The sequence below is a fragment of the Callospermophilus lateralis genome, unplaced genomic scaffold (genome assembly GCF_048772815.1).
Source record: "Callospermophilus lateralis isolate mCalLat2 unplaced genomic scaffold, mCalLat2.hap1 Scaffold_96, whole genome shotgun sequence".
In the NCBI taxonomy this organism is placed as follows: Eukaryota; Metazoa; Chordata; class Mammalia; order Rodentia; family Sciuridae; genus Callospermophilus; species Callospermophilus lateralis.
The window spans coordinates 901,541-973,629 of record NW_027517776.1 but is presented as its reverse complement, the minus strand read 5'-3'; the positions used below and the strand labels follow the sequence as shown (position 1 = coordinate 973,629).

General features: G+C 36.3%; 2 pseudogenes; one reads left to right on the top strand and one right to left on the bottom strand.

Moving 5' to 3' along the window:
• Window positions 1-25,719: 25,719 nt before the first annotated feature.
• LOC143641317 (putative nucleotidyltransferase MAB21L1) lies at window positions 25,720-43,332 on the bottom strand (annotated as a pseudogene).
• Window positions 43,333-49,805: 6,473 nt separating this feature from the next.
• Window positions 49,806-50,240, top strand: LOC143641316 (small ribosomal subunit protein eS26 pseudogene; annotated as a pseudogene).
• The last annotated feature ends 21,849 nt before the right edge of the window (window positions 50,241-72,089 follow it).

The window sequence follows — 72,089 nt, the reverse complement described above, 5'->3', positions numbered from 1 at the left end:
GGAGAGAGCAGCAGTGCCAATGTAGTGCATTATTTTATCCAAGCATCCTCCAACCCCAATAACTGAGTCGTCTCGACTCAACTGGTGACATATTCAGTTGAAAAAACACACAGAAAGCTGCGTAGGTGTACGAAGGTAGGAGAGACAAAATATTTTTGCTGTTCTCATTATTTTAAATTTTAAAATGAGACCTGTATTAACTCAGGCTGTCATAACAAAATTACATTCATTGGGTGGCTTAAACAACAGAAATTTTCATGGGCAGGCAGGAACATTTTCTGATAAAGTTTTTTTGTTTGTTTGTTTGGCTTGTACATTGCCCTGCCTTGCCATTTCCTCATATGGCAATTGATCTGTACATGGATATGAAGAGAAAAAGATATCTCTGCCTCTCTCTTTGCAATGCTAGGGACCAAAACCATGGTCTCATGCATGCCAGGCCAACACTCTACTACTGAGCTTCATCCCCAGCCCTTCTCTTACTCATCAGACCCATATGATCTTAATTAACCTTAGTTATTTCCAAAAGGCTCCATCTCCAAATACCATCCCATTGGGATTTAGGGGTTCAATATCTGAATTTGGGGGAGACATATTCCAGTCTATAGCTTAAAATGCATGTCCTTCATGCATGCAAAGTATATTTATCAAAAACCCAACAGTCCTGAAGTCCTAACTCATACCAGCATCAACTCAACTTCTAAAGTCCACTCTTGGCTAAACATCATTTAAATGTGAGACTCATCCTAAGACCAGATTCCTCTCCAACTGTGAAATTGTGAAGTCAGATGAATTATGTGCTCCCAAAATACAATGGTTAGATAAGCGTAGGATATTCCCATTCTAGCAGACAGAAAGCAGAAGGAAGAAAGACACAAGATAGGTCCCAAACAAAGTCTAAACTCTACCAGAAATATTCCATCAGACATGAAGGCTTCTACATAATTTGTTTGTTACCAAAAGCTCCATCTTTGTCCCAGATGCCAATCTGATAACAAGGACGTGATTTGGAGAGAAAGGAAAAAGAAGTTTTATTGTTTTGCTAGCTAGAGAGAAGCACAGAGGACTCTAGTCCCAGAGGCTGTGGTTCTTCTTCCCGGCCCCCAGGTTAGGGAGGGAAGAGGGAGAGGAGGAAAAGATAAACACATCCCTTTTAGACTAGGCCTCAGAGCAGTGAAGGCTATGTTCAAAAAGTGAAATGGTTCAATTCTCTCCCTTGTTTTTTTTTCAAATGTATGAAAGATGATATGTCAAGAGCTTTGTAATGTTTTGAACAACCAATAAAAAAACAAAAAAAAAATGCAATGCAAAAAAAGGAAAAAAAAAAGTTAAGTGGACCCCTGTTACACTAGAAGCTGGAGCCAGCAGCTACCAACTGCTCTCTGGAACTCTCCATTGCACTCTGTTCCTCTCTGGCTGCTAGACCCCTCAGCGTTGCCAGCCCTGGTTTGTGGCTGCTTTTAGTACCAGCAGCCTCAGTGTTACAAGCTTTTAGAGTCACCTGGTCCGCTGGTTCTACTCAAGAGAGAAATCATGAATACACAAAATAAAACCCATTTCATTAGAACTTTTGTTGCAGCATAAGGGAAACAGTACTCAGACTATTCCACTGTTCCAAAAAGGGTGAGGAGAAGACTGCTCATGTAGGAAAAACAAACAAACAAACAAACAAAAACGGAAGATGGAAGGCTCACACATGTGCACCATGTCCTGCCTATACAGCGGACGTCCTGCTTCCTCTCGAGAGGAGCTTCTGAGAGACCACAGAGGGGACAGCTACAGTGGCCGCAGAGGGGGACATCTTCTAGAGAAGCTGTGGGGTGGAGTTATCTGAGATGAACACTCATCAAAAGTTGCAGCACCTGAAGCAAAAATCTCTGGAACAGTCTCGGAGTATCTGATGTCACCGAGGCCAATGGCAAGACATTTAGGACAACCATGTGTATCAAAGACAGAAGAAAGAAAATAAGTGCCTCTTGGAAAACATGGGTCCTTCAGGTTCTTCAGGTCTGCCCCAGAGACCAACCAACATGGCTCTCTCGGGAGGGCATGTTCCATGTGTTCTTTGTGGTAACCACGTGCTCTGCTAAAACGGAGGAGGGAGCCACCTTGCTCCAGGCTTGTGAGGGAAGCAGCAGTCAGAGGTTCTCTGAATTCCTCGGGAGTCATTCCTCACTTTTCTCAAACAGTAACACATGTTGGCAGGCTTCCTTCACTGGGTCCTATTTTCTGTTTTCTTTAGTCCCAGCAGGCAATGTTTCTGTGGGTATAATTCTGATTTTTGCTGAGCAGTCACTGCCTAAGCAAAACCAGTGTGTACATTGCACATTCATCAACACCCTGAGTGGAAAATCTTAAGATTCATTCAGTTAACTGACAAGTTGCTATTTTCAGAGTATTTTGGGTGACTTCTGGTGGGTCCCACAGCTGGAAGTACATATTTCATAGCCTCAGCCAAGTTTTTTTAGAGGGAGGATCTTTTGTGGGAACACCTGCTGGAAATATTTTAAACTTAAAGGCAATTTCTTCTATTACACACAGAACTCAGGCCTTTTCTAAATGCTAAAGATGATCCAAGGATCTTCCTATGAGAAAATATTGACTATCTGCTCTCTGGGTATACATGTTGCTTAAGTAGATTGAACCTACAGGTAAGAAATATTGGTCTAATGCCCACACTTTAACCCCACCAAAAAATTGCCTTTGATAAGGTAATATTTACTGGGACTTCACCTCTAAGCATATATAAAAGATTATATTAAAAAGGATCTGTTTCAAAAAATAGTCTTCTGACTTACAAAGCTGTGGTTGATGGTAGTGCTATTTTCTTACCCAGCATTTATCTGAAGTCTCACTTGGTGAACTTGCACTTGCTTAAAATTTTAGTGGAATATGTATATTTGTCTCTCCAGAGAAATGTTATAATTAATTGAACATAAGTAGTGAAATGGTGCTTTATAAAGCTTTGTTCTTCTTAAGTGTATTGAACACAAAATTTCAGCACTTCATAGCTTCTAACTGTTTTGATGCTATTCTATTTCCACAACTAACTAAGGCTATTCTGCATTACGTTTAGACTTTTAGCTCATAGATAGAATATTTAGTGAAATGTGAAATGGCTGCTTTTTCAAGTAAAGTCACAATGATGTTCAACTGAACTTAGTAAAATAATTCAGCGGGTGTCAATATATTAAAGTCAATTGAATATTTAGGAGGCCTCTCAATTCAGTGTTGTATCAGAAGCTGGCAAATGCAAAAGGAATACCGAACATGGTGTCTTAGTACTGCATTTTTTTTAATAATCCAAAATCTTTATTTGGAAATACTTCCTCAAACCTCAAATGGTTGGGAAAAAAAAATATATATATATATAAAACTTGGAAAGAGAAAGCTATCATTTCTAGTAGCATTAAATGTAAACATAGATAACTTGAAATCTCTGATGACAAGATATGCCTACAGAAAGATATCAGTTAAAGTCTTAACCATTATGCCTTATGCCTAGAGAGCTAATCTAGCAAACCCATGTTCGAATGTATTTTGACTACTGCCCCGAAGTGGCATAGCAAGTGTATGTTGTGAGAAAATAGCTTTGTGTGCAGTTCGTATTTGTATGGGGCTTTATGAAATGAAAATCCTTGTGCACTTTATAACTATGGAATCATTTCAGAAAAGATATTTGCAGAGAATGGAGGATTAATTATATTTTGCCATTTCCTAATTATCCATACTTACTTTTATGCTCTAATTATTTTTCATGTTTCTAAGCTTTTCTGTTGTTTGTCTTTAATAAGATATAATCAACAACTCATTAGGGTCCTGGGGGAAGGTGGAATGGGAGGAAGGATATGTGGGACGACTATGTTCTGCTTTCAATGTTTTTCCCTACTAAGTTATTGTATGTCATTATCTTTATTTTCATTCATCTGTTCTTTGCAGGATATAGCATTATTTGTTTGTGCTCCTTTGTAGTTGGTCCTCAGGCAGATCATTGTTGCAAAATTCATCATCATTGTGTGTTGTTCTTCATTTTTCCTAATGAAGTTTCTGTTGGTGCCCTGGGGTCTGGTTTGGCTTTGTTATATTCAATTTAATGTGTGTAGAAAGTCACTTTGCCCCATTTTGGACTGTGCTCATCATAATTGGTCCCATTCTGCTTTCGTCTGGTATGTGATGTTGTTTACATGAAGTCATACACTTTCTAAATGGAAATACTTTATACTCCATTTTAATTATAATATTTATTTAGTTTGCAGACTTATGATTACCTAGCATTCTTAATCTTGACCCTTCCTGCAAACCTAGAAAGCTGGAATACATAGAATTTGAAATGATAATTGACCCTTCTCACTTGCAAAAGCATAAATCCCCCTAGAGGAGCAAAACCATTTCTCTCCATGTGGAAAATGAAGCATATGGAGCAGGCATACTAACCTTTCATCTGTCTTACTTTAGGTTTCACTAATAATTCCAGACATTAGTTGAATTTGAAGGAATTTTATTCCATGTGCCCTTTAATCCACTACATTGCCACACTATATTCCACTGTTGTTTTTTAAACATTCTGTACCATTGAGTACTTTATTTCCTTTGCCATTTGCTATTCTATATTTATTCTATGTATACTATGCTGTGCTATATTATGGATCAGTGCGTTTGCACAGGGAAAATGAAGTGCTCATTAAGTCTTCTGTCTTGAAGAAATGGAGACTCGTCCAGCACTATTCATCCTGGAATCTGGCTTGCCTCCTAGAGTCTGAGTTAGGTGCCCATTTTCCTTACTCCATTGAAGTATCATATTGTGTATTTATCATATGTTTGATTCCACCAAAGTCAAGTGTTGGCTCAGATAACCAATTTCCTCATCAGACCAAGTTTCCTATAGGTTAGGACTGAGCTGTGTATGCTTCTTCCCTTCTTTCTGAGTGCTCTTCAGTTCTTTCTTTTCAAGGCCAGCCTGCATTCTGCTTCCACTGGTTTCTGATTACCAAAACCCTCACTGCCCACTGGCTGCCATACCATACTTTGTCCGACTGTTGATGCTCCAGATTTATTTCTCTGACATTTGTCAAATTATATCACTTGTTTAATTTTCTGCTTCCAGTAGAATATTCATTCTATCCCTTTTATCACCTCAACTAAGTTATAATGAGATCTCAATATATATCAATCTTCTCCCCACTACACTATGCCATGTACAGTATGGCACATGTTCATTTACTCCAAAACAGCATTTGGTCAAACAAAATACCCCTTCCTTCGTAAGTTGAAACATATATGTGTATGAAATAAATGATATGCACTATGAAAATATTTGTGTACCTGAGTGTATGTATGGATATATAGAAATGTATCCTTTATCAAATAGAAATTGAGATTATTTGAAGCGTTATTTAATCTGAGATGCCTTTCTGGATACTCAAAGTTTTTGTAAGGTGCCCTTTTTCTTTACCCATTAGTATATTCATCTATTTTAGATTCTAATGATTGAAAATTATTTTTATATTATGGGTATGTGCTCTAATACATTTATTGACTACCTATTACATTGTAAGCATTATAATCTTTTACTTGGGAATTTATCAAAGGAAATCCAAACTATCTTTCTACTTGAGCTTCGTTGAGAAAAGCAGTTCTTATCTTCGTCATAGACTTTAATGTTTTTTTTTTCCAGTATTGGTATTGAACCCAGGGCTTCATGCACACTAGGCAAGCCCTAGTTATATTCCCAGCCCAATTTTTAACTTGTAATATAATATTCAAATAGTTTTACTAGGAGTTATCTGATATTGAACACACTTATTTTTTAATACTTTGTTGCCATTCATATATAACGATTTCTCTTATACATTAAAAAATATCATCATATTTTTAAATATTTAAAAAATAACATCTCTATTACTGATTAATTTAATTCTTGGTTAAATGGTTACTTGCATAAGAAAGGGTTGCATATTACTGAAAATATTACTCCTTTTTCTTAAGTTGAATATTAGCCTTATGTGTCTTCCCCCCCCACCACCCAGGCTGCTTCCATTTGCCTATTTCATCTTTTGGTAGAATCATTATGCATTGGTAATTGTTTTTAAATCACCCTGTTAGGATATTTAAATTTATTGATTGCACCAATCTACCATCATTCAAAATTAATCAAGCAAATTTAAATCTTTATATTCTCTATTCCACTTTCATTTCTATGATAATATTAGCATCTTTGTACTCACTGCCAGTGAAAGTTCGTTTAATGGTAACCCTTCATTTTCACTTCTGAGCATCTATATTTAGCAATTTCTGAGTATTCTGATTTTTGTAGTTTCTAGTTAGCTATATTTAAAATTCTACTGGGACTTACTTCTATTATTATCTTACTGAGATAAGTCTTTTTCCCTTAAATTTCATGTTATTCATTGTTAATTTTAGCAAAACTCCACTTTATGTAGAGCCTAGTGATAATCAAGCAATAGTCTTAAAAAATAAATAATTATTCTTTTGTGGAAGGTAGTAGATATGAACTGGGGGTGGGGAAAGATGATGAGTCTATTTTTATGCTTTAGTTTTAGCCTAATGATTTCAAGTGTTCAGAGCACAGAATTGTGGAAATGCTGAGGAACATGATGCACTCATACCTGTTGAGAAAATGCAGAGTTCTGATCTCAATTAAGTTCTTGAAACATAATTCAATAATTTAATAACTCACTTTTCTCATCACCTTCACAAAGTTTCTGGGATTGGCATGATTCTTTCCCATGAGTTAAATTGGTTAAAAAATATGCAGCAAGGTATGGCATAAAATACCTTTGGGGTCACTAAAGAGTCTAATGACAGAATAGGTACTACAGATCCTGGAAGAGTATTAATCCCATGAGGTGTCCCAGGACAAAGGGTTTTATGTCACATAAGATTTGGACAGATGTATAAATAAGTCAGGCAGTGATGAAAACTCTTCATATATTCAAACCTCGAGCTTCCAGTTCTTTAGCCTCTTCTTAGTTTTTAAAATAACTTTTAATATCCCACATACTATTTTTGAGAAAGAATAGAACAAGGGTAATTTGATGGGAGTTGAGATACAAATGATGCTAACACAGAATTTACTGTATGAAATGTATTTGAAAACTTTGGTTTTGGGTCTTTCCCATTAACATAAAAACATTACTCAAAACAATACTTTCTTAAAAATCAGGGCAAGATTTAATAAAAGATATTAATCTATTTCTCAAGACAAGAATTATTTCCTTTTAAAGCACTCTGAATATTTAATTCTAAGCACCGTGTCTCAGTGCTTGCTTGCAAAAAGAATAAAAACAAGAACTATATCTGACAGAAACAAATTATTGAAAAATGGGTCTAGAAAAAGATTGTCTGAAATTTGTTTTAAAAAAATGTGTGCTATAAAGCCTGTATCTGTCCAGGAATTATCATTATTTTTTTTTGGAAAGAGTACTATGGTACTATGGTCTAAGGGCAGTTATAGTGACCAGCAAAGGATATTGACTTTACTATAAGGTCACAGTATCTGATGTGAAAATGTAGCTTTCTTTGGTTAAGATATCTGAGATACACACACATATATATCTAAAGATATGCATATAATATTAAACATATATATATATATATATATATATATATATATATATATTCAGATATTCAAATATCTTGGTTATATCTAGTCAGATATCTTGGATGTGAGTTTATATGTAAATATATATAAAATATAGGTGTATATATACATATATATATATACACACATATACATACATACGTGTGTGTGTGTATATATATATACCCTCCCTTGTAGTTTGACTACTGCAAAAGGAAGGTGTTGACTAGAAAATGCAAAGACATGCCATATTTCTAATTCTTCATAAATTAAAAACATAGCCATTGGATATGTTTGCCCCTGTTTCTGTGACTCTGGACAGGCTTGTGACACTTCCAGATATCAAATTCCTACTCTCTGTCCATGAGACTGCAGTGAATTCATACAGATAAAAAAGAGTTGGGATCACCAGCTAGCCTTTTTATATACCTTTTCCTTTATACTCGTAAAACTTGGTTTTCTTTCATTGCAGTTTCATTTCGCATTTCCGTTATAGAGTGAGGTTTAGCTTGACCTCTGCTGTCTTCCATGGGAGAGAGAGAGAGAGAATTCATTTTCACAAATTAAAGATTCTAAATAATATTTTTATATAAATGCTTTTCTGCAATATTAAAATATATATTTTTTCCTTAGCTAATATCTACAGTAATCAAGATAAAATAGTGCGTTTTTTAAAATAACCTTTGTGATAATTTTGTATTTTTGCCATGTGTAGGTGTTTCTACAATACAACAAAATTCAATAAAGCAATGTTTGCTTTGTAATTGGTCTGTTTTTCATCATATTGATAACAGGTAGGTTTCATCTTTAACCCCCACATAGTATGTATCACCACTATATTATATTAAGGCAACATTATTTGTAATTACTCTAAGAGCATTTTATGATGCATCTAAGTTAAATAGATCTCTAAAATGTATTGTCCATTTACTATGTGTTTTTAAAGCTATTTTTAAATGAATGAATGTATCTTTTCTCTTTTACCATTTGCTTTTTACAGTTACTGAGATAATTATTTTTAAAAACTCAGAAACTACTTTTGGAGAATTATATCCTACAGTTAAAGTTTACCATGAAGAAAAAGGAAGTATTTATGAAGTACAATAAGATAGAATATTACCCGTTTGTACCCGTCTGTCCCAGAGGTAATTGTTCAATATCCAACATCTCAAACAATTATAATTAACTATTCTAAAGCAATTAAGAACTATGTACTTGCTTGTAATTCTCATATTTACTTACACCTAAAAATAATTCATTAAAGTAATTCTGTTGAGAAATGTTTGTGGTAATTTTAATTATCTAAAGGTCATTATGGTGTGGTGGAGGCTTCAGATCTGTAAAACAGTCCTGATAGAATGAGCTGTGAAATTCCAACTACAGGTCATGGTCTCAATCATTGTATTTTAATGACTTTTATAGGTCAATGCCAATTCCTAGCTGTCACTTTTAAACCCGTACCTGAATTAGAAGACAAGATTATTCATTTTGCTACAAAATATTAATGTGAAGACCTAAAAGTGACAAAATAGTCTATTTTTTGGTTTTTCTACAAGCAAGTTTGTTTTACATTAAATGGCCTTTTTACAAATTTGAAATGTGAATATATTTTATTTTTTCCCAGTGAGTACACAATACACAATTGTTTGACAATATTATTAACCAATTTTATGCCAATTTCTTTGCCAATCTAACATCAAATGAAACACATTAAGATTTTTGGATGCTGTTTGGTGACTTAAACAAACTACAGTTTTTTTTAAAAAAATGCATCTATAAAACAAAGTATAAAAAGTCTACCCACGGCCACAGAATCTCTTATCTTGCAACACTTTTAAAGTCACAATAAATGATTTTAAAATCATGGAATTAAAAAGAATTAGTAAATTGCATGTCATTTAAAGAAATGCATGGTGCTTCATTTGATTTACACATCATAAAGAAGGAAAATAAAAGTAACTTCACCTCTAAGATAATGTGGAAAGACATGTAGCTTTACACCAATTCTTGTCATGTAACTCTATAAACACAATATACAGAAGCAGATGAAAAAACTAACATTAGTGAATATTATGGTTCTGCATATCTTTAATACTGACACACAATTGCTTTCCAGTGGAGATAATCCCCCGTTTGGAGCTCATTGGCATCATTATTGTTTTATTGTCAATGGACAGTTACATATTTTTATTGAGTAGAAATTAGGAAGTGTTCCACCAAAGCACATACAAACTTTCAACTCAAATTCAATTGAAAATATATTTAAATACCCAGAGCATTAAACTATGACATAGAACACCATTAAATCTGCTATTCAAAGCAAGTAAACTTGCAATGGTTTTACTTCCCTTTGGTTGTATGATAACTTAACATGTTGGTCCTTGTTTTCTTATATTCTCTCTTGAATTGGGTGCAAATCCTCGGAAGGGATCAATTATTTTCATGCCCCTGTACTATCCTAACTTTTTAAAAAATGGCATGGAAAAGATTTAGAGGAGGGTGGGTTGACTCCCCGGCATACACTGGCATACCTGAGTTTGGGCACTGACTGACATGGTTATTTTCTCTAAAGAGACTTTACCCGTTATAAATGAAGCAGTACTGTGTCTGTCTTGACTTCACAGCAGTGTTGCCTGTAAGTGCAAGGTAAGTTACATTCTCTCCCACCCACGTTTCCTTCTGATGGCTTATGTAGGCTCTGGTTAGCAGAGTGAGCTCAGTGAATTCCTAATCACATTCATTCAATCAGCTACACAATAAAAATCTACGAAGTTTCTCTTAGATTTGTGTTATTCTGTTGACGTTCTGGCTTGTACTGACTGGTAGTTTTATACGTGTATCATATTGATGAAGATTTCTGATTTTTAAGAGTGTTCCTGAATTTATATATCCATAGCATGTTATTTTGCTCTCTATAAAAGGATGACCATATTGGGTGGAAGATTTTTTGGACCAATTTATTTAAAACTAGGTTTAATGGGCAACATGGATTATTCTAAAAGAACATTCCAAGTAACCACAGGGTTTGTATTGCATTACCTAACTGTTAATTTTTTGTGTACTCAAGACAATCAGGAAGGTATGATGCTATTTTCCAATTATTCTACATGTCATCTACATAAAGACATATTTTTTAAGTCTTGGTTTATTAATTGCCTACAAATGCCAGTTACCAGGAGTCAAGAATCTGTATAATCTATGTGATAAAATTTTAGACTAAATTCAGTGATTGAGGAGCAAAAAGATGAAACACAAGTGAATATAACTTCTTAGATATTTGTTTTGAAATAAAGGAGGTGAATTAAGGAACTTCACAAATAAAAAATAAATTCCTCACATCTTAGAGTTGTGAATTATTATGTATTCATTTTTTTGCAAAAGGTTTTTCTCCTCTCCCAGTCTCTTTATCCCATAGAAATCAAACTGCATGAAAATCCAGGCACTGATGGTAGAAAGTTGACAAAGTGTTTAATAAGTGTGTCTCAGAATTCCTTTTCTCTTCAGTGAAGAAATGAACTACACACGACACCAAGAAGATGTTGGGGTCCATAAAGAACATCACATTCTAGGCTTGCCTGTGCTGATGCAGTCTCAGGGAATTCAAAAGATGGAGCCATTGAACTATGTCATCCCTTTGCTATGACAACAGGACATGAACCAGTGACCGAGCCAATAATGCAGAGTATGAGACCTATTAAAGGGTCTCCTACTTGAGAACTGATCCTGATTGTTACATCGAATAGTTTTGAAGTACTGAATATATCGTAGGAAAAACATAAGAAAATATAGTCAGAGCTAGAATTTAAGATTGCGTAGGTAGCACATGGGAAAATGTCACAAGTGGGAATTTCAAGAAGGTTATCTTCTACTTGACTGATTGACTATACATGTACAGTAGCTAACATATATTTCAAAGTCACATTTATTTTGAGCATATGTAGCTGATGTTCAACTTCTTGTTCTCAAAGTCGTGAAAACAAATGAGGGAGGACACTGTTATTAATGTCCACTTACAAGGTTTGGTATTATTTAAAAAGTGTATAAACATGCATTTTTTTCTCCTTTTTAATTTTTCTTTTCAATTTACTCATTCAAAATGGGTCAAACAGATTTTAGTTGGTAGCCAATTTCTGAGAATGTACCATCAAATATTTATTCCAATAAACTTATGGATGGTGAACTGAACATACTCTGAGCGCTGTTTTTTAAGCACTTGTAATTTGGCTCTACCTTTGGTGAAATCAACTTTACATCTTAGTTAAATGAAACACAAAGTTGTATATAGACTGCATTTTTTCAATCATGAATTTAAGTGATTCAGTTTTATCCTCTAGTGTGTACTGTACATGTATTAGAAAGACAAAACAAGATATTGCAATAGATTTCATGTTTGGAAGCAGCCTGAGTATGTCCTAATAATAAATTGCTTCTTTACTTGCTAGATAGTCTCGAGTTCATTTTGTTTGTTTCCTTGGGGAACTTCATGTTATATTCTGACTTAATGAGTTGGAGAGATTAATTATGGTAATTCAGAAAATGCTGTTTTAAAAAGCTATAATATAAATACAGCTCTTGTGAAACACCTTAATTTCCTTTTGCTTGTCACCATTCTCAGATGGATCAATTACAATGACAAGTAAAGTTGATTCTAAATAAAACTTTAATTATCTTTTTTTAAAGCAAGTTTAGTACATCTTTGCTATCTGCATATTTTAATGCATATTCAGCCTAAAGACTTAAAATTCCTTCTTTTGACCCCTTGCTTTTGTCAATAGCAAAATCCATCTTTCTTCTCTTAAAAACAGACTCGTTTCCTGATGTTCAGACTTTGCCAACACCATTGTTCCTTTGCATCTTCCTATTTCTACACCCCAGCTGAAAACCATCTAACAGGATGGGTTACACCAGCATTATCCAACCTAGCTTACAGTACAGAAACCCCCTTCACATTCAATCTTTTCTTCATGTCTTGAGGAGTAGAGATTTGTGCTTATCACCAAATAAAATTGCAGTGCAAAATTTAAACATAAAAGTTACACAATTAAAAGTTAATAAATGGCACCACAGCCTATTAATTCACATATAGTACAACAGACCAATAAGAACAGACAATAATAGGAACAGAGCTAAAAAGAGTGAGCTTGAATAGCAATGCACAAAAGAAATTATATACAGATGAAAATCCTTTTCTTCCTGGAGGGCGAGTTTTGTTTTCTTTCTTTTATATATATATATATATATATATACTCCTGACAAGAAAGAGTTAAGGTGGGTGATGTACTTAACAGAAGAACACAAGTAAAATATCTGTGGGATATGTGTGGCTGTGTGTCTTTACATTGCATTTAGAGTTCTTTTAATAGTACATAAATAAAAGATATTGTTCATTGCACTGTTTAGAGACTAAGTTCTGGAACTGATCTCAGAGAACTATTGCCATGAATTGTGTTGGGATTTGAGAAGGCCACGCATTAGAGGAGCCTTTGGAAACTGAGTTCTAGGCTGAGGGTGGCTTTCTCCACAGCACTGGGAATCTCAGCCAGGATTTCACATGATTTTCCTGTTAAAGCCTTTTCAGCAATAGTTGAGAGCCAAAACTCACAGGAACCTCATATTTTAGACCCCAATGGGCCTGGATTCCTGTGACCTTTCGCCACTCCTTGGGAAGCCTTGCCTGCATGCCATCTCCAAAGCTTTTACTGAAAGGAGATTCCTCAACACTTAATGGCTCCTGAATGAATCAAAACCCACAGTGCCAACTTCTTCATTCTTGAAATATGGCTAGGCCAATACCATGAAGTTTTTGAGAATACCATGACCAGAAATCTCAGGAGAACCTTTAGATCTCCTGTTGCTCATCATGACTGAACGAGCGAGTGCCATTTTTGACTGAGTGGAATTCATGACCATGGTGAAGAACAGAGATGCCAGTGAGTAGGAGCCAGCAGGGAACTGGGCCTGGAGCAATGGAGTGCAGGTGTGGGATCCAACATCTGTGGTGGGCCCCTGTGGTTCTGTCATTGGCTTCCAAATGACATGTGACTGACAAGGCGCAACCAGCAGACATAAAATATAAAGGCATGTTTTTGTGGGGAGAGGATTTGGTGCCATGCTCAGAATCAAGTTGCTATGCTCAAGTGGGAAAGATATATGGGATAGCAGACCAGTTTGTGTTTTTTCCCTCAGACCCTGACTCACCCCAGGTGGCAGAGCTCCCTCTGGCACTGTGTCCCGGTTGACATTTTTTGTATTTCAAAAACAAACACCAATTTTTCTGGGAAGCTGCAAGAATTGCCACTAAAACTGGAGGGTGAGCCAAAGGCTTCACAATCCACCCAGGGAGAGAGTCATACCCCAACGGCCACAGTTACCTACAAAGAGAGGATTCAGCTCTGCTGCCTCCTGTTCCTATTAGAAAATATGAAACAATGTCCTCCTGTTCACATAGACTCAGACCAAGCTTTGATGGTCTCACTACAAAGGAATCTAAAGCACAAAGTTATATTCCTAGTGTACAAATGTCAGAGGCAGATAGTCAAGAAGTCATTAGGCCAGGAAAGCTCCCATGTTTGTGGAATGTTTACCCTGTCCCCTACTTTTGGGATCTCTTCTGCCACAGCCAAGTTTGTGAGCTCCTCAGAATTTCCAATTCCAGATATGTATTCACAGAATTTTTCCTCTTCTCCTCTCATTGTGTCTTATTTGGGGTGATAGTAATGTCAAGGCATGGTGGTGGATGACAGTAGATGATTTTTATGTGGCACGTGTTCGCATCTATATTAGACAAATTTTCCGTTTTGCCATTTGAAATATTGAATCTCTGACACTAACCATAACCTACTAGACTCTGACTACTTATCCTAACATTGATAAAAATAATTCTAAATGAATAGAAGTAGAGGCATTTCATAGGAGGCATGGACTTGCCTTTTGCTTCATCAGAGATACATATTATAAAACCTGTCACACATTTTTCTCATTTTACTTCTTCATGAATTTTCAACATTAACAAATATGTAACTTCCTGACTCCCTGTCTCTGTTGCCTGGGTCACAATGTATATTTTTATATACATATCCTATGGATTAAATAATGGCTCTCTAAATATTTCAGAGTGGTTGTAGACAATGTAAACTTGAAGGTGTATTTTAGACTACTTACCAATGACCTTAATCAGTTTTTATTTTTTCCCTACAATGAATTGTTTTTTGAATCACAAATCAAAACAGCTATTTTTTTCTGAATATAAATGTAATATTTATTAAATGTTAAAATGTAGCCAATGTGTAATAGTATAAAATGAAAATTACCCATAATCCAGAAGCTTAGATATAAAAGTTATTAGCATCTATATCATACTTCTGCAAGGTATGTGTCTACATACAGTTAGATATATTTTTACAAATCAGAGAATATAGATTATTTTGGAACCCTTCCTGTCAATTTTTCCACATACTATGCATACAGATGAACAACTTATTGTATCAGGATACATCTAGGGATACAGTGAAACCTAAAGCTGTATTTAGAATTTGTAATTGCACCTTAAAAGGAGTGGCAAAAATACAGTTTTGAAGAGATAGGTTAAAAATCATAGTTACTGAGGTACTGTTTCAGTAACTATAATTTCCTCATCAAAAAGCTTAATGTAGGCCAGACACAATTTACAGGCCTGTAATCCCAGCAGTTCAAGAGGCTGAGGCAGGAGGATATCGAGTTCAAAGCCATCCTCAGCAAAGGCAAGGTGCTAAGCAACTCAGTGAGACCCTGTCTCTAAATAAAATACAAAATAGGGCTGGGGATGTGGCTCAGTTGTCACCCTGAGTTCAATCCCCAGTACCAAAGGAGAAAAAAAAAGCTCAATATAATAAAATACTCTTGGCATTCATGAGTTTTAGTATCAGGGACTCTTTGGGGGTGGTGAAGACATTAAAATGTTTAAAAAGTAAAATCAGTTACCTAATTGATTTTAAATGAATTAGCCGCAAATATAGAAAGTTTTTTACTTTAGTTTGTAAGTTCAATTTGCATGTCTTACTTATAAATGTTTTAATGTTGTATAAAAGTAACATTTACATTAAGTTGCTCTTTAATTCATATTTAAATAATTAATAAGTCATTCCTGTATTATTTAATGTCAGCTCCATATTAATTCATTAGATGGTCTTAGATATTTCCAATTTCATCTGTTACATTTTTAAGTCTGATTTATTATTTGTAGGAGTTGTTTAAATCCTTAAAAAGATTTTTGTTAAATTGGTAAGTCATCTTACTAAATTTTTGAAGTGTTTGAAAGTCAAATATTATTAATTTGGCAATAATAATTTGACATTCTTAAATGGAACTATGATATCGAGATGCAATAGTTAAAAGAGCCCAGGCTTCAGAGTTAGCCAATCTGGATATAAAGAGCCACTTAAATTTTCAGATTTCCAGTTTCCTCATCAAAAAACTGAGACATTAGGACTTAACTTCATTGGATCTTTGAGAGTTTTAAATTCTAGGTAAGAACAAGGAAATACCTAGGACCCTATATGCTTAAGTGTCCTACCACTCCCTTACTCTCTTACTACTTACCTAGAATTCCTAAGATGAATTATAGGTAAGTAGTTACATAAATTTTTAGAGTTAGTATTTGAGATAAATTATTTCTTTCTAATTCTTTAATATAAATAAAGCCCCAGAATGACTTGTTGCAGGTCATATAACTTACCAGAAGACCTGGATTGAAGTACTGGGAATTGAACCTAGGTGTACTCTACCACTGAGCTAAATCCCCGGTCCTTTCAATTTTTTGAGACAATGTCTTGCTAAATTGCTCAGGCTGGCCTCAAACTTGGGGATACTCCTATCCCACCCTTCAGAGCAGCTGGGATTACAGGTACATGCCCAGCCTTAGCCTAGCTCTTGTGATTCCCAGCTCAGTGTTCTTAACCTCAAACCACTCCTTAAAGTATAAAATTTTTGCCATTGTTAAGAGAGACTTTGAGAGTCATCAGGTCCAATTTCACAGTGCAGGACCCTTTCTTGAGTATTCCTTGTACTGTGCATCAGACATTTTTAATGATTATGGTCACAAGAATCTCTTGTTAATTTATCCTCTTCTAGCTACTCTCCAGATTTTCCTCCTTAATGCTATTTCCAATGACTTCTTTCTTTCTTTCTTAGATCCACTCAAATTAGGATCTAGCTTCCACCACTTATCTGACATGCTTTTATCAAGGTCACCAAGGACCTCCATTTTGACAGTGAAGGCCAGTCTGTTGTTCTTACATAATTTAATCATGCCCTCTTTGAATCATTCTCTGAGCTTCGCTTCTCAGACACCATACTTCTGTTCTATCTTATTCACTTCTCCTTTTAGTCTTTATTGTTGAACTTTTCCCCAACCATCTAATACTAGAGTGCCAACAAACACAGATCTTGGACCATATTTAAACTACTCCTTTGATAATCTCATTCAGTCTCATGACTTTAAATATTATTTGTATCCTGAAAGCTCCAAAATTTAAATTTCTAGACTGAATCTCTTTCTTAAGTCCCAATGCCTACTTGACATTTCTGCTTGTATGTGTCTAATAGATAAATCAAACTTACTTTGACCAATTCTGAATTTCTTTTCTCTTACCCCCTCACCCACACTGCCCTCACTTTCCTCTTCTTTATTTTCCCCTACAGTTCTTTGCAACTCAGTCAAACCAGTTGTTCAAGCCCAAACCTAGGAATTATCCTTCATAACTTACTTTTTCTCATACTTCACATATACAGGCTTTTAGCAAACATACTGCTGTACTCCAAAATGTATTTAGATATTACCATTTCTCACCATCTCCAGAGCTGCTGCATGAGCCACCCTCTTCAGGATATTATGTAATTTAAAGTGCATCTCATTAGGTGTAAAAATATTCAGAAATAACCTGATTATATACATAATATAATATAAATATAAATATAAATATAGATGTCCTACCATGATGAGTAAATACGCTAACTCACAGTATTCAGTTGCTTGTATAAGAGGTCTGCATTCTTTTCATGTCTGTTTCAGACTGTGATTAAGTTTTTCCAGAGGTAGGTTTACTCAGGTCTCATATTAATATGGCTTCTTAGGCACCCTGTCTCATTTTGTGCAATAATCATCTCAGGAAATCAGTGAACTCTGAGAATAACTGGTAATTGTTCATCTCAATCATAAGGATAGATCGTACTCAAAAAGTCACCAAGGAGTATCAAAAGACCACTTCTTGGGTATAGTGAGCATTTGTGTAAGATTTCCTATCATGAGTTGCTGGGGAGTACATTTTGTGTGTTGAGTGTGTTGAAAAGGAAAATTTAAGTTCATAACTGTCCATCAAGGTATGTGTTTTTTGAGTTCTTCAAGTTTCCTTTTCCTAATTCAAGCAAAAATGTTCTGTAACTATTTCCATGAAAGCAAACTTTATGAAATTTCAAAGAATTCTTATTCTGCTAATTTGGACAACTATCAATATTCTCTCTTACATAAAGGAAACCATCAGTCTCTAGGGACTTTCTTGCTATATTTTTCCCCCTGAGGTATTTAAAATGCCTGAAACCAGAAAAGGCCATGATGAATGGAAATCTATTTTTTTGTTTTTTTCGGTACTGGGTGTTGAACCCAGGGGCACTTAACCACTGAGCCACATCCCCAGCCCTTTTTTACTTTTTATTTAGAGGCAGGGTCTCATTGAGTTGCTTAGGGCCTCCCTGAGTTTCTGAGGCTGGCTTTGAACTCGAAATTCTCCTGCCTCAGCCTCCCCAGGCAATGGGATTACAGGAGTGTACCACTGCCTAAGATTCTTCACAGTATTTTTCTGAGAACTTCCTTCTCCCCCAGGCACATATACAAACACCTCTACTATCTTAATGCCTAAAGTTTTCCTAGATTGCAAAGCAAAGTTCCAGCTACCTCATATCCTTCAGTAATTTACTTTAAATTGTCTTAAGACTAAAAAAATTATTTTTTTAATTATGTGTGGAGAATATTTTCTTTAAATTAATAGTGCTGTACTTAAAAAGTGATAATCCAAAGTAATAATAGATGGTTTAGCTATCTTCAGTCACCCATGCTGTGAGTTATTTACCTAGCAAATGTTATCACAGTATAGAAATAATTGTAAAAATTTATCACTCTGAGTATATTTTTGTCTGAAATGTTTTGGGAACAATGGCCTTTCACATTGAACATGAAGACTTTCAGATTAGTTTTAATTCTAAATAATGTTAGAATTTTAAATTTAATAATTATACCAAGATTAGTCAGTGTTTATTATCCCCCAAAAGTAATCTTTTACATGTTCTAGAAGAAAATTAAACATATGGTTTCAAAGTAATCGATGTTGGAGAAAATTCATGCAAGCTAATAAAGCTTTTACTTATGTTAAGCTATGTTTAGGAAATAGTCAAATGATTCTAAAATACATTGTAACTTTATGTACCCTAAATAAAGTTTGTGCCAATTGAATGTCATCAAATCATTCTAACAAAGCCAATTTTAATTAGACCTGAACTCTTTTTCCTCACATTTATTCTTTACTATGCTTTATATTAAAACTTGTAAAGAAGTTCAGTACTGTTTGAAAATTTAATTGCCATAATTATCTTTTAATAACTAGAATGCTGTTGACCAGCTCAAAAATGATTAATACCTACACCAGAAAAAAGAAATGCAACCCCAGAATTTTGAGAATTGGCCTGACCTACAAGTCAGCCTTGTTATTTTTAGGAGCTGGCCAGGAGCTTACAGGTAAAGCTATGGTGTTCTCTTGTTGAACATAGGAAACCTTACAGAATACCAGCATCAGACAAGGTCATATCATCATCATCATCATGTGAGACAAAAAAAAAGTAACTTTATAATTTTGTCTAAGCACAGACAAAAACAAGGCCACTGTGCCAACCACAAAATACCAAACATCCCCTGACTAATATGAGTACCAGCTCCTTTTCAATTCCAGCTTTAGCTTACTCTAGTCCTCCCTCCCTCCCTTTAAATAAGATTTGTTAAGATATCCCTGCCTCCTGAAGAGCCCAAACAAGGGCAATCTCTGCCTTCTTGAGCCCTTCTTAGAATGATTAACAAAAGTCAAGTTTGTACAATGAGTCCTTTAACATCATGGTTCCAAGAGTTGTTGGTCTCTCTCATCACAATGAGCAATAAGCCCACTTGTTCAACTATAGGTATGTTTTAGGTGTTCTTTGGCAAGACAGCACTGATGCATGCATAAATCAACATTTGTGAATGGTGGACCGTTAGTTAAATAAAAATGTAAGAAATTTTGTAAACTGTGAAGTTCTATTAAAATGTCAATGTATTATTAAGATTTCTAGGCTTGGTTTTGTTTTGTTTTCAGCATCATGATCTAAACCCACAAGTATTTAATATTTTACTTTTAAATGTATATTTAAATAGTTGCCTTTTCAAATATAAAAGCATGTGTACTTTGTACTCTGAGTACACAATGAGATTTGTCATCTCACTGATTAAAGAGCCAGTGGCCCTAAAGAGAAGTTCATTCTTTTCAAAATTTCTTTCATTACTTTTGGGTGATTTTTGGTCTAGTTTATATTTTAAATTAACATTTAAATTAATGCCAAGTAATATCCCCAAACTTATTTTTAAAATAATAATGGATCAATATTTTTAATTATTATACTGCCAATCCTCTGAAGTAAAAAACAGTAAGAGAGTGGAATTTTAAGTCATTGCATGCATCAGTAGAGAGAAGTTTCTCCCATCCATTTAACTACCCTTCAATAGTGTTCCTCCTAAGTGTGTGCTGAAGATGTTAATATAACAGATCCTTTTATTACTAGAGAAGTGATTGGAATTAATATATTTATAATCAATCCCCAATTTCCTACCCTAAGCAAACTTTAGAAGGTTAAATTTGTAGTTATTTAAATTATAGAGCAGAATCAGCTAAATTGCCATCTTTTCATCCAGAGAAACTGCCCTTTTTGAATTCTATTTGGGAAGAAACCCAAGGCTTTCAAATAACCAGGTACCATACGGAAGATCTGCTGGTTTGTGATTGTGCCTTATGTAAACATTTTAATATTGGATCCCTAAAATCCAGAGGCTTCCCTAAAGGGGATTAGAACATAATCCCCTCTCTCTATTGCTGTAGTGGATTAACTCTGTATTCTCTTGGTGCCTGGTTTGCTCCCTGAAGGCTACAACGAAAAGATTCACTGCTCCTTAAACATGCTATGGAATTGGAAGTTGTAATTGGAGATTTCCAAAGGACTAGAGGAAAAATGACACACTATTAAGGCTGAATTTTTCATGATGTGCCTTTCTTAAAGAAAAGCCAGTTTATGTCCTTTTATAAACTCCCAGAGAAATCGCATCTCAATAGAACTAAATTGGAGTAGAATCTAAAGAAGGCACAGTCAGTTCCCTTTCAGAAACACAGAGAAGAAAGTTGAGAAAATATGCTCCCTGTTGAAAGTTCACAGAATGTGTACTTTAAATTCTTACTATATTTCAGTAAATTGGTAAGTTTGGGTTGTGGCGTTTCGTGATTTTTTTTACAATATTCCCAGTATAATTGTTTGGATATGTTAAATTACTTTTCAAGAGAAGGAAGTAGTTCACCATTTTTAGTGTTTTTTATGATTTTCCTCTCCAAATGCCAGGAACTTCTATTAAAATATAAGTTAATAGCCCTCTGTATTTATAGTGAAGACTTTTCAGAGATTTTTAACTCTGATCAAAGATGTATAGAAGACACTATGTTTTAGATGTGAATCATTCCACCTTCTTTCTCCTTTCGCCCCATCAACAGTAAACCTTTAAACCGCTTGGATTTCTCCAAAGGAGGAATATGAACTCATCCCCAGGAGCATCGTGGTTGCTCAAGGGTTAAGGGAGCGGCTGGAATTGGCCAGAGTGTTGGGGGATTCTGAGGAGGGAGCGGGAGGCAGGAGGCGCCGCCGAGCGCAAGCACAGACCCTCCAATAAACACAAAGGAGGACCTGGGGAATAGAAAACCAAATCCACTTGTAATCATACAAGAGATTCGGGCATAATTACTTGAGCAACCTAGGTTAAGATTTATGAGCCTTTAAAGTGGCGCTTCAGATCGACCGCCTCGCCCTTTGGAAAGAAAAACCTTTTGGAGCTGAGGTGGACCCCTACTCCGCTCGGCTGCGTGGCAGACCCGCCAGCCCAAGACTAGCCAGGGCATCCCTAGGGCTCACCGCTGGGCAGGGAAAAAAAAAGCTTTGCCATAGTATAATTGAGGCTGTGTGTGGGGGGGGGCAAGCTGACACTGACACAGTTTGCTTCACAGCCACTGCCCCCAACCCCCAATAAAGGGCTGCACAAGTTGGCTGAGTCCTCTCTGTCCCTCCAGCAACAGAAAAAGGCCAGCTTTGTGCAGGACACTCGTAGATTCCATGTGAGCAGCTCCCATGGAACGCAAACTTCCCCACCATCACGGTGCCCCGCGCCCTGCAGGGCTGGATCAGCTCTCTGTGGCGGTGGCAGCGTGAGCGGGTCTCCATGCAGAGGGCCAGGGCCTAGGGGCAACATCGGATCTAGGTTTCTCTTGCCTTTTTCCTGGGGTTATTGACTCATTTGATTGTGTGCATTGGAGGAGGGGAATGACAGGGATTCGGATACTCCCTCCTATTAAAAAGAAGAAGAAGAAGACGGAATGCGTTATTTCTGATTGTCACGGCGTATGTTCACATCAGGTTTATGAAGAATGCCTCCTCTTTGGGGGATTTTAAAGAGTGTAACCCTCCTCCCCTTGAACCAGTGCTCTTTAAAGTGTAATTTAAATGGAAGGAATTCTAGTAAACATAGTAGGCACACATTCTTTAAAATTGCTTTTTTACTAAAGCCTAGTCTCTCAAGTTTTAAAAGTTGGGAAGTAGCACTTTACGACGCTTTTTCTGAGAATAATTTTGTTCAAGTGTTTTCGCATTTTCATCACTTTGACGGGTTCACTATTACAAAGTGACTGCTACGATTTTCGTTCCTTTCCATGTTAGAACTTGAATGTCCATTTGTACGCATAAGTGTATGTGGCCCGCCTTAGAACCCTATGTTAAAATAACCTTACTGCAAAATGCTAACCACTTACTTCACAGTACAGTGGACCTCCTTCATCTCTTCTCACCTCTCCTTGGCGATTGAGGAGCGCCTACATGGTTTGAAAAGGTTTTATGAGAAGGTTTGTCTTTGGGGGCAGTACTCACTCCCTAAGGTCTCTTGGAAAGCCAGTGATGTTCATTGGCGAATCGGACATTATAGGTTAAGTTCTGCACTTTTACATGGGTAATAGCAGCGCCTCACCAACCATGTAGTATTTCTATGCAAAGGTTGCAAACACACGTTATGGGTCACCCATTTGGTATCCTGACTTCTTAGGGTTTTATGGAATTATTTATGTCTAGTCTTGTTATAAGGTAAAGTATAAGCAGACTTTAACACGGAAAGTCGTTGCCGCATAATATAGGCACCGTTTTTTCCAGTACCTCTTTAAAAATGAAAACCTGTGGTATCTTCTGGGAGGGAGCAGCAGAGGGCCAGAGGGGGCTCAGCCTCACTCCCTGCCCTTGTCTTGCAGGCTCAGTGGTTCTCAGCACCCCTGCCCAGCTCATTGCTCCTGTGTTTGTGGCCAAGAGGACTCTCTGCATCACCACGACAGAAATCTACTTCGAGGTAGATGAGGATGATCCTGCCTTCAAGAAGATCGACACGAAAGTGAGTTAAAGTGATTCCATGTCTATTATTGGTGGCTTTGTGGCAGGAAGTGGTTTTCAATTTTGCTTGGTTTTAAATGACAGTGGGGGAGGGGAGCACATTCTTCAGTGATTCTCATTGGAAAAAAATGAATGGAATAACACACTCTTATGGAATTGAAGAATATATTAATGAATTTAAATCCTGTATTACCATATCATGCACATGTTAACAATCTTTCTGTGTCTTTGTGTGCACTTGGGCAGATTTGGTAGTTAAGCCAATTGCTCCCAAGTCCCTGGGGTGCAACTTCTCAATCTCTCTGGGAAAACTAGGAAAGGTCTTATGAAATTTCTTATTAAGATCACTTTTAATTTCCAAAAGTATAGATTGCAATGTGAATTGTTATTTATTGAAAGGTTATAAGGAAACCAGGATGGGAGCCATTTAGATATAATTTCATCTCCATTATTACATCCATTTTTCATCTCCTGCATTAAGAATGGATTTTACATATGCATTTAAGAGGAAGAAAAGCTGATTCTCTAAAATCTTTGATTTTAAATGTATATACATAGCACATGATACCACTCAGATGTTTATAGATTGTATTCTTCTTTGGATGTAATGCTAGAAAATACATATTTGGATAACTTGACATACATAAATATTTATTTACTTAATTTTAGCATGGAAATTTTAAATGAGCACCAGAGCAGCTATGCATCTCAGCATTATCCTCTGAGATCCATTTTATTGTTTTAAATTTCATGTTATTGTGTAATTTACAAACTTCTCCCTGCAGTCAAAAATTCAAGAGCAAGTGTCATATTCTAGCTTTATTTTGCAAAGATCTTCCTTTAAAATGTTTCATAGGCAGATACTATAAAATAGTCAAATGCTCTCATAGTTTTAGAACTTTATTTACATTTAACTTATATATTGAAATAAAGTATTATAAAACAGTATTTGAAAAGCTGCAATTAAAGTTCAAAAGGCTACCACCACCTGAATTAACTAACTTAAGGCCAGTCCTGTTAGCACTTGTTGACTATTAAAACACCTTAAAATACTTCCTTCACTTCTAACTCCAGAAGCATTGAATTTTCAAAAAATTAGTTTAAATGCATTTGATTTTAAATAATCAAAAGCTTGTCTTTGTGTTTTATCATTCATTTGCCCTGAGAAGTAGAAAACATTTTTGGTTTTCTTATCAATTTATTCTGCAAATGGAACTCTTATTTGCATAAGACTTGGTTTTCATATACAAATTTCAAAATTTCTATCATGACTCTAAGTTCATTTTCTCTGAATTTGTCTGATTTTTAACTCAGTATTCTCTGTCATCATGATAGATTTTCCTTATGCTACCAAAAAAATGCTATGAAAATACTAATTAGAAGACCAAGCTTTCAGATGTAGATTTAAATTGTATCAATTACAGAAAGGAATAGTCTTATAAGTAAGAAACTGAGAGGAGATGGTTGCTGACTGTAGCTATACAAAAAGAGCCTTTCTCCAATGTCTTAAGTTTTATTATTAATGATTTCATTAGCACATTTCTCAAAATGTTTAAATGTTCAATTGCAGTCAGTATTCAAAATGAAACATCACATCTTTTGATAGAAGAACAACTTAATGTGAGACACAACTGTTTTACTTCATTTATTAGCTTCTAATTAAATAAAAACCAGCAACAAAAATTAAAATCTAAATCACAAAATTATCCAGTGTATTTTAAGTGCATTTTTCAAATATATAATTCAGATATTCAAGCATTATTATATAAGCTGAATTCAAATTTTTTTGAATATATTTAAATAACATTTCAAGTATACTTATGGAATGTTAGAAATAGAACAAGCAATATATTTGAAACAAAATGTAAACTTTTAAAGTTCAGACACTTTCAAGGACAGATAAAAGTACCAGGAAGAAATCTACCTTTAAATGGTATCTTTGTTAGTGGAAAATGTCTGGAAGTATCCAAAATGGCAATTTAAGTTCTGTTCACCAAATCACAAAACACCAACATCCACACTTTCAAAGACAATGTGAGATCACAATATTTGTTAAAAATCAAAATATACATTACACTTTCCTTCAGATGGCATATCCAAATCGTGTTTACTCACCGACAGATGCACCTAAATCACCAGGATTGCTATAATCCTTTGATATTTAGGCAGAGTGTTCGCCGTGGTCTTGCATTACAGTCAGGCTGTTTTCTGGGTGGTGTTGTGTACTTTTCAAGGGAGATATGAAATCTTACGTAAATAAGTCTTATAATACTTGGGGTTTGGGTTTTTCTCCACTTCTCATACTTCTTTTTCTCCCCTTGGAGGGGTGGGTGAGATGATGCCTAAGAATTGTATTAACTCCTTTTTAAGGAAGAGAGTGTTTGCACTGCCGAATGGAATGTTAGATAGGAATTGAACAGGAAGTTTTCATTTAATTAGGACTTAGAGAGATGAGTAATCACTTAGGCTCTTGATTAGATCATCCTCTAAAGTTTTTCCAAAATTTTCGGGTTGGTCAGGATCTCTCTTGCCAGTCGCCACGTTTGTTTGGCAGCGTTTTCCAGAGCCGAGTGAGGTTTGCCTTGAAACAGATCTAAGTTCGGTAGGAAGTAGTGGGGACACCGCCGGCACTGCAGGCAGGAGATGAGTTGCATCAAAATCCCGTTTAGCCGATCACCGAGGCAAGACTCCTCCCAGTCTGATTCCCGGGGATGCTTTTCACACTCCTAGGAAACCAAAGTCTTCATGTGGTATTTGTTCAGGGGCTGACCCGGCAGTTCAAGGTGACAATCCCGCAAGGTTTTAAGGATGGAGAGGCATTTCTTTCTGCAGCCCCCCATCTGCAGTCTGTTCTCGGCTTCTGCGAACTGCAGCACCTAGGCGTCGCTCTCTGCGGAGCTCTGTTTGCTGGCCAGGGAGTGGCAATCCTTGGACAAGAGATTGAACCCTTCCGCTTTGACCTCTGCCACCCGGTTGGGTCCTGGCCAGGGGATGTGGGGAAGTGGCCAGTGGGCAGCTCTCCTTGGCCATATCCCGGTGCATTTGAAAGCTGGGGTAATCTGCACCACGTACCTATCTCGGATTCTCAGTTTCACTTCGCTGGTGTCAGCCACCATCTTTACCACATCCCTGTAGCTACATTTGTCTACCGCCTGAGCCACCAGCGTCTGAAACCTGGACCGGATTTTGAGCGCCCAGAGGTAGCCGGAGGCGGTAATGAATTCCACCCAGAGGGACATGCTCCTCTTGCGCCGGTCGCTCAACTTCAGCACCGCGCAGCCAGGCAGCCAGCCGTCATCCGCGAAGTTGAACACCCCCATTTGGTTAAGATAAAGCACCACTTCAAATTCGGTAGGGGAGATGATCTCCAGGCCCTTGTAACGATTGTCCATCTCGTTGAGAGAGCTGATGAACAGGGGCTCCTGCACTTCCACTTCCTTCAGTACGTCGGAAACTACTTTACAGACTTCCCGGATAGTTTTGGCAATGGCAGCTTTCCTGGCTTGGCATTTTTCATTGTAGTACTTATTCAGATAGTAGACCAGCTTGGCCTGGGCCACGATTGTGTTGGGGCAGAGATCCGGATTGTATACCAGAGTCTCGCAGTAAGCTCTGGGATCCAATGCGGCTGGTAGAGCTGGAGCCAACTTCGGTGGAGAAATGGGCCGCGGCGCTCAGAAACGTGTCAAAAGTGTCTTTCCGACATGCTGCAGCGGTGGCTTCCCCGCTGCTGCCGCTTTCCCCTGGCTTTTATCTTTGAGCCCAGCCGGTCTTAAAGTGAAAGATTGTTCTCCCCCCTTTCTATGTCTCTCTTCGCCTTTTAAAGAATGCTTGTGTGAGAGAAATGCATGGAGAGATCACCTCAGTAATAAAAACAAAAGTTGCGCTGAGACCCAGCAACGCTCTTCCAGTAGTCAAAATAATCACCCCTTTCCGTATTTATTTAGCTTTCCCATAATCATCATGTGTGGAAGACTGTTAATCAGATGGAGGAAAAGTGGGCTGAGTGTGCGTCGGGGTGAGTGTGCGTGTGTATATGTCAGAAGAAACTGCTGTTGGTTTGTTTAAGAGCCCAGATGCACTCGTGTGGAAATTATAAAAGCAGGGCCAGGCAGGCGGGCGTCCAATCGCCACTGAACTCGTCACGACAGCCTCCTTCAGCTCCAACCCGGCTAATTAATCCCCACTCATGGCTATAGGCACACAAAACTAAAGGTAGGAGACTGCTGCCAGCAGAAAACCACCCAGGCCACCTAGACAGTTTGGAAATCAAGAGAAATCTCTCAGCTTTGGTATTACTTGAAGCATATTGATGTTCTGAAAAGACTTGGCAAAGCAGCTTTCTTCTGTGCTGAAAACTCTGCTTGTCTTTTTAGCCTGAAATGCAAATACAGGTGTATTAATGGGCATCCATCAATTAGGGAACTAGATGGGGCTTTCTAAAAGAAAGTCACTAACTTACACTTAGACTAAGATAATTAGTGTCGTTAATTTGGGGTCTTTTTTAATGCACATTTGCTCTTTCACACACAGGGAAAGTTGACTTTAGAAGGATAATTACTTGGGTGATTTTCTCTTTTTGTCACATTCTGGATATTCCTATGTTTGTACGATATTTTTTTTAAGCCTTGGCAAGTAGTGTGCTCTTCTTTTTACCTGTTTTTTTTTTTCTCCTCATTTGCACTTGTTGAGAAGAATCTGCAAATTATTCCGGAGTGGTAGATGTTATCTACCCCAGTGTGTGTTGGGATGTTCAAAAGATGTTTACTACACCCCCTAATCTGCAATCATCCATGCACCTCTGTAGACTTGCCTAGTGCTTCAATCAGGACACTAAGCTGTATATGTATTTGTAGAAATGCTTTTTAAAAGAAATTATCTCTGGGACCAAGTGATTATTTTAGTATAATTTCATAATAAGTTGTATTTTAATAGAAGAAATTCAGGAGAGAGCATAAAAATCGAATCTACTGGCAGATAACTGTACCAAAAATTTGAAGTTTTGGGGGTTTTGACTTATTTACACATGTGCAGTTAAGGATATATTTCCTATCTTAAGGGTCCTTAGTCTACCTGACAGTAAACTTCTAATTTTATGCTATTTCGTATTATTTAAGAGAAATGATTCATAATTTCAAAGAAAATTAATTTTCAATCATCCAGATTTTTTGACTTAAACATTATTTTGGAAAATTGAAAGGAATCAACATTTCTAATTTTTGGAAACTTAAAACTACAAGAGGAAATGAATTTATGTAGATTTTTTTTCTAAAAGGTATTATTTGTGTCCTTAATATACAGGGACTAAGGAAATATTTAGGGGTTCCCTAGTGGTTTTAAAACCTAGATGTATTTTTAATTTCCTACTTTTAATTTAAATGCCTTCTCTTTCAAAACAAGAATATTTTCAAAGAAATTCTGTAACTCCAGTTAACAGATTTGTAGGCATTTTCAGAGTTACTTTTAACAGTTCTTGTTGAGCACTCCCACTTTTTACTCCTTTAGATTTTTCTTTTTATTTATTTATTTTTTCTTTTGCACGGATATGCATCACAGAGCATCCTAAAATTTGCTTTCTCGGTATCTAAGAGTGATAATTTCTGATTTAGGTTAAAATAGCACATTATATTTGGGGCTCATGGCATGCATTTCTCATTTCCCAAGACCCATCCTTTCCCTTAGGGCAGGGATTGGGAACCCGAAAAGCCACTCGCCACTTTGCCAGCGTGGCGGATTGGCAGTTGGAAGAGGAGGAAAACATGGCAAATCAGAGTCAGAGGACCCGAAGCCCGCAAAGGCAAAGGAGATGTGGGTCTCTGGGGAAAGGCCACCTCTGCCCTCACCCAGTGTGGGTCCCCGGATGCTTCCCGCTGGCCACCTCTGCCGCACTCCTGAGCCCTTTTGCTTTCCTCTTTTGCTCACTGTCCCGTGGACTTGATCTTTGCGTGCAAGTTATTGAGAGAGAGAGAGAGAGAGAGAGAGAGAGAGAGAGAACAAAAAGAAAAAGGAAACTTTTTGGTGCCCCGCCTTTCTCCTGGTGTGCTCCTGACTGTGCTTTTTGCAAACGCGCCCCTCATCCCTCGCTGCCGTCCCTCCCAGAGCCGAGCTGGCGCTTCCTCTCAGCCTTGGGCCCTGGAGTCCAGAGCCTCTCCCTTGGGTTCCAGCCAAGGATGCTCGGCCCAGAGAACTCATCCTTGCTTTCTAGGGCCACCTATGGACACCTTTCCCCGCTCCCCTGTTGCGGAGGACAGGAGGCAGCCAGGGACTCAGACGCCCCAGGGCCGTTAGGGTGGGTCTAGTGAGCAGGACACTGGCCTGCGAGGGGCACCGGCCGGCCCAGTCTCTCCTAGCCAAGCGCGCAGGTGGCGCATCTTCGGGGCTCACTGTGCGGATTAATTGGGTTAAAGCGAAGCTAAACACCGAAGCACTTTGTGGAAACTAATTGGTGCAACCGGGGCCTTTTCACTAACGATTTGCACTGTAAGAAAGAAAAATAGGTGGTGCGAAAAAGACTAAGAAACTCGTTAGTCCTATGTTCCAGGGAAGTGAAGTCATTCGGTTTTAAGGACGCTGGGACCACGTTTTCAGAGCTGTTTCCTTAACACCCATCACACCCAGCGCTGATAGTGATTTACATAACATAAGCTTCCAGGTCGCTGTTGTCCTTGTTGGTGAACTGGGTGCCCTAGAATAGTACTCTGGTGCAAGTTGTGCTTGTTGCTGCAACACAGTGATTTTCTATTACACTGAACACGTGAAATGAACTGCCTTCTCTTGCTGAATCTTTTCAGTGATCTTAACACTCCTCATTGTTGAAGGGAAAATTAAACTATCTGGACCACTGTTTTTTATCCCTTACATTTTATTTTAAAATTAAAATGACCTATGAAGAAGAATTAAAAATAATAGTATATTTTTGTGTCATTCAGTTGACTTCAATCTAGGTTTCGGAGTCAGATTTGTTTTGTATGAGTAATGTATTTAACTGCTTTATAGTATTTTTTTAAAATATCACTTGACCCATTGAACTAGTTATTTCAAATGATGATGCAATTCATAGATGACTTAAAATCCGTCTCTTACATATATGAAAAGTTTATAAAAGAACTCTAAAGATACCAGTCATTGGGTTTTTTTGCTATAACTACAATCTTGGTTCTAGAATAAAAGCTTGTGTGTGTCCCTTTCTTTAAGAATAAATGCTTAATTGTTTTCAGTGGTATGCATGCAGGCCGTCTTTGACATGGGCTAATAATAGCATGATAATTGAAGAAAACTGACCTAGTTAAAGGGAAAAGTACCCCAAGAATCTCATGATTTTATGTTTGAGATACTTGTATTTGAATGTTATTTGGGATTTTAAGGTTTGACTTTTTCTCATTTTCCTAGTTCACCAGGCAGCCTTGATTTAAAATGTACCAGTAGAAAAAAAAATCCAATAAAGATACAAACACATCTGGATTAAAAAAATTATTAAACATTGTGATGTTTATAACTTTAAAGCATTCCAAATAACAGTACAAAAAAAAGAAGAAAAGAAAAGAGAAACTTCTTTTGAGGTACTATCGCCTGAGTAACTAATAACACTTTTGTAGATCTACTTACCATGTAGACTTCACAAAGTAATGCATAAACCATCTCCTCACGAGGTTTAAAGAAAAACTCTATTATGTGCAAGGTCTCTGTATTTTTAAAATGATCCTCATTTAAATTTGAATTTCATGTGCACAAATTTCAGCAATTGTAAACTTTCCTCTAGAAAACTGTATCTGTTAGATGATATGCACACACATTAACTGCTTATATAGATACTGTTCTGTGACTTTTTTCATTATATGCTGGGTGCTAGTTTATTCACAAGAATTCATGAATTTAAAGTTTTTTAAATATGTGCTTATTACACTGGGGAGATAAAAAGAATATGAAGTTGAGTTTATTAAATTATTTATCCCTACTGCTGGAGTGGCTTTGAAGGCTCATTTTACATATCTGATGCCACCGTCCCTTTTTTTTTTTTTTAATGTAGCTGGGCTATTTCAACTGTTTCATTCTGCCAGACACAACATATTTCTTTTTTTCCACTAGAGAAATTAAAGACAGATATTTGTGCAGGGTTTTCTTTATGTGTCACATTAAATAAAGTAAAATAGAGGGAGTTTTTCTGGTAATCTAATTTGATGGTGTCTATACCTTTCTTCCTGTTGTGACTCCTGGTATAAAAACACTTGATTCAAGTGGGTTATGAACTCCCATTTTTATCAAGTGTTCTTACACCAAAAAAAAAAAAAAAAAAAAAAGAACACTTCAAACAAAATAGCTTGAAATCTTGGAAAGGACCATTGATTTCTTAAAACTGTTATTTCACGTTTTAATATTAGGGTCATTACAAAGTCAAGCAGAAGATTGAGGTCACTGTTTACAACATTTTAGGCCCTATTTTTTCTTCAATGTGAGCATCCTGAGAATTGTGGCTAATTTTTTTAAAAAATATTATTTTTCACATGAATGATCAAGGCCATTTCCTCGGTTTTATCACCCAAGTGTGCAATCACTTGTAGTGGCAAATACTTCTTTTTCTACAGTATTGCTTAGTAAACTTGATATTGGTGTTAATAGGTATAGAAAAGGAAAGTAACTTTTGAGATTAAACATGGATGTTGAAAGTATATTGTACAACAATTAGCCTCTTGCTTGATTTGCAGACTTGAAGAAATTATAGGTAAAGAAGGACCAAATCTTTCCTTTGATAGAAAAAGAAATCTAAAACCTGGCTTAATTATCTAATTGTCTCAGTTTCCTCACTTCATTTGAATATATACACACAAGTGCAGGGTATTTTAAGTTGCATATGTAGACTGAAAAAAAAGACATAATAATAAAAAGAGATCATAATATGTTATGATCTCTAACCTCTTCCAAATGGTATGGACAATGGGTTTATTCATTGATCTCTTGAGTATTATGGAAGAAATGTTGATTCCACTATTTTAGTTCCTCATGTACCCTTCATGAAGTCACTACTATGTTTTTAATTGATAAAACTAAATTTTTTTTTGTTAGATTTCAGCCCGTATTTTTCATTCAAATATTATGAAATAATTATATGGGATAAATGGACTCAGGTGATTCTTTTCTACATGCATAAATAAAAACTAGGGATTACTTAACAGATAATTAACATGGATTTATGTGCATTTGCATATATGACTACAACCTTTGTGCTCTTAGTATGCTACATTTTTATTGCACTTAGAGAAAACAGTGTAGTGAGATGCGATTAGTCTGTTAATCTGTACATCTGTAGTGGGTCATCCAAGACTGCATTGCTCTCATTACTGTTCCATACTGTATGTGATTAAGCCACTGCCAATATTCAACATGACCTTGAGACTAGAATATGGTACATAAGATAATCAACTTTCAGTGATTGCATGTCTAAAATAACCTTTTCTCTTTTTAATTTATAGTTTTGGAGCATATTTTTTAATGAGCAAAGTCATTTCTCTAAACTAGGATTTATTTTTTAATGACCAGAGTAATAATTTAAAATGATAATTGTATCAAGTAAAAATGATTACCTTGTATTATATGTATTAAGTGCAGTAATGCACATAATTCATGGAAAAAAAAGGAACTCAGTTTAGAAGTGTACTGTTCATATAGGTATAGAGATTATAAACATCTATAAGCAGACCACCTACGTAATATTTCATTTTAATTTACATATGATTATTTTTATTATTTTAATAATATACATCTTAATATAACAATTTATTGTTTCTTAAAAGCTCAGTTGTCTAAACATTAAGTCAGAAGTGGTTTGATGAAAAGCAGTTTTAAATCTATATATCTTTATTTTCTAAATATCTAAATCAGAATAGAAACATAATTTGTAAGATATAGTGTTTCTAATAAAAACTGGAGAACCCAATGAAATAAAAAGTGCAGTTGTAGTTTTGATCTGTTTTTTAAGTTACAGGCATTTTTTCATACAGTCCTATTCCATTCTATGATTTTTGTCTATGAATATGCCATTCTGTGTATTCCTCAACTAAGCAACTTTTGAGACACATTTGTAATACTGCTATTTTTATGACACTAGAGAAAGAAAAAGTATGATCTATTAGTATTTATATTTTACTTTACTTTCAGTAATACAATGAAGCTAATGGGTTAAATAGAACTAATATTAATATATGCACATTCTTAGAACATATGCTTGCATTCCAAATTTTGTATTACATTATAAATGTATAATTTAAATTTAGGTGTTTACATATATTCTAAAGAATTATTAAATTGTAGGAGTGTACACATTTTCATTGATAATAATGTTCATTCAAGTATTTGCCATTTTACAACTTGGAATTGTACAACTAGTTTTTTATTTCTTCCCCCAAGATATACAAATTATTTAAATGCTTTCTGTTTTATATTTTTATTTGGCAATTACAATAGAAATTTTAATGTTATGCATGCTTACAAGCCTATTAAGAAAGATTTTATTGCTTTCTTAATAATCTTGAACAATTTTTAGGAAATATACTCATTTTATGGTTTGCAATATAGCTGTGCATGCACGCTATATGTGCATGCGCACACATACACACACACACACACACACACACAGCCATAGTATTTCAGATAATAGAAGATTGAATTGACTTCTATACAGTTTTACATTACCTGTTAGAAGAAAACAGATACTAAATAGAGAATTCTTGTTGGCACCAGGAAGTAATATCACATTTGTGAAATTGTCCCATAATAACCCTCATCACTTCTTAATAATACCTTAAGAGGTTGCCACTAAAAGAACTTTAAAAATAGTAACAACTAGAAATTCCCACAGTATTTATCCAGTCACATTCTATGATGATTTTGAATGTCATAAGCTTTTAATTCTACAATGGAGAAGTTTAAATATTGCTAACCATTCTGTTCACAGAAACAAAACTATATTATTTAAATGTTCACCTATATTATTAATATGTGTCAGTATACATAAAAAACACCTTCACTTACTTAAAATATTTTTTTCTTTCTTTTTTTCTTTTTCTTTCTTTCTTTTCTTTTCTTTCTTTTTTTTTTTTTGCAACAGACCAAGGTTGATTGTTTTTGTGACCTTAACCTGTATTTGATAAGCAAAATCCCGAACTCATCAGAGGAAAAGTGGGGTTTTGGGTTTTGCTTTTTTGACTAGCAAATTCAGTTCTTCATTTGTTTTGCTCTCCACGCTGCATTAGCACAGTTTTCCCCTGTGTTCATCTGCCAGTGTACAATTTAGCCACGGGCATCTGTACACCTTGTGGTGATCAGTATCGCAGGCAAAAGCCATATGTGTTTAAATAAAAAAAATCTCTTTATTTCATTTGATGTTTTAACTGGATGGACAACTTTTGTGCCTCAAGACAGAAGAAGAAAAAATACAGAAACAATTAATTGCCTCTATTCTTGAGGCAGTTTCATTTCCCCTTCCAATATGGAATGCTTGTCAGCTTTCCTGATAAATGACTGCATGTATTTGCATAGATTTTACATTAACACAAAAATTAGTTTTATTTGTGGAAAACTAGCTTACATAATAATATAAAACCTACTGTTATTGATTATGTTTCTAAGCATTGATGACTTTAGAGGGAGTGTAGCATTCTAAATTTCCAAAGGTCTGATCAACCTACTTCTTAATTCAGACTTTATTCTTTGATTTTTTACAGTCTTGTATTAACTAAATACAGCAAGGTATCTATAAAAATTTGAAGTTTAAAAAATGCTTGTCTAGATATATTAATCATGACTATTCTAGACCCATAATTAGAAGCACTTATTTGGACAGAAGAGTCTGATTTTGAACGTTTACCAAAGCATATATTTAAACCTTCATTACCAGTAACGTACACTTCAGACAATTGGAGGACTGCATTTGTGTGAAAGATTTTAATTTTCATTTTCAAGTTATCAAAAGATGAGTGCCATATTGGGTATGTGCATTTGAGCTCATTCCAGGGAAGTTATGCATTGTTTACAACTTAATTTAAGATATATCTGAGAACCATTCTCTGGACTTTCGGTCTGTTTCTTGAATATACTTAATTGATCACCTTAACCCTACTTTTTTTTCCTAATAAACACAACTCTGCTGGAGCTTTTTGAATATTGCACATGATTCTACCTCTCTAAGTGGCAAGCAGTAGATGTTTATTCATACTGTAATCTGGCATCTTGTCGTCTAGAGGCAACCTGCTAATTATGTGCTATCATTGTATTATCCATGTTACAGAAATTTCAAATATGTTCACTGCTGTTAGTTACACCACAAAGCTTTTCATAAAATATACTTGATCCTCACAAAACCTACTCTACTTAATGGCAACCTAAACCAAGAGTGTCTCTGCCACTTCTTGATTCTGGGACGCCCTGGGTGCCAGCTGTCACAGCTCAGCTAATGATGACAAATGCCCCTCTCTATGCAGATTGCAGAGCTTGCAGGCTGCTGTGAAAGGCAACCAGATTACCTTTCTTCAGATAGTAACTTAACCTTTTAAACTCATGTCAGAATGAAATGATCAGCTATGATAGTTTCAATATCTGTATCTTTAAAAATAAAAATCAGAACATCATAAAATACTGCTTTTTATTTTCTAATATTTGTATGATTTACAGTGTCTTACCCTTGAATGCTGTAAAATTCTTAAATGATAAATAGGAAGGACATATTCACAATATTCACAACCACTCTAGAGTATGTATTTAAACCCTTTTTATAAATCAGGTGGTATAAATAGTTGAGAACATTATCCAGATTGGTTAGGCCAAAACAAATGCCAGTGAAATTTTGAGAGAAAAATGTATTCTGTTCATTTCTTCTTTACCTGAATGGTATAGAATCCCCTATTGTCCCACTTTATGTGTAGACCCAACCTATTCCAAGTAAATGAATATATTATTTTTTTTAATTCAGTGAATCATTCCAAACTTATTTAGAGAATAATTGTTGCTAATGGTTGTTTCCTCAAAGTATTTTCAAACTTGAGATTTTGTTTTAAGTTGTTAATTTGTTCTTGGAAATTTTTTAAAAACATTATGATACATATTCCTATAAGGTAATGAACACTATTAAACATAACCTAATACAGAGGAATAAATTACCTATTAAATGAGATGATGATACACTCTTTTCACTTTGCAGAAAAACTTACATGCATTTGTTCATTTAATACTTAAAATAATTCTAGGAGTTCGGAGAGATGATTGATAAGATGAAGACTAATAGTGAGTATTTAAACTCGTTAATCTTCAGAACAAATATTTTAACTCCCATTTACAAATAAAGAGACTGAGATTTAGAAAGGTTACGTGTCTTACAGAGAATCACTCAAGTAATTGCATAGCCAGGATTTTGTGACTGGGCTGCTCTTGGCACTACGATATCTAGACTTAACATTGAGAGATAAGTATGTGCATAGTATGTGTTGCCTGTCTGTACTGAGATACAATTTGTAGCAACTGCTCCCCTGAAATAAGTTGTATTATTTTAAAATGAAACTTATAGGCTTACAGAACATGATTGTTTGAACAGCATTGTAAATGTCAACTTCTCCATAGGAGGCTTTTAATTAACTAATATTGAGACATTTTATGATATTAATTTTATGAGTATAATGCATTGATCTATCATATAGGGTTAATTTTTTTAGGAAAGATACATACTGTTTAATGAATATCAAATTGGAATCATTCACGTAAAGGTCCATGTCATTGTAAATACTACTCAGATTAGTGGGATATACATTTGTAAAATATTGAAAAGACATAATTGCTTTAATAATTATTTCGGAAAAGTATCTATTACCCATATACTTTTCTTTCCTCCTCCTCCTCTTCCTCCTCCTCCTCCTTTTCTCCCCCCCCCTTTTTGTGTGTGTGTGTGTTGGTGAGTGAACCCAGAGCCTGGTACATGCTAGGCAAATGCTGTACTCCTGAGCTGTACCCTGAGCTCTGCATACTTTCTTTTTATAAAGGTTTAGCCATGTAGTTTTACTTTGTGTTATTAGTGATTTATATAAGTCATTCTCATAAAGACACATTAAAATCTCTCTTTTATCATAAATTGAAATGAATCTTTTCCAAGAAAGTTGTGTGAATGCCAATTGTTTTTATTTCCTAGTAAGTTACAGATACTAAAATATAAGGACTTTTTCCAGTGACACATCTGATTATGTATTAAAGTCTTATCTACACATTTTAATTATGAAATTCTTCTTCTAATTACTAGTAATACTAATGCTTAACAAGTCCTAAGTATTTAACTGTATATGAAATTATGTAATACTTACAGTGAACATTTGATTAAAATATATAATGCAATTTTATACTATATTCAGAATCAGAAGGAACAGACTGATCCTGAAGTCTGTGATTTTTCATGTTAGGACAGAAAGAGCTCTAGAGGAGAACACAATGTGACCTTCTTCATAACTATCTGTGTCTTCTCTGCGCCATTATGGATGGTCTTCCTCTAACTCTACTTTTACTACCATGATAAGAAACTTATTACCTACTCAGATAGTTACTTGCACTGACAAACAGTTGAAATTATTAAAAAGCTCTTCCTAATACTGAATCAAAATCTTATTCTTTGAAATTTTTACATTTTCTTCCTGTTTTTCTTTCTGTATGTTCTTATCCATTTAACAGAAATAAGCATTTTAAATTCACTTACAAGCAGTATCCAAATTACAATTTTTCAACCTTACAATGGTGCAAAAGTGATATGCATTCAGTGGAAATCATACTACTAATTTTGAATTGTAATATTTTTCCCTGGGTGATATGTGGTCTCCTCTCTGGAGATGCTGGGCAGCCACAGTGACCACAGCTCTGAAGATGGTGGGAGGAACAACCCGACCTTTACAGTGTGTTGTGCTGCTAAGCTGGGATGTTTGGTAGGTTGAGTGTATTAAATACATTTCAGTTTAACAACCCTTCCAATTTGCAATGGGTTTGTTGGGATGTAACCCCAATGTAAATTGAGGATTTTTAGTATTTGAGACATTAAATTGAAAATAAGTCACCCTGCTGTTCAGGGCTGATTTTGGTACATGACTTTTGTAACGTATGGTGCCTGGAATTCATTAATACTCAAGTGGATTTGGGAAAGCAGAGTGGCCTCTTTTAAAGGAGACATAGTCATATTAGCTTTTTGTGTGCCACTATAACCCTGATGGCAAATGCTATGTATCAACAAACATCTTATTTGTTTAAACACATTACTGAAGTCCTAAGTACATTTCAACTCCTTTTGTCTTGCTATTTGGGAGAATTATTTGCATAATTTGATTTATTTTTTTAATTTGTTTTTTAATTGTAGATGCACTCAATATCCTTATTTATTTATTTATTTATTTATTTTTATGTGGTGCTGAGAATCAAACCCAATACCACATATGTGCAAGGCAAGCGCTCTGCCACTGAGCCACAATCCCAGTCCACATAATTAGACCTATAATAACAAGTTATCTATTATTATTTTAAATAAGAACAAGCCCCTTTCTTCTAAAAATTTCTTATAGACTGCATATAGAATACCCATAGCCAAATAAATTTAACTTAAATGTATTCAACATTTTTGCTCATAGAAAGAGGCCAATTTGTGGATAAATTTACTAAATATTCCCCACCTTTTGTAGTTTTTGCCATATCCTTAAAATCTCAGTTCTAGTTGTACATGGCTTTATCAAAGTTAATAAGTCCCTCTTGGAATAAAATTTTGCTATTTTCAACATTTATCAACTTACTGTCAATAAATTTTGCATCTTCAAATGGAATCTACATTTCCCCCATGCTTGACTAATGCACAGAAAAGCTAATAAACTTTAAATGCAAATAAAAGTGTGTCTAGGACTTATAGACTATCATAGGACTCATTTAGGCATAGATATATTAGTATTTTAACCTTTTGACAAAACAGTAGTTTCTCAGTAATTTAGCAGAGCTAAATGCTTTTTAAATGATATTTTTAATAAGTTGAAGTCAATGTGAAAACTTTTTTATTAAGTTAAAGTGATCTCACCAATTAGGACCCACTCTGCTTAATTATTTTCTTCAGCTACAATGCCTAGAGCATGCCAGAGTAAGTTAGTGAATATAGAGCAAAAAGGGCTTTATTAAATAATGGATGTATTGTTCAAAAAATGCATTTGAGGTGTAAGTAGTAAAAGGTAATCAATATTAAGAAAGTAATTAATAAAATAAAAAATATACTTTCTTTCCCTATGTTGCTCTATGTTTTTTAAAAAAAATTAAAAAATAATAAACCAAAAGACAAAATCCCCACATCTATTAACTCTTTGGTAAGGATTATTTATTTTAAAACCATAAATTTTTGTAAATAGATGGGCACTTTTTTTCCAATGTTTTTTTGTGTGTGTCCCTAAGTGAAAATGTTTCATTTATACTTTATTTACTGTTGCTCTGACATATAGGCAATAAAACACAAAGACAGCCTGCTCAGATTTGGCTCTCTTGCAGTTTGTATCTTGAATAGAGAATAAAGAAATCCAGTGCTTTTACAAAAGAAACCTTCTCAAGTGAAAAGCTGCCCCATCTGCTTCATCTGGTGGCTTATGCAATAAGAGGTATTATCACATGAATCTAAATGCACAAGCAGTTGTTTTATGAACTCTTCCTGTGCTTTGAGGAGTTTATAAGTTGCACACTCTATTGTGCATCAGTCCCAGCTGACCCAAGTGCATTCTGCTGAGCACATTTGGGGGATAATTATAACTAATGAAGCCTGGAACACAGCTAAATCTCTAAGTGATTTATTCTCATCCTCTTGTTTGATTCCTCTGAATCCTCCAAATCATGATCCATGCCACTTATTTTTTCCAAGTTTTTTGTTGATGAAGTTACATTTTTTTATGTTTGTTTGATGAGCATTAAAATAAATGAGGTATTTGAAAAGCTGAGAAATAGATTTCAAAGTAAAAGTTTACATTATTTGTTAGTTGCATGGTTGAGAGAAATGTCAATTCTTTGTGCTTTGTGTGTTTGTTTACCTCTCAAAATATTTATGGTACCTGTGAGTAGATCAGGGGATAAAAAAACATCAAGTTATAAGAGCCTTTTAAAAAAGTGATACTGGAAAATAATAAAAGTAAAATAATTTGAAATCGTCAATGGCAGATTTTTATTTCTAAAATTAATTTCCCAAGGATATTCAAGGATTTTTGAAAATCTTTATAAATAGCCTTCATGTTTCAAAGCTTTGTTTCATTAATATGGCTTCACTGTACAAACAGGGTTGAGAATGACATTTCTCTACATGCCCTCACCAAGAAGTCAGTGATTCAATGGCCTGTAACACTTTAAATCCCATCAACTAACTTTCCTTTCCTGTTATAACTGTTTCAATGAGTGGCACTTTTGTTGTGCAGGTTAAGATCTGGTAGCTTACTGAGGGCATACTAGAATGAGGACAGACATAGTTGCCAAAAAAGGAAGCTTATAACTTTATTAAAGCCTTACACTCAGTAAATGAGATACCGAGGTCTCTCCAGGTAGGTAGCTTTTGTAGCCTATGTCCTACTTAGTTGTCTCTTGTCTAGAAACTATTGTTAAGAATTGTTACTTTTATGTGTTGATTCCAGCAGTTAATATTCACCACAATCTGGAGCTCAGATAATAAATAACCCTTAAGGACAAGACCATTTTATTTGATGTACTGAAATCTCTAAATCAGTGTGGATCACCAACTGGTTGGCAAAGGACTGACTGAGGGACCAGTTAGAGATTTCTAATTTTCTATTTACAAGATGTGTAAGTGCTGTCTCAGATATATTCTAGTTTTAATTGTACACCCTGACATAAGGAATTCCTCTTCTTGTATTTTAATCTCTGCCTGAACATCAGCTAAACACTAAAATAACATGTTGCAGGACCTTGATGAAAAAAGTTATCAAATTAAATTTTTACATCTTTTATAGAAACAATAATGAACTGGAAAAAATGAGTTAATACCAAACCTTACTATATTCTAGGTATTATGGTAGGGGTTTGGTATATATTACTGTACCTTCATCCTCTGAACAAAACTACAAAGTATACACTGCTGTTCTGACTATTGTTAAGAAACAGAGGTGCAGGGAAGTCAGGTAACCTCTTAAAGATTATAAAGCAGAAACTTTGCAGGGTGGAGATTTTCTACCATGCCAGCTGGTCCCAGAGTCCAGAGCCCACCCTCTTTATCATCATGCCAAACACAACCTAAGTTTGTCTTCTCATCCTCAAAACAAGAATAATAATATCTATACCACAGCATTTTTACACAGATTAAATAAATTAATACATATAAAAACTTAGAATAATTTTGAACTTGCTTTGGCCCAACTTCACACAGTAACAGAGCTAGAATTCAGTCTAGCTCTTCCTGACTCTAGACTCCTGAGCTTATCTAGTATAGCTCCTTGGTAAATTTTTTAAAATTTTTTTATCAGTGCATTGAAGTTATACATAATACCGGGGGTCATTTTGATATATTAATATTCATCCATAATATAATTTGCTCCATTTCAATCCCCATTACTTCCACTTTCATTCTCCCTCCATCCTCCCACTCTCCTTCCTCTATACTACTGGTCTTCTATCCACTTTTTTGTTTTTATAATTTGTGCTTTATAAATATACATAAAAGTGGAATTCACAGTGATATATTCACACACATAGATAGCATACAGTTCCTCCCCTTTCCTATCCCTCCTACCTCCCCCTAAACTGCCTTCCTTTATTCCAGTGTTCTCCCTTCTATTTTCATGAGATTATTTCTCTGTTTTTTTATATTCCTTACTTCTCTCTAGCTTCCACATATGAGAGAAAACGTTCCATGTTTGACTTTGAGTTCAGCTTTTCACTTAGCATGATGTTCTCCAGTTCCATCCATTTGTCAGCAAATGACATAATTTTATTCTTCTTTATGCTGAATAAAATTCCATTGTGTATATACATAGCATTTTCTTTAAAATTCATCTGATGACAGGCACCTGAGCTAATTGCATAACTTTGCTTTTGTGAATTGTGCTGCGGTAAACATTCATGTGCCTGCATCACTGTACTAATCTCACTTTAGTTCATGGAGTGGGAGAGATGGGTCATATGGCAATACCATTCTTCATCATTTGAGGAATCTCTATACTGTTTTCCAAAGTGGTTATACTAATTTGCAGTCCCACCAACAATTTAATGTTATTTGTAGTCTTGATGATTGCCATTTGACTGGAGTGAGATGAAATTTCAATGTAGTTATGATTTGTATTTCCCTGATTGCTAGGGATGTTGAACATAGTACCATATATTTGCTAACCATTTATATTTCTTCTTTTGATAAGTGTCTGTTTAGTTGGTTTGCCCATTTATTCATTGGATTATTTATTTTTTGGTAAATTTTTCAAGTTACTTCTATATTCTGGATATTAAACCAAATCAGAAGAGTTGCTGGCAAAGGTTTTCTCTAATGCTTTAGTCTCTCTCCACTTTCTTAGTTGTTTCCTTTGCTCTCAGAAAGTTTTTAATTTAATGCCCTCACACTTACTGACTCTTGACTTCATTTGTGGAATAGATTAATATTTTTAATGAAATATTAAATGAATATCATAAATCCTGTCCTTTACAGTAGATTTTGTTAATTCTCCTGTTTATTTTGATAGCATACTATAGTGTTTGTTGAAGTAGTGAATAATTTTTCATTTTAATCTCCAATAAAATATATTTATATATTGATCACTCTTAAATTTGTATCTCTAGCCAAGATTCTTCCCCTCAACTGCAAGCTCAAATATCCAGTGGTTTCCTCTACATCTTCTGATGTACTTAAGACACAATTCCGACTTACATCCAAACTGAGTCTCTGCTCCTCCTGCAGTCATCTGTACCTCAATAAATGGCAGCTCCTTTCTTAAGGGACTTAGGTCAAAAACTTGACTGTCAAGTTTGATTCCCATCTTGCTTTCTTACCTCCTACCCAGAGCACCAACAAATCCTACAGAATCATACCACATCTCAACCCTATAGCTTCTATCTTTTCATATAGAGCCACCATCAGCTCTTATTTGTCCATCTGAGAAGTGACACTTAGAGATGTCCTGACTTCCTCTCTTATCCTCTTCCTACCATACGGCATACACTCTTCCAGGCAGTAGTGACAAGGATCTCTTAACAGTAAAATAAAGATCATGCCATTCTTAAGCTCAGATTTGCCTAATGGCTTCCTATCTCACAGTAAAAGTCTAAATCTTTAAAATGCCCCATTAGCCCTCACAGCACATCTCCACCCTGTTTTTCTCCATTTACCTTGCTGAACCCATTACCTACTACTGTCCCTATTGCTCTCTCTTCACCAAGCACATTGACACCCACTCAATTGAGAGCCTATGTATTGCTGGTTCCTTTGTGCAGAACTCTGCTCCCAATATCTGCATAACTTTTCTTCAGCCCCTAAGCTGTTTGCCCTCCCTAAAATTGCAATACATCCCCAGCTGGACTCCCTCTAACCCATTTCTTTGTCTTCTCTTTTACTTTAGCACTTACCACTGTCTAACTTATATTTTTACTTATTTATCATGTTTAATGTGTCTCTACTGATTTAAATTTAAGCTCTTATTGAGGTCAAGAACCTTGTCTCCTCATTGCAGTATATTTAGAATCTAAAATATTGCCTTATAATGGAGTGCTCAATGAATATCTGTTTAAATAAAGGAAGAAAAGAAAGAAGGCAAAAAAGGAGGCAGAAGAAAGGAAGACAGGAAAGAAGTCTAAAGGAGGTAATTAGTCAATTCTGCTGAATATGATGTTTGTAATGATACTGTTGAAGTGATAGCTAAATGTTATCACAAGCTCTTACTTGATAAAGTGTAATGGTCTCTTGACTTTTCTAATCTTTTCTTCTTTTTTGAAATTTTCTTCTCTTGACAAAAGGAGTAATATTAACTATTGAACACATTCTCTAAAAGACTCTTTGCTGAAAACTATGTATGTATTTATGCAGTAAGAGATTAAAGGGAATTTTTTTCCTGTGGCCCCCAAATTGGCATCTAGGACCCAGGGATGAAAGCAAAGAACAATTCAGTGTCTCATATCTCATCTTCTTAGAAGCCTTATACAACCTGGGGTTCAATTAACATTTGTAAGCAAGTGGACAAATATATTACATGTCAGGTGCTCATAAATAGCATGAGGAGTATATGTAACTATCTCACTTTTAGAAATAAAATAACTGAAGTTTAGAAAAGCTGCTTAAGTTCCCTTTGCTGATGGTGGGTCTTGAATCTTTTGTAACCTCAGAATCCATGCACATAATCACTATGCTGTCTTTTTGCCTCTTTTTATTATCCTCTTTTGCCCCCACCACTAATTTGACTTTGACTTTTCATTCTCTAGTCCTCAACGATGTGTATCATCCTCTTCTTATGCTTACACAGCTTTAGTCATCTTCTCCTTATAGATATATCACAAACTACACCTCCAATCCTGACCCCTCAATTAATTCTTCATCATGCGTTTTTATACTGCCTGGTGGATGCTTCCCTGTCCTTTTTGTTATTATACCTCCTTCATCTCAAGTAGAAACCAAAAGCTTTTCTTGAGGACTGCTGTCTCATTTCCCTCCTTGATTCTGTAATTGACCTGAGCCATTGTCATTTGGAAATTAAGGTCCTAGCCATTATTGACCCCTCTCTTGGCCTTTGCTCCTCTCTCCCACCCCTGTGCTTTATTAATTACCAATTGTTGAGCTTCTCCTTCTTCTCTAGTGTCTTTTGCATGTGCTTCTTTGATACCCACCACCTCCACCTAGCCCAAGTCTTCATCACCTTAACTGTGGCTTCCTGTTTCTATCTTTCCCTTTTATAGCCCACTTGTTGGACTGACTTCCTCATAGATCACTCTAGTCCTATTTCTCCCTCTACAAAAACCTTAGCCTAATCCCCAGTTTGACTGTTTCAAACACAATTCTTGATGTTTCTCCCTTTTTCTATCTTATACTAATAGCTTTTCACCCATTGGTAACATATTCATTCCTGAAGATCAAGTTTATCCTTTCTGTGATCTTCCTAATTTGAATAGTGTTTCCCTCTCAGTAATCTTACATTGCTTAACTTCTCCACGGTTGGTACAGTGTAGGTGCATGCATTTTTTTAAGTTACCTTAATTTTTAATTTTTTTATGTCAGTTTACATAAAATCAAAATTATCTCTGTTGTTGAGCCTTCCACATGAAAAAAGGAAAGAAACTAAATTACTGAATGTATCTAGGAATGGGGATTCTTAGGGAGCTATGGCAGAAGAATATGCTGTTAATTAAATATTTAAAAAAAACAATTTGCTAAAGAGCAAAGATGTTTTTCCCTTTGCAAACTCATGTTGAGGCTTAATTCCTCTATGTGGTAGTATTAGAAAGTACATTCTATTGAGAAGTGTTTAGTTATGTGATGGAGCCCTTGTGAATGAGTAATACCCTCCTCATGGGCCTGGGTTAGCTATTGCAGAAGTTTGCCAACATTTCATTCTTCCATATGCACTTATTTCCTTTCTGCTTCCTGCTATGAGTTGAAGCAACATGAAGCCCTCACAAAAAACTGAAAATATGTGCTGCCCAGTCTTTAACTTCCTAGCATTCAGAATAATGAACTGAAGAAACCTCTTTTCTTTGTAAATTACTCAGTCTCAATTTTTCTGTTATACCAATAGAAAACATACTAAAATACAGCTTTATATGTTTGTCTTCATATAACTTTTAAAAGGGCATAATGATGATTAAGACAAAAATAAAACCAATAAGTAATAAAATAAGAAAGTGATTAATTACTTTACATGGATTTACAGCTTCAGAGGACTAAAAGAATTTGTGAGTTTGATTGAAAAACCAAACATTGTTGAGGAATTCAAAGTGAGATATGTTAGAAGACTGGATAAGGGCAAAATATTAGCAAATTCTGTATTTCACACCTTCTTATTCAACATTGTTAATAAAGATGTGATGAAGATATAAGGGGGAAAATCCAAGTCATTCCCTAATTCTTTGGATAAGCAAATAAGACCTAAATTTTAAAAATAAATCTGTATTCTGATAAATTTAGATGTATATTATAAGTTCTGGAGCAATTTCTAAGAGAAGAACTAAAACATATGCAGTCATTTCTTTATATCCATGAGGGATTGGTTCCAGGACACTCCTGCAGCTACTAAAATGCACAGATGCTTAAGTCCATTATATAAAATGACAGAGAATTTGCATATAACCTACACATATCCTTCCCTATCTTTTAAATCATCTCTAGGTTACTAGTAATACCTAATAAAATGTAAGTGTTATATAAGTAGTTTTATATTATTTGGGGATAAGGACAATTTAAAAGGTCTATACATGTTCTTTATAGGCATGTGAATTTTTTGTGAATTTTTTTTGTGGCTGTGCCATTTTATTTTATTTTTCAATTTATGTATTTTTTTTACTTATTTGATTTTGTTTATTTTTTTTAATTTTTTTATTGGTTGTTCAAAACATTACAAAGCTCATGATATATCATCTTTCATACATTTGACTCAAGTGGGTTATGAACTCCCATTTTTACCCCAAATACAAATTGTAGAATCACATCGGTTACACACTCACATTTTTACTTAATGGCATATTAGTGACTGTTGTATTCTGTTACCTTTCCTATCCCCTACTATCCCCCCTCCCCTCCCCTCTCATCTTCCCTCTCTACCTCATCTGATGTTGTTCAATTCTCTCCCTTGTTCCCCCCACCTTTCCTCTCACAACCTCTTATATGTAATTTTGTGTAACATTGAGGGTCTCCTACCATTTCCATATGATTTCCCTTCCCTCTCCCTTTCTCTCCCCCCACTCGTCACTGTTAAATGTTTATCTTTTCCTCATGCTCTTCCTCCCTGTTCTGTTCTTAGTTGCTCTCTTTATATCAAAGAAGACATTTGGCATTTGTTTTTTTAAGGATTGGCTAGCTTCGCTTAGCATAATCTGCTCTAATGTCATCCATTTGCCTGCAAATTTCATGATTTTGTCATTTTTAGTGTTGTGTAATACTCCATTGTGTATAAATGCCATATTTTTTTTTATCCATTCATCTATTGAAGGGCGTCTAGGTTGGTTCCACAGTCTAGCTATTGTGAATTGTGCTATGATCATTGATGTGGCAGTATCCCTATAGTACGCTCTTTTAAGATCCTCAGGGAATAATCCTAGAAGGGCAATAGCTGGGTCAAATGGTGGATCCAGTCCCAGCTTTCCCAGGAATCTCCATACTGCTTTCCAAATTGGCCTCACCAATTTGCAGTTCCACCAGCAATGTACAAGTGTACCCTTTCCCCCACATCCTCGCCAACACTTATTGTTGTTTGACTTCATAATGGCTGCTAATCTTGCTGGAGTGAGATATGGTATCTTAGGATGGTTTTTATTTGCATTTCTCTGACTGCTAGAGATGGTGAGCACTTTTTCATGTGCTTGTTGATAGATTGTATGTCCTCCTCTGAGAAGTGTCTGTTCAGGTCCTTGGCCTATTTGTTGATTGGATTGTGTGTTATCTTATTGTTTAATTTTTTGAGTTCTTTGTATATTCTGGATATTAGGGCTCTATCTGAAGTGTGAGGGGTAAAAATTTGTTCCCAGGATGTAGGCTTTCAATTTACCTCTCTTATTGTTTCTCTTCCTGAGAAAAAACTTTTTAGTTTAAGTAAGTCCCATTTGTTTATTCTTGTTATTAACTCTTGGGCTATGGGCGTCCTATTAAGGAATTTGGAGCCTGACCCCACAGTATGTAGATCATAGCCAACTTTTTCTTCTATCAGACGCAGTGTCTCTGATTTGATATCTAGCTCCTTGATCCATTTTGAGTTAACTTTTGTGCATGGCGAGAGAAAGGGATTCAGTTTCATTTTATTGCATATAGATTTCCAATTTTCCCAGCACCATTTGTTGAAGATGCTATCCTTCCTCCATTGCATGCTTTTAGCACCTTTATCAAATATAAGAAAGTTTTACTTTTGTGGATTAGTCTCTGTGTCCTCTATTCTGTACCATTGGTCCACCTGCCTGTTTTGGTACGCTATACCTCCAGATTCACACCTCCTGCTTAGAATTGCTTTTGGTATTCTGGGTCTTTTGTTTTTCCATATGAATTTCATTAATGCTTTATCTATTTCTACAAGAAATGCCATTGGGATTTTGATTGGCCTCGCATTAAACATGTAGAAAGCTTTGGGTAATATCGCCATTTTGATGATGTTAGTTCTGCCTATCCATAAACAGGGTACATTTTTCCATCTTCTAAGATCTTCTTCTATCTCTCTCTCTAGGGTTCTGTAGTTTTCATTGTATAAATCTTTCACCTCTTTTGTTAGGTTGATTCCCAAGTATCTTATTTCCTTTGAGGATATTGTGAATGGAGTGGTTTCCCTCATTTCCATTTCAGAAGTTTTGTTTCTGATATACAGGAATGCCTTTGATTTATTCGTGTTGATTTTATATCCTGCCACTTTGCTGAATTCATTTATTAACTTTAGCAGTTTCTTTGTAGACCCTTTTGGGTCTGTTAAATATATTATCATGTCATCTGCAAATAGTGATAATTTAAGTTCTTCTTTTCCTGTTTTTATGCCTTTAATTTCTTTTGTCTGTCTAATTGCTCTGGCTAGTATTTCAAGAACTATATTGAATAGAAGTGGTGAGAGAGGGCATCCCTGACTTTTTCCAGATTTTAGAGGGAATGCCTTCAGTTTTTCTCCATTTAGGATGATGCTAGCCTGAGGTTTAGCATATATAGCTTTTACAATGTTGAGGTAAGTTCCTGTTATCCCTAGTTTTTCTAGTGTTTTGAGCATAAAGGGATGCTGTACTTTGTTGAATGCTTTTTCTGCATCTATCGAGATGATCATATGGTTCTTATCTTTAAGTCTATTGATGTGGTGAATAGCACTTATTGATTTCCATATATTGAACCAGCCTTGCATCCCAGGGATGAATCCTACTTGATCATGTGAATATTTTTGATGTGCTGTTGTTTGAATTCACAGATACAGAGGGCTGACTGTACAGTACTAAATAAAACATTAAAGGAATCAAATGTTACACAAGAAAATATTCACTCAATACAAAAGAAGGCAATAAAGAGAAATAGATGAACAAAAGAGACATTAGAGATGTAAAAAAACAAAAATAAAATGGCAGGCATAAATCTAACCATATCAATAATAATGTTAAGTAGAAATGGATTAAACAACCCAATCAAAAAACAAAGACTGTCAGTCTAAATTAAAACAACAAAGTCCAATTATATGCCCTCTACATATAAACATATGCTATCAACTATATGCTTTGACTGAGTTTCGATTCAAAAAGATACAGATGGATTGAAAAATAAAAGGATGAAAAAAGATATGTCATACAAATGACAACTATGGAAGAGCTAGAACAGCTCTCTTGCGTCCTCTCTTCCAAAATGACCGGAAAAAAAAGAAAAAAAAGGAGTAATGGTTGTGCCAAAAAGGGTCACAGTCATGTGAGGCCTGTTTGTTGCACAAATTATGCCAGGTGCACGCCCAAGGACAAGGCCATTAAGAAGTAGAGGCTGCAGCCATCAGGATCATTTCCAAAGCAAATATTTTGACACTGTGTGCTTTCCAAACTGTTTGTGAAGCTGCATCACTATGTGAGTTGTGCCATTTGCAGCAATGTGGTCAGGAAACTATCGTGTGAGGCCTAGAAGAACTAAACACCCTCACCTGATTTTAGATCTGCTGGTGCTGCCGCATGACCTCCACCAAAACCCATGAAAGGAGCTGGGTCCTTATTGGGTGAAGAAAAGCTATCTTCTGGGAAAAAAATGAAATGAAAATTATAATTCATATAGCAAAAAAAATGCTAGAATACTAGATGAAATAGACTTTTGTACTAAAATCACTAAATATAAAGAGGAACATTTCATAATGATAAAAGGAGTAATCTGTTAGAAAGATATAACCATCATAAGTGATATGCACATAACAACAAAGACCCAATGTATGTGCAGTGATAACATACAGAATTGAAAGGTAAAATAGAGTTCTCCAGTATTAGTTGGAGTATTCAATGCTCTGCTTCCAATGATCCATTAGAATAATTGAATGGAAGATTAACAAGTATGTAGAAGATTCAAACCACAGTCTAAACCAACCAGATCTAATTCATATCTATAGAACTCTCAACCAACAATAGCAGAATTCTTCTGTAGTTCACACGTAACACAGATAATTCAGAATAAACCATATGTCAACATAAAACAATCTTCAATAAATGTAAAATGATTGAAACATTATAAATAATTTTATCTGACCCCATAGAATTAAATTAATAATTAATCTACAGATGACACAGACTGAATTAATAAACTAGTGAACTTTGGATAATAGGCAAGATTCATATGATACAGAAATCATTTGACTTGAAAGAACTGAGGTTAGGTTAGTCTTCTAAAGAGTAACTTGGGTGGCAGAGATGAGAACAAGGTAGGACATAATAGTTTCACCTAAAAAAAAAAACTATCATTTATAACAAGGAGCTTATTTATATGTGATCTTCCACAAGACACAGGTCAGACCAATGTATGAAAGTTACAAGAGAAAATAAGGGAATATATTTTACAGTTACTTCCAATACCATCTAGACAACCTTGTGCTTTCATTTATTACATCCCCTAATGTGTATTTTAAAAGTCATCCAGAGGAAAGTCAGGTAATAATTTATAACATGTTTTAAAGAGAGTTTCTTCTCAAAAAGATAAAAATCTATACATAAATTATATAATTACTGTAACAAATGGTTTTTTATTGTTTATGTTTTTCCCCCAAAGAGTCAAGGAGAAGCCTTAGTAATAGGAGTAGCTTGATATGCAGGCAGCCTCTGGTCCTCACAGGCGGGAGCAAGAACTTAGATTCTGAGTGAGCCCTTTTATTGAGTCTTTCACAACAAAATAGTGCTTCCTCAATCCCCTAACAAATTTACCAAACTTGTAAATAAATTATTATGTAACTTCCTTATATTTTGAAAACTTGATATTTTCCTTAACTTTATCAAACCAGTCTTTAATTGCCTGAATTTCTAGATCAAAAAGCAACTCTTTCTCCTAAGCCTAGGTTTAACAGTCACAGAAACTGCCAGTTCTCCCAATACCTCACGCAGATGTTTAAGGGTATTAAAATAGAATCTGTGAAAAATGACAACTATACAAAAATTAAGGACATGATCACCAGTCCAGGAGAACCTCCATTCAGTTATCTATTAAGTAGTAAACTTTGCAACTCAAAGTGAATCATTCAGAGCCTGATGTCCTTTGGTGGGGGGAGGGGGTTGAGAAAATGCTCCTATTTGTATAATATTGTGTACACATGCACAGAGCTGGACTGAAAAACATAAATCTATTGTGTCTAATGTTGTTTTATATTTCTCTGCAATAAAACAATGTTTTAAGTAGAGACTAGAATTCTCAAAGAGATTTTAATAAGAAAAACTTTCTATCAAATACTTAATGAGAGTTCTATTTAGAATAAAAAATACCTGAAATGAGCATTTATATTTATGGCTTACTAAATTTTCTTTATAAGCTTAGCTATTATTGTTTTTACCTTGAATGTGTCATTTTTTTTTACCTCCTCAGCAAACAAATCAGTTACTAAATAGTACCCAGGCTAGGTACCAAAGGCAGGAGCAATCTTCTGATATTGATGCCTGGTGGAATACACTCCAGCCACTCATCACCATGAGCCACACAAAGACATCACAACTTCTTTGTGTCTTTTTAAAGATGGCTGTAGCAATATCAGATGAAGAAATGTTTTTCTTAAAGCACTGGAGAATGTTGATTGAGTTTGACATTTTATAAAAACTTCCAAGGTCCTTTGAAGAAACAATGCCCCAAAACAAAGTTGACTGAATTTTTAAAATAAATTATACACTAACCTTGCCTGTTAAACTTATGCAAATGCATTCTGAAAATATTTTTCTTTAAATCTGAGTTTTGACAAAATTTATATTTAAAGAACAAAAGTTACATTTTCAGTTGTCTACACTGAATGTTCAGTTCCTCATCTATGGAAATGCTCCATTAATTTTTCCCGCTAATAGTTTATGGTTAGCCATGCTTTGTCCTAGCGACATAAACTTTTTGATATTATCAATGAGTTGTTCCTGACCTTTTGGTTGAGAATTGTGTGGTATTGTTTAAAGAGTATCCAGTGAAATTTGTATGAGCACAACAGGCATTTTTAAAGTAGGTATTCCTGGCCTTGAATCTATGATGCAATTTAATCATAATCACTTGTAGAAGAAAATAGTCTTGCCACAGCAGTTTCAGGTTTTCTATTTCCAAATGAGAGAAAATTGATGTAATGTGCTTTACATTGCATTTTACAGAAAATCATAAGATCTGTTTACCTGGTTGAAATTCAAATTATTTTATTATGGTGTCAATTCTTTGGTTTTGGCAGCACTTCTAAAGTGTCTGTTCACCAAAATACTCCCATAGTGAATGAATGCTAGTGTTGACACCACCTAACAAGCAGGGATTATGTGTTTACAGAAGAAGTAATATGATAGGTCAAGTATAAGAGGCATTCTCGAGAGTACTTCAGCACATAATGAGTGACTGACTAGAAAGTGCGAAGCTGCTACTCTGGCTGGAGTCGGTGTTGATGCCTGCCTCTCTTCTCCAAAGCTCTCTTGATAATGTTCAGCTGCTCTGTTCTCATGTAGGGAATAATAGTAGAGTAAAGCTGCTTTTCTGTCTCATTTTTCTTGCTAATTTACACATTCAAGCCATTTTTTTTTGCTACCCTTATTTGCTATTCCCTCTTGTCAAGTCACTGTTCTCTTTTTTGCCTCAGGCCTAAGAACTAATTTGAGCTTCTATAATTACTTCATGTTTTACACCTGTCTGCATAACATGCTCCCCTTGTTTCTGTACTTAAGCTGTATATTTCCTTGCAGAAAGCTAGTTTTCATATACAAGGACTCCTAAGTTTCTCCCCTCAGACTTCCTTCAGAAAAAGCACAATTAAAATGTTGAGATATCCTCAGCAATGTGGCTGACCTGCTGCAGTCTGGCTGGGCACAATTCAGGAGCCACTTGTCAAAAGAAACTAACTTTATTTTTAGAACCACACAAGATAAACAAAACAGCTCCTCAGGAAAAAACCCTCAGAGCCCAACTGCCACCACCGGCTTCCCACAAGCCACACACCCCAACCACCTCTTCCTCCCACAATCCTCCTGCTCTTGAGGCCGATTGGCTGGGTCGCATGGGCGGAGCCAAAAAAAGTCCCCCAATGAGCAGCTCCGTGGTCTGAAAGGGCAGGGAAACAGCCCAATGAGCATCACCGCAGAGGAGCCAATCAGCTAGACGTTGCTAGATGTTGCTGGGGCTGCTGTGAGCCAATCATCAGCTGGCAGTCTGAAAGTTTGCTGGAGCCCCTTCGGCTGTGGCTCTCAACATCTCCCCCTCTCTGTTTAAACAAGAAGCATGTGGCTTAGGGACCGTGTCTGCCTTAGGTTGTCCAATAGTACATATGGTCCTTACCCGTTATTGGATGAGCTGACCTCAAGGCGTCAGTCTCCTGTCTTAGGTTGGTACCATAGTAATTGGATCTTACCCGTCATTGACTACCAGTCCAGTATACAGCCACACCTGTGTAGAGGTCTTCGTACCAGCGGGGGGGTGAGGTTCTTTGCCTCACCTCTGTTGGCCCCCAAATTTTAGCTGAACGATCATGACAAACAGAAGGGAGGAAGATACACCAAGCCAGCTGACGGCTCCTTTTGGAAAAATTGTACCACCGATGACACCATTAGCATAAATACCCCAACACTACCAGAAGTTGCTGCACTAACAGATAGTTCACAATGCATACAAGTGAGTTCACAATGCATATAAGTGATACATAGTCCAGGCAAGTTCTGCAAGCAGTTCAGTGATGGCTATAGCAGAAGCTGTAGATTGGTTTTATCTTTGTCTTCATGCACTGGGATGAAGATAGGAATTCTGACAATAATGGCTAAAGAAAAATTATATAACATTATATAACATTCCAGAAGACACTAAAAGAAAACAATTTTCTTAACAATTTACATTGTCTTCACTGAAGATAGGAATTCTGGCAATAATGGCTAAAGAAAAAATTATGTAACATTCCAGAAGGCACTAAAAGAAAACAATTTTCTTAACAATTTACATTGTCTTCACCGGCACTGGGATGAAGATAGGAATTTTGGCAATAATGGCTAAAGAAAAAATTATGTAACGTTCCAGAAGGCATTAAAAGAAAACAATTTTCTTAACAATTTACATTATCTTTAAGAGAATTATTAAATATAATGAAAAGGAAAGGTGAAAGTAAACAAACAGATCTGTTAACCTCCTTTTTTGTTCACATATTAAAACAATCTTCAACAGCTGTTTACCCAATTTAAATTAAACCATTTAAATCACGTGAATAAAAAAAAATTATTTGGATCCATTTTTTCATGAGCGCTCATTATATATGACATATGGACATACGTACATTCAAACACAAAACACAAGTGTGCACACATAATACATACGACACATAACATAATAGTAAAGGCCTTATAACTTTTTACAGGTGAAATCTCCATTGCAATGTTTAAAAACTCTATAGTCAAAAAATAGGACTGATCAGCAAAACATTAACCTAGGTCTGTATGAGCTCAAAAAAAAAAAAAAATATGGGAAAGGGCAATAATAAAATAGATATTGAAAAAAGCATTCTGGTTCTGTCGCAGATGTAAGAATAACCAAACTGGAGTTCTGGATATCACATCTTCTTTTTGGTCTGTAGAAATCGCTTTAGTTAATCTGTCTGGAATCCAAATTAGCTGCTGTTCTCCCTGTGGAAACACATAAACAGACCCCCGACTCCAGGCAATCACTGGGTCAGGACCTTAGTTAATCTCTCTGGAATCCAAATCGGCTGCTGTTCTCCCTGTGGAAACACACAAACAGACCCCCGACTCCAGACAATTACTGGGTCAGGACCTTTCCATTGTCCTGTTAGAATATCCTTCCAAAGTACCTTGGGCTTATATACATTTTTTGGACACATATGCCTTTCCGCAGCACTAAGCCTTGATGAATCCAAATTTAAAAAGTTTAGAGTAAAAAGGGTTATTTTAAGTTTATCTTTGGGGAATATATACCCCTTCCCAATTCCTTCTTTTTGCTTTAATAAGTACATTTTAATAGTTTGATGAGCTCTTTCAACTATACCTTGTCCCTGTGGATTGTATGGGATTCCTGTTATATGAGTAATGCCAAATGATGAGCAAAATTGTTTAAAAGAGGTAGAAGTATAACCAGGAGCATTATCTGTTTTTAACTGTTTTGGAAAATTTTTAACTGTTTGGCAAAATTTTGTAAGCAATGAGCTATAACATCTTTAGTTTTTTCTCCGGCATGAAGGGAGCCCATCAAAAATCCAGAAGAAGTATCAACTGTAACATGCAAATATTTTAATTTTCCAAATTCTGGCAAGTGTGTGATGTCCATCTGCCAAATATGGTTAGGTATCAATCCTTTAGGATTGACTTCAAGATTAACTTGTGGTAAAAAGGTCACACAATTTTGACATTGTTTTATTATTTGTCTAGCTTGTTCCTTAGTTATTTTAAAACGCTTTTGTAAAGTATTAGCATTGACATGGAACTTTTTATGAAAATTTATAGCTTCTTCTAGTGTAGAGAAAATATGTATGTCATGTGTAGTTTCATCTGCTAAATCATTGCCCAAACTAAGGGCTCCAGGCAATCCTGTATGTGACCTGATATGTCCTATAAAGAATGGATCTTTTCTGTCCCAGATTAGACTTTGTATAGTGGAAAGCAAAAAGAAAATAGTAGAGGAAGGGGAAATCCTACCAGCATCTTCAAGGGATACTATAGCATTAACTATATACTGACTATCGGAAAATAAATTAAATACAGAATTTTTAAACATCACAAAAGCCTGTAATACTGCCTTAAGCTCTACCTTTTGAGCTGATTGTTTGGGTACTAAAAATGTAAAAGTTTGATCAGGTGTAACTATTGCTGCTGTACCATTATTTGATCCATCAGTGAATATATTTGGAGCATTCCCAATAGGTGTTTTTCTTGTCATTTTTGGAAAAATTACAGGATGCGATGACCAAAAAGACAATAAAGGATTAGATGGTAAGTGGTTATCAAATGAAACATTAGATTTGCACATGATTATTGCCCAAGTATTTAACTCATTAGCTAACTCATCAATTTGATTCATAGTATATGGAGTAATAATTTTATTGGGAGAAATTCCAAACACTCCCTTTGCTGCTTTTATTCCTTTGAGTATTAATTGTCCTACAGCCTCAGGATACCTAGTAAGAATAGTGTTAGGAGAATAAGATAAATGTATCCATAATAATGGGCCTTCTTGCCAAAATACTCCTGTAGGAATATTTTTTGTTGGTAGTACAATAAATAATAAAGGCAAACTTATATCAATTCTATCCAAATGCATATTTTCCATATATGTTTCAATGATTTTTAATGCCTTTCTTGCTTCAGGCGTTAACATTCGGGGTGAATTTGGATCTGATGGACCTTTTAGGATATCAAATAAAGGTCCCAACTCTCCTGTTGGTATACCTAGATAAGGCCTTATCCAATTTATGTCTCCTAATAACTTTTGAAAGTCATTAAGTGATTTGAGTTGATCTACTCGTATTTGAATTTTGGGTGGACGGACCATGGTTGAGGATAATAGAACTTCTAAATAATTAATTGGAAAATTTAATTGTACTTTATCTATTGCTATCTCTAGATTATAATTTTTTAATAAGTTTGTAAGTGTGGCATAACAGTCTAGCAATGTGTTTTTAGCTTTGTGTGCTAATAATACATCATCCATATAGTGAAATATTTGTAGTTCAGGATTTTGATTTCTAAGTGGCTGGATTGCTTTGTTAACATAAATTTGACACATAGTTGGGCTGTTAGCCATCCCTTGAGGGAGTACTTTCCATTCATATCTCTGATCAGGACCTTCATGATTCAGTGCAGGGATAGTAAATGCAAAACGTGGACTATCCTCAGGATGAATTGGAATTGAAAAAAAACAATCTTTAATATCTATAACTAAAACATACCAAGTTTTTGGCAAAGCAGACAATTGAGGAATCCCCGATTGAGCAGGTCCCATAATAACCATCTCATTATTAATGGCTCATAAATCTTGCAATAATCTCCATTTACCAGATTTCTTTTTGATGACAAAAATGGGAGTATTATGGGGAGATACAGAAGGTTGTATATGTCCTTCTGCTAATTGTTGTTTGACCAGATCATGGGCTGCTAGTATCTTTTCTTTAGTCAGGGGCCACTGAGGAACCCATACTGGTCTTTCTGATTTCCAAGTAATTTTTATTGTCTCAGTGGCCCTTTCTGAAAATCCAACCCATGTCTGTCTGTTCCCTGATCTATTTGTATTGGTGCTGCTATACCTTGTTCTTGTTTTCCTAATCTTTTTCCTTTCCTAAAACCTTGTCTAGTCATAATAGTGGGTGCATTTTGGTTGATGTTATTTGTTAATGTCAAACCTAATTGATCTAGGACATCTCGTCCCCATAAATTTATAGGAAGATGATCCAATACATATGGCTGTATAGTTCCTTCACATCCTTCAGGATCCTTCCAATCTAATACCATTGCACTTCTATGGGGATTAGTCACCACTCCTAGGCCTCGAAGCATTTGAGTGGCTTGTTGTAATGGCCAATGTTTTGGCCATTCTTGATGAGAGATGATGCTAAGGTCTGCACCTGTATCCAGTAGCCCATTAAATTCATGTCCTTGAATATTTAGTTTTAGCATGGGGCGAGAATCTAAATTTAAAGACAGCATAGCCCAATCTACACCTGTGGAGCCTAATCCCTTGGAACCTCTTTCTATAGCACGACTGGAAAATTTATCATGTAGGCTTGGTGTTATTAGTAACTGTGCTATTCTATCTCCTTGTGAAATTACTGATATACCATTTGGAGAACTGGCTATAATTTTTATTTCACCTTCATAATCGGGATCAATTACCCCAGGACTTATCATAAGTCCTTTTAGAGTAGAAGAGCTGCGTCCCAATAATAAGCCTACTGTTCCTTTGGGAAGAGGTCCTTTCACCCCTGTGGGAATGATTTGAACTCCCATCTCTGGAGTTAGTACTGATCTGGCGGAGGCGCAGATGTCCAACCCTGCGCTCCCTCTGGTTTGTCTGATGAGGGATCTGATGGACAATGTGTCCTGGGCACTACCCTGATGGGGTTGCTGGGTTCCTCCAGTGCTCCGTATATTTGTGGTTTTGGGCCCCGGAGCATTGGGCCCCCCTGTCCATTTTTTGGCAATGGAGCCCAGTACCTTTCTCCACGATATCGTGGATAAACACTTGGTCCTTGTTCGTTTTTTGATAATGGAGTACCCTCTATGGTGGTTTGAGAACGGCATTCATTAGCCCAATGTCTCCCTCTACGGCATCGTGGGCAAATACCCGGTATTCTACTCCTTTGATACCTAGTTTTGTTAAACCCTCCTCCTATGGGGAAATTCCTTTTAAAATGTCCTGTTTGTTCACAATTGTAGCATGTTCTTGGCCTGGAATCTAAAGCCTGTTTTACTGCAGCTGCCACAATTTGCCCTTGTTCATTAATGTCTCTGGCATCTAAAGCCTGTTTTACTGCAGCTGCCACAATTTTCCCTTGTTCATTAATGTCTCTGGCATCTAAAGCCTGTTTTACTGCAGCTGCCACAATTTTCCCTTGTTCATTAATGTCTCTACATAATTTAATATATGTGTTTAAATCTTCATGTTTCCATGGTCTAATGATATCTCTGCACCAACGATTCGCTTGGTCATAAGCCAGTTGTTTTATTAATGGCATTGCTTGTTCTGTATTCTCAAAAACTCTGGTAGCTGTTTGAATAAGCCTATCTACAAATTCAGCATAAGATTCATTAGTTCCTTGTATTATCTTAGATAATTGACCTTGTAAACCTCCATGTCCTTGTAAAGTCTTCCATGCCTTAACTGCATCTACAGCAATTTGTAAATATACACCAGGATCATATGCAATTTGTTGCTGCTGATCCTCATAAGGTCCCTTTCCTAACAACATATCTAGATTTCTCTGAGGATAACCAGCTGCTGCATTTCGCCTAGCCGTCTCCTTGCAAAATTCCTCATTGGCAACCTTCCATAACAGGTATTGTCCTCCATTTAGCACAGCTTTACACATATTAGCCCAATCTGCTGGCGTCATGTTCAAGTTGGTAATGGATTCGACCAAGCTTACAGTGAAGGGTGCTTGAGGACCATAGGTTGTTACAGCCTCTTTTAGCTGCTTCACTGTTTTGAAATTTAAAGTATGGTAAATTCGCTGCCCTCCTACCTCAAATACAGGGCATGTTAATACTTGAGATCCTGTCTCAGGATCTGAATTATCCACTGCGGGGGTTGGGGGCCTCTCAGCATATGAAGGTGGCCTTGTCAGTTGGACACTTACGTCCTCTGGTGATAGAAAGGTGTTAGTAGCAGTCTCCTGTAGAGGTGGTGCTGTTGGTTGGACACTTAAGCCCTCTGGTGATAGAAAGGTTTTAGTAGCAGTCTCCTTTTGTAACTTTCCCCCTGATGGCTTTTTCTGCTCTAAACTTTCTTTCTCTGTCTGATTAGCTCGAAAGACCTTCTCTTTTACTTGAATCTTTTCCTCTTTCTGACTAACTTGAGAGACCTCCTCATTTACTTGAATCAATATGTCTTCTCCTTCCTCTACCTTTGTCTGAATTGAAGGTTTTGGACTAAGAAAACCAGATACCAATGCCCACAATGCCAATGTGCCAGCTGGCAGAGTCCCTGGGCTTTTCTTTTCTATTCTTTTTAAATCTTCACCATGATGGTTCCATTGTGATATATTTAACAACTCCACCTTAAAAAGCCATGGGCTACATTTTTGCATTGTATCAACGTATGCCCTGACTGCTCTTGATTTTACTGGGATGCCTTCTTCCTCTAACAATTTACTTAACACTCTTTCAGTTTGTTTTTTACTAGTTTCTGATCCCGTATTTCTACTATAATACAACCCAACAAGATGACGCCAAACAAAACCGAGACAGAATGAGATAAAAATGGAACCACACAAAATCATTATAACCTTTCTATCCTCCTTACATGTGCATCCGTCCTTTCTCCCCATCTGTTCCTCAGACGTAAATAGTTTTTCCTCAGAAGTGAGCGGTTTTTCTTCCGTCTCACTCATCTCCAGGGATAGGCAACTTAAAACAAAAATGAAGCAAAACAAAAGAGGAATCTTAAAATGGCTCCCCATCCTCTCACCCTGCCCTCAGGGGCGAGCGGTTTACTTACCCTCAGTCGCTCCCCGTGCGAGCCACCAAATGCCGCAGTCTGGCTGGGCACAATTCAGGAGCCACTTGTCAAAAGAAACTAACTTTATTTTTAGAACCACACAAGATAAACAAAACAGCTCCTCAGGAAAAAACCCTCAGAGCCCAACTGCCACCACCGGCTTCCCACAAGCCACACACCCCAACCACCTCTTCCTCCCACAATCCTCCTGCTCTTGAGGCCGATTGGCTGGGTCGCATGAGCGGAGCCAAAAAAGTCCCCCAATGAGCAGCTCCGTGGTCTGAAAGGGCAGGGAAACAGCCCAATGAGCATCACCGCAGAGGAGCCAATCAGCTAGATGTTGCTAGATGTTGCTGGGGCTGCTGTGAGCCAATCATCAGCTGGCAGTCTGAAAGGGCAGGGATACAGCTCAATGAGCATCTCCACAGAGGAGCCAATCAGCTAGGTGTTGCTGGGGCCACTGTGAGCCAATCATCAGCTGGCAGTCTGAAAGTTTGCTGGAGCCCCTTCGGCTGTGGCTCTCAACACTGACCTTTGCAGTTCATGAAGGACAAATGAACACTGTCTTCTCAGACAGTTTGTGTTAAGACATTGTGGAGCAGAGAGCCTGAGCTTTGTTCCTCATGAATGAAGCAATGGTTGTAGTCATTTTAAAATCATTAAGACTCTGAATGCAAAGTCTCATTCTACAGTGCTTGCTCTATGGCTGCTCTTCTGCTTTAATAGCAGCTTATTAAATTTGGGTCAATGTACTCTGAAGAGTATCACGATGAAAAAACTGTTCTAAAAGTTACCTATTTAAAAAAGGCAATTGATTAGATTTTTAACTTAAGTGACAGCTGCAATTCATTGCCTACTCTTTGTGATGTCCTGCAGCCCAAGCCACCTTTTGTAATTTGGGCTTCATTTTGTAAGAGCTTTCCTGAATAATCCAGGGTTGCTTTCCACTCAGAGCCTGCTAATCCAATTAGGAGTTTAACAAGGGTCAAATTAAGAAGAATTTGCACTTGGTGTTTGCATCATTAGCCATAAGACTGTTATGTGAGTGCATGCCTGTGTATGAGGGAAGAGGAGGGAAAGGCTGCAGATGGGACAGACACAAAGCTGTCATCCACCATGTGCTGTGCCCTTTGCTGATGGAGGCTCAGTGGGTTAGCAACAACATTTCCAGTTGTCTTTTGGGGCTGTTGCCTTGTCAGCTCACTACTATATAGTTGTTGAGGTTACAGGTGCTAGCAGGGGCTGATGAGGAAGAGTGTTTTGTGCCTACTCTTTTTCTCTTCTGGTAGTCTGTTGTGATTGGACAAACCACTGGGAAGACATGAAGTTGAAACCTCTTGAGCATTCATTATTTTTGATAAGATGACAACTATCTAGGCTCGTGTTCTCACACCTTGTGCTGTTTCCTGCCTTTTAAAAAAAACATAATTGTTCTTTCAGTAAAATATTATCATAGGAAGCAGAAATTAATTTTTTAGGAGAATAGTTTGGTGAGGTCTTGCAAAGATCAATTACCTACTATTTAAGGAAAGAAAGTGTTTACGCTATTATTTTCAGAATTGTGTTACTTAGGATAGCATTTTATTTCTTTTGTCCCTATCATCAATTTGTATCCATTAATGTGCTTTAGCCACATTATTACTGCTGTTTAAAGAAAATGACCTATTTCCAAAAAGAAAAGACAACAGAATTCTGCTAACCAGTACTTGTCTGCTTGGGATATTGCTAGAAAACTGTTGGTGTGCCCATGCAGCAATGCTTTGTGCTGCTACATACAAAGTAAAGATTTATCTAAAAATAACACTTTCATTGTTCCTTTCTTACCTCCTCAACCCATTAATAGGTACTTTAGTATCATGAGAGTTTTCATAGTTTAATCCCCTTTCAAAAGTTTTTCAGAATAAAAGCTCTAAATGGTCCTCAGTATTAATTTGATGTGACTTCTGTACAATATGGTTTCAAAACTCTCAGGAGCATATTTTTACAGCTTTACCCTTTTTCACTGCAGCAGTATGTGGAAAACACCAGTTAAATGTTTAGTGGAGTCTCTGACGTGAGCCATTTTTGTTGCTTTCTTATATACTTTGCCAGTATACAAAAAGCCTGGTCTCTGGGCTATAACTGTGATTTCTCAGGAATATTATTGTTTGTTACACACTACTTTTTAAAAATAAAAATGTCTTCCTCATATTGGTATTTCTCAAAGCTGTATTTTTAGGCTTAGATTGTAAGGGTCCGGTGAAGTGACAGAGAAAGAGACCACAAGAGACCAGCCTCATGCAACACGCAGGGGGAAGTTTATTAGGATCCGGTTCAGCACGCTGAGGCTCCAGGCAGGCTCGCACAAAAAGGCAAAGCAGCCCAGAGCCCATAGCAGGGGTCAGGCAGAGCTTAAGTACACTTTTTGGAGAGGGCGTGGGGCTTTGCATACATCAGAACAAATCATCATGAGGTGTGTGAAAATTGAACAACAACTCTGAGACCTGATTAGTACATTCATTGGCGGGAACAGATTGGACAGGGGTGATTGATCACTTCTAAGCGGAGTGCACATTTAAACTGATTGGTTTTAGGTCCTGTGATGTCTACGTGCCATTCTACACAGAGTCCAAAGTTATTAGACAACCAGAGGAGCCAGTGAGAATGTTTACTGGGCAGTTCAGGTATTGCTCTAACAGCTACAGAGATTACAGGTTCCGGGGGTAGCAGAGGAATCTAACATACTTGGTCTTTTACTCTTTAACCCAAGCCTTGTGGCTTAGAATCAGCTTAAAAATTTTACCTTTACAGATTATCTAAGAATTAAAAGCCAATAATGAAATTGGCCTAGTAAGTAGCAATCAGGCTTGATTATATGCATTGGGTTACATCTTTGTTTATATTTCAACCACAATGGTTTCAAACAGTTTCCAGTGCTAATAACTAACTTCACTATTTTCATGTTTTGTTGCTTTTGATATAATATTTAATATATTAAATATATTTATATTAAACATGCAATGAAAGTATATTCATATGCAACATGATGTGTTTTTTGAAGTTAATTTTCATTCAAAATTGTTATATTCCTATTTCTTCAATATATATACATCACAGGATGTATCATTTCATCCAAATTTTACAAATTGATGATTCCACCAAAGCATAATATTAATGGGAGCATGGATTACGAAAATCATCTGAGTCTGCGTTGCGTATTGTTTTCTAATTTCAATCCTATTGTGAGTATAAACTTGTTTCTTCCTAGGATAATATATTCACCCACCCCACTGTTGAAGATATCCCTGATCTTATCATTCATTTTGTACTTTGTCCGATCTCCTAACATTCGTATTGATATTTATTTCCACAAGGGCCTCGTTGGGACTGACTCTTCATGTGTGCTGATATTCCCATTAACACTCTAATAGAAATTCGACTGCAAAAAGGGCCTTTTGTCCAAATTCTAAACTCACTCTTCTTCCTTACCCTACATTGGAATGCTGCCTACTATCTCTATTTCCCTGGAAGTTCTCTTTTACATTCAGTAGTCCCAGGTACAAGATATTATGCCATTGTATATGCATTTAGAGGATTCATCTCTGCTGAACATAATTCAGAACTATGTATCCAAATCAAGGCCCCAATACCCTTGTGTGCTTCAGATCTTACCTAGTTTTCTATTTTCATACTTACATTTCACCTTACATTCGTATAAATATCCCAGTTGCCCAATACCCGTATTCATCCAGCAGAATGACTCCTAACCCAAATCGAACATGTTATGACCCTTAACCAGACTCTGTTCCCTCAATCTATTTTCACATAACAGCAGGTCCTGAGTTGATCTTGCCATACAGGTATGTAGGGAATCCTACAGCTGCTGAGAAGCTCAAAGGTAGATGCAGAAATGATCCCTGGAACAAATGTATGCAGCTAGGTACGACATGTGAGGTCTAAAGTCATCTTCATGACCATCAACCCGGTGAGGTTGAAGGGATGTGGCTCAATCAGCCTCTGTCTTCTCAATGCAGAGAAGATGGACAGAATCAGGCCTGTGTGAAGAGCTGATCCCGGGCTCCTAGTGTATATAGACCTTTATGTCTTGTGAAAATAACACAGGAAGGTGGGGCAGCCTCCATCTCATGGGACCCTTGGAAACAACTGTTAGGACAAAGTGGTTGCCAAGGCAGTGACCTCATTCATTTCCCTGAAGGAAGTGACCTCACCTCACTTCCTTGGTGATGGAACTCTCTGAACTTGGGATCCAAGAGGCGAGGCACCCAGAGGCAGTTCCAGTCCCAGTGGGCTCACTTGTTTGTCTGTACCAGAGCCACAGTCATTCTTTCTTGGCACCTGGTGATGTGTTGATAGTCAAAGGCCTTGAATGGTCTGAACAGGGGCCCTTCCTGAGAAAGAAGTGTTGGCACATTGCTGCCTCCTGACACCTACACAGAGATGCCCACGGACACCAGAGCTGAGACAGGCCAGGCCACTGCTGGGGAACATATTTTCACCCACCAGTCAGAGGACAGAGTGGATAGATGCAGACCAAATACAGGGGTGGTTTGTGTGTCTTAGTGGGTGTGTGTTTGAATTTTTCATTTTGTCTCATGTTCTGAGAATGTGAAGGACAATGGTGTTTGTTGTTGTTGTTGTAGTTGTTGTTGGTTTGAAATGGACTGTTAACCAGTGAGTCTTTCTAAGTCAGTGGATCCCACTGAGTTTGTGGTTAGAGAGAGTAGAGAGAAGAATGCAGCCGTGAATGTGTCCTGTCTTGTGGAAAATTTTCTAGCACTCTTCATGCCCAATTTATGAATGGACTGCTGCTTTTATTGCAGATGGGCAATGCCTACCATGATCCTAAGTTCCTGTATTCTTCCTGAATTTTGGCCACTCTCTGAAAAGTTTTGTGGTTTTGTGTTCAAGATGTGCACCAGCTTCAAGCTCTGTGACATGGCCATGGACTGGATTGCTGAAGGGAATGCCAAGCATCTCAGAAAACTCAAAAATTATTGTGACTGGTAAGGATCTCTCTGGAGAATCCCTGCTTGGATAGATAGCAACCCAAGTAGCATGATTAGGAGCTGTCAGTGCCACAGTGTTCAATTAAAGAAAAGTTTTTCTCCAGGCTTCTTTTTTCTCTATTGTTCTGTTCCCCTGAATGTCAGGGAGGTCTTTGCCTTCAGGCACTCCTTTGGAAATCCTCAAGAAACCAGTTTCAAATGGAAATGAAGAGGCCTAATCTGTGCCCTTTAGGTAAAGTGCTTTGTAAAAGATGTGTCTTAATCAGACTCTTGGCCTTGTGTGTGGCTGTGAATTACATTCTCAGCACCCCAGGAAACTCAAGAAAAATCCCATGTGTCCATCCAAATCTAAGAGGATGAAAAAGAAGAGTAATATTGGATGAAGTCTCTTGACTTCCTCTGGTCAGGCTCCTGACCCCTATGAAGTAAGAACAGGGATCCTCTGGGTCAAATGAGTTGTTGCAAGCTCTACAGTAACTAGCACACAGGTGTTTGGGTTTTTTCATGAGTCCAGTACCCATAAAGAATCTACCCCTGGCAGGCAGGAGGCCTCTAATTTGAGAAGCAGAGCAGTATTCACTACAGGCCCATTTTATCTATCCTGTTTCTCAGGAAGGGTGTCCATGCCACCAGGACATTTGGCATATGATGGGCATGAGAGCTTACATTGCACACCATCTTAGACTGGTCCCCCTATGGGAGCCCCCAGCCAGAATGTTCTGATGAGTGTCTGTATGAAAGAAGATGAGGGCCATATGGGAGTGTTTTTGTTAGAAGAGTGGTATTTTGTGTGGTGGTTGGAAAAGATGACTGGGTCCCTCAGCTTGAACTCTGGTGTGATGCCATTAGAAACTGAGTTCTGGAACTGATCTCAGAGAACTATTGCCATGAATTGTGTTGGGATTTGAGAAGGCCAGGCATTAGAGGAGCCTTTGGAAACTGAGATCTAGGCCGATGGTGGCTTTCTCCACAGCATTGTGAATCTCAGCCAGGATTTCACATGATTTTCCTGTTAAAGCCTTTTCAGTTATAGTTGAGAGCCAAAACACACATGAACCTAATATTTTAGACCCCAATGGGCCTCGATTCCAGTGACCTTTTTCCACTTCTTGGGAAGCCTTTGCCTGCATGAGATCTCCAGAGCTTTCATTGAAAGGAGATTCCTCAACTCTTAATGGTTCGTGAATGAATCAAAACCCACAGTGCGAACTTCTTCATTCTTGAAATATGGCTAGGCCAATTCCATGAAGTTTTTGAGAATCCCATGACAAGAAGTCCCTGGAGAACCTTTAGATCTCCTGTTGCTCATCATGACTGAACCAGCGAGTGCCCTTTGTGACTGAGTGGAATTCATGACCATGGTGAAGAACAGCTATGCCAGTGAGTAGGAGCCAGCAGGGAACTGGGCCTGCAGCAATGGAGTGCAGGTGTGTGATCCAACATCTGTGCTGGACCCTTGTGGTTCTGTCACTGGATTCCAAATGCCATGTGACTGACAAGGTGCACCCAGCAGATCCTAAAATATAAAGGCATGTTGTTGTGGGGAGAGGATTTGGTGCGATGCTCAGAATCAAGTTGCTATGCTAAAGTGGGAAAGATTTATGGGATAGCAGCCCAGTTTGTTTTTTTTTTCCTTCAGACCCTGACTCACCCCACGTGACAGAGCTCCCTTCGGCAATATGTCCCAGTTGAAAGTTTTGTATTTCAAAAACAAACACCAATTTTCCTGGGAAGCTGCAAGAAATGCCAGTAAAACTGGAGGCTGAGCCAAAGGCTTCACAACCCACCCAGGGAGAAATTCATACCCCAATGGCCACAGTTACCTACAAAGAGAAGATTCAGCTCTCCTGCCTCCTGTTCCTATTGGAAAATAGGAAACCATGTTTTCCTGTGCACATAGACTCAGACCAATCTTTCATGGTCTTATTACAAAGGAAGCTAAAGTACAAAGCTATATTTCTAGTGCACAAATATCAGAGGAAGATAGTCAAGGAGTCATTAGGGCAGCACAGCTCCATGTTTTCGAATGTTTACCCTGTCCACTACTTTTGGGATCTCTTCTGCCACACCAAGTTTGTGAGCTCCTCAGAATTTTTAATTCCAGATATGTATTCATAGAATTTTTTTTCCTCTTCTCCTCTCATTGTGTCTTATTTGGGGTGATAGTAATGTCAAGGCATTGTGGTGGATGACAGTGGAAGAATTTTATGTGGAGCATGTTCGCATACATATTAGACTCATTTTCAGTTTTGCCATTCGAAATATTGAATCTCTGACACTAACCCATAACCTACTAGACTCTGACTACTGATCCTAACATGGATAAAAATAATCCTAAACTAATAAAAGTACAGGCATTTCATAGGAGGCATGGTGGATACTTGGAATTGCCTTTTGCTTCATCAGGGATACATATTATAAAAACTATCATACACTTTTCTTGTATTACTTCTCCAGGAATTAACAAAGTTAACAAATATGTAACTTCCTGTCTTCCTGTCTCTGTCGCCTGGGTAACAATATATATTTTTATATACATATATAGAATCCTACTGCCATCACAGTTATATTCTTAGAGTACTTTGACTTTGGAAAATACAAATTTCATGAATAGATCACTTCCCCCATACACTGAGGGAACTAAAAATTCAAACTACGGTGAGCTTTATACTTCAAGAAGATTATACATGAAACACTGTAGACAAAAATGAATCTATTGAGTGCATATGTGAAGGATATATATCCCCTTATGAATTTCCATTGGCATATGTACTATTACATTTTTATTTATAATATATGTATGTGTGTGTGTGTGTATATACATATATATATATATATATATATATATATATATATATATATATATATATATATATATATATATATATATATATATATAAATGCCTGTCCTTCCCCATTGAATTTCTTTGGCACCTTTGTTGACCTTTCATATAAGCATTTATTTCTTAATGTAAGGAATATTTCTGAGCTCTCAGTTTTATTTCAATGATCTGTTTATCTTTTTGCTAGTACATTGTTTTGATAACTATTGCTTTATGTAAAGTTTTGAAATTGGAAAATGTAAGTTTTCAGCTTTGTTATTTTTTTTTCAAAATTGTTTTGGCATTGTAGGTATTTCACAATGCTGTATAGATTTTAGTATCATCTTGTCAATTTCTGCCAAAACCTTCTAAATTTTGATAAGGATTATGTTGAATATGAGCCAATCAGGGGAGAATACCCATCTCAGCAATAATTGAACTTTTGGTGTTGAGGATATAGTTCAGTTGGTAGAGTGCTTGCCTTGCATGCACAAGGCACTGGGTTCAATCCCCAGCACCCCACCCTCACCCCATTCCACCCCCTCCCTGCCACACACACACATACACACACACAAAGAAGTTTCTACTCCATTCTTTTGAACATAATTTGTCTTTTTTTAAAAAAAATATAACATCTCTACTTGCTTTTGTGTGTGTGTGTGTGCTGTTTGCTTTTAATTTTTTTTTCTTTTAGTCGTAGATGGGCACAATAACTTTATTTAATTTATTTATTTTTATGTGGTGCTGAGGATTGAACCCAGTGCCCTCACACAAGCTAGGCAAGCTGTCTACCACTGAGCTATAACCCCAGCCCCCTCAGTCAAAATGAACTCAGATACAAAGGTAAGACAGATCCTGCAGGTGGAGGGTGGGGACATTGGTGGACACTATATCAGTGGCTGGGAAACAAGCTGAAGAAAGGCAGTGAGAGCTAATATTAGCAAGTGTTTTGAAGCATTCATTTGTAAGATGTTAAAGTGAAAATCCATTTTCTTCTATTAAGCCTGCAATATGTGTGTCATCATAAGCACTCTCGTCTTGCACAATAAAAGAGTGGTTGTCTTCCTTGTTGGTATTCCCAAGCTTTTTATCCCTAAATCTCTCAATTTCAATTGTTTTATCCCTAAATCTCTCAATTCCTCCTTACAACAATTTTATTGTATTTTCCAGAGGGCAAAAAATGTCTGCTTTGTGTGTGTATCTAAATTCTTTTGAAAGCAAAAGTACTTCTTTATCTCAGCATGCACATTTCTAGAATATGTTCTTGTTTTACATTTTAGCACAACTCTACTAAAACCATAAAAGGTCACTTTTGAGTTAAGTGTCAAGAGTAATGTTAAAACTACCTCTATCTATTTGCATCATGGAGGAAACACTGAAGAATTCAAAGCAATTTTAGTGTTGGAATGTCAGAAAAGTAAATAGATTCTGGCAATCAAGATTTCATGACAGCCACTTGAGCCTGTTTATTTAAAGCTAAGAATGATGGGCTTTCCAATTAGTATATTCAGGATGAGCTACAGACCTTGAAATACAAAGGAAAAAAAAGAATCCAGAAATATCTTTATGGAGAATTGACCTTAGCACTCTTTTGCAAGATCTTACCATTTTTTTTGTTCCAAGAATTATCACTGTTCGTATCCAACAATGATAATTCTTCATTTTCTCTATGACACATATACCCTCTGATCACCAAACAGACATTGTTGTATATTTATAAAACAGTGACAACTTTAATATATAATTATTGGAATGATATCAGTGATAATTTTAAAACATTCAGAATAAACTGATGGCTTAGAAATTTATTGTTAATTGACATTCCTGAAAGTATTTATAGTCAAATGTATGCTAGGAACTTAGAGATTGGATTTTAAAAAAAAATTTGAGGGTCTTGTCTTTTTGTCCAGGCTAGCCTTGAACTTGTGATTCTCCCACCTCAGCCTCTGAAGTAGCGGAGATTACAGGCATGCATCACCAGATCTGCTTTTTAATTACACATCGCAGGTGTATCAAAAAACCTCATGGGCTAATTCCCATAGGTCTACTGGGGCTAATTTACTACTGACCTGCCTGTAAAGAAAAGCAGTATATAGATTTGATGCAATTCCAATAAAAATCCCAATGACAGTCCTCATAGATATAGAAAAAGCAGTCATAAAATTCATCTGGAAAAATAGAGACCCAGAATAGCTAAAACAATCCTTAGCAAGAAGAGTGGAGCAGGTTGAATCATTATACCAGACCTTAAACTATACTACAGAGCAATAGTAACAAAAACAGCATGGTATTGACACCAAAATAGACTGATAGACCAATGGTACAGAATAGAGGACACAGAGACAAACCCACATAGATAGAGTTATCTCATATTGGACAAGGGCACCAAAAACATATATTGAAGAAAGGATAGCCTCTTCAACAAATGGTGCTTGGAAAACTAGAAATTCATATATAACAAAATGAAATTTAACTCCTATCTCTCACCATACACAAAACTCAAAGTGGATCCAGGACCTAGGAACTAAACCAGATACCCTATGCCTAATAGAAAAAAAAGTAGGTCCAAATCTTCATCATGTCAGATTAGGCCTCGACTTCCTTAATAAGACTCTTATAGTGCAAGAATTAAAATCAAGAATCAATAAATGGGATGGATTCAAACCTCAGCAAAAGAAAAAATCAGGTGTATAGAGATCCTACATTTTGGGAGCAAGTTTTTACCACACACACTTCAGAGCACTAATCTCTAGGAAATACAAAGAACTCAAAAATCTTAACACCAAAAAAAAAAAAAAAAAAACAAATTACCCAATCAATAAATGGCCCAAGGAACTGAATAGACACTTCTTGAAAATGATGTACAATCAATCAACAAATGTATGAAAAATGTTCAACTTCTCTAGCAATTAGAGAAATGCAAATCATTTAATCTCATTCCAGTCAGAATGATGGCTATTAAGAATACAAACAACAATAAGTGTTGGCAAGGGTGTGGGGAAAAGGCATACTCATAGATTGCTGGTGGGACTGCAAATTGATACAACCAATATGGAAAGCAGTATGAAGATTCCTTGGGAAACTGGGAATGGAACCACCATTTGACCCAGCTATCCCACTTCTTGACCTATATCCAAAGGACTTAAAAAACAGCATACTACAGGGACACAGTCACATCAACGTTTATAGCAGCACAATGCACAATAGCTTAAACTGTGGAACCAACCTAGATGTCCTTAGTAGATAAATGCATAAAGAAAATGTGGTATATACACACAATGGAAAACTATTCAGCATTAAAAGAGGATAAAATGATGGCATTTGCAGGTAAATGGATGGAGTTGGGGAATATAATACTAATTGAAGTTAGTCAAACCCAAAAAAACAAATGCTGAATGTTTTCTCTGATATAAGGATGCTGATTCATATTGAGGTTG